This window comes from Nicotiana tabacum, chromosome 6 (assembly GCF_000715075.1).
Source record: "Nicotiana tabacum cultivar K326 chromosome 6, ASM71507v2, whole genome shotgun sequence".
Classification (NCBI taxonomy): Eukaryota; Viridiplantae; Streptophyta; class Magnoliopsida; order Solanales; family Solanaceae; genus Nicotiana; species Nicotiana tabacum.
In genome coordinates, this window is record NC_134085.1 from 168,125,925 (window position 1) to 168,198,013 (window position 72,089).

At 41.0% G+C, this 72,089-nt stretch overlaps 2 protein-coding genes across 3 annotated transcripts; both read right to left on the minus strand.

The window, feature by feature from the left end:
* Positions 1–44,596: 44,596 nt before the first annotated feature.
* LOC107770704 (protein SIEVE ELEMENT OCCLUSION B-like) lies at positions 44,597–48,003 on the minus strand. Of its 2 annotated transcripts, XR_012710170.1 has the most exons (7): positions 47,586–48,003; positions 47,367–47,462; positions 46,824–47,272; positions 46,603–46,715; positions 46,250–46,392; positions 45,680–46,165; positions 44,597–45,458 (listed from the first exon to the last, which is right to left on the minus strand). XR_012710170.1 is itself a non-coding variant. In XM_075254428.1 (5 exons), the coding sequence occupies exons 2-5, from the start codon at positions 47,225–47,227 to the stop codon at positions 45,881–45,883; spliced, it is 945 nt and encodes a 314-aa protein (XP_075110529.1). In that variant the 5' UTR covers positions 47,228–47,272; positions 47,367–47,632; the 3' UTR covers positions 44,597–45,880. The 2 variants fall into 2 exon arrangements, 1 of the variants encoding a protein (XP_075110529.1); XM_075254428.1 differs by having other exon boundaries at positions 44,597–46,165; positions 47,367–47,632.
* LOC142161700 (protein SIEVE ELEMENT OCCLUSION A-like) lies at positions 44,844–45,865 on the minus strand. Its single transcript, XM_075256172.1, has 2 exons — positions 45,680–45,865; positions 44,844–45,458 (listed from the first exon to the last, which is right to left on the minus strand). Exons 1-2 carry the CDS (start codon positions 45,863–45,865, stop codon positions 44,844–44,846), a joined length of 801 nt encoding a protein of 266 aa, XP_075112273.1.
* Positions 48,004–72,089: the final 24,086 nt, after the last annotated feature.

A 72,089-nucleotide genomic window follows, 5' to 3' on the forward strand; every position in this document is an offset into this window, starting at 1 on the left:
CATTATCGATGAAAAGCGAATGGCCACGGTCTGCCACGGGCAGTTGTACCAACAAAGAATGGCCCGTGCTTACAACAAGAAAGTATGGCCTAGAAATTTTGAAGTTGGGCAACTCGTTTTAAGGCGTATCCTTCCCCATTACCAGGAAGCAAAAGGAAAATTTGCTCTTAATTGGAAGGCCCCATACATCATCAGAAAGATATTGCCAAAAGGGGCGTTGTATCTAGGCGATATCGAAGGGAATGATCCCGAAGCAGCTGTAAATGCGGGTGCAGTCAAAAGGTATTATGTTTAGCTTTTCTGTAGTGACAACCTTGTCCAATTGAGATGACGAAGGCTTTCATTCTCGCTACCCAAACACTATCCACCCTTTGTAAACACATTTGAGCCGGTTACTCTTCTTTGATTACCCTTTTGGGAACCGTAAAGTGTTAAAAAAAATGTTTCCTGAACTACGTTCGACTTGATTCCGAAAGGATACGTAGGCAGACTCTCTCTGGGGTTCAGTCACACCATGATAAAAATCCAAATTCCCCCAAAAGTGAAACTGGGCCAGATGACATAGTGGTTCGGTAATAAGCCCACCAGAACGGTTCCAAATATGTAATTCCATCCAAATTCTTTTTAGCCAAACCTTGTCCAAGTCCTTCTGATCAATTGGCAAAGGCATCAGGATTAGAAGACACTATTGTTTGGATCTGATACAATCAAACTGAGAGAAATAAAATGAGAGAGTCTTATTGGTGAAAACCTACGGGCACCATAAGGTGACGATGAGCAGAGAAATTGAAAATGAGAGAGCCCGTTTAGTGAAAACTCGTAAAGAGCATTATCGGGCAACGATGAGAAGAGAAATGAGAGAGGTTGATTGGCGAAAACCCTCTAAGGGTGTCGTCGGTCGAAAATAAGACGCTCTCACCACTGAAAGAGTCCTGGCAAGATTCCCTAGTTTTGAAACACGGGTCTCAATGAGTTTGTGAGAAGTTGGAAAAGTTTGTACGGGTCGTGCATCCAGCCCAAGAAGCATGTCATGTCTATTTGAAGCCTGCATGCACCCCAGATATGTCCTTCCTTCCTTCCTTCCTAAAAGGGGCACTTCTCTTTAAATTCATTTTTCTTGCCTTTTGTTTACTTTTTCCTTGAATCCCTTCCGGTCTAACTCTGTTTCCGAAACTAATACAAAGAAAAGGTGGCAAGATTGGCTTTACAGGGTTCTGCCTAAAAAAAGCTAAAAAAAAGTACCCAGCTTCAACGGGTGCATCAAGTCGATCCCGACTGGCCGTGATGGCTGATGCCTTGAAATCAAAGTTATTGAAAAAGAAAAGAAAGTCACAGGCAAAAGTTCTAAAGGCGGAATAAAGTGAAAGGGTCAAAGCCCCCACGCGGGTGAGTCGTCATGAAATCTTAAAAGTTGAGTCCTCGGTTTGAAAGAGAGATTAATCTTCAGAAAACCAGCAAGCAACAGAGGTTCTCACCAAAAGTTGGACCGAGATCGAGTGATCAAAACCATCAAGGCCACAAAACCAAACACCGTTTCAAAACTAACAATTGTTCTTTGTTTGAAAATTTGAAACCGGTGCAATCCAAAGTAACCGTGCAAGAAGCAGGTGCAATCAAAAAGGAAAAGAAGTGCGCAAGTGCTAGAAACAATTTTGCAGTAATAATCAATCCAAAAGGGAAGTTTTCTTCCAAAATTCCTTCCTGCACCTTATTGAAATAAAATGAAATGAAAAAGGAAAATGAAAAAAAAAGAGAAGAAAAGAATAAAATACAAACAAAAATGATAGCTTAGATTCCCAACCTCAATCTTTTACGCCTTTTGCCAACATTTGAGCTCCAATCCCTGAGTTGAGCCTTTTTAGACACAGGGCCTCCATTCCCTAGTCGCCCTTTGCCAACATTAGAGCTCTAATCCCTGAGTTGAGCTTTTTAGACGTAGGGCCTCCATTCCATAGTCACCTTTTGCCAACATTAGGGATCCAATCCCTGAGTTGAGCTTTTTAGACATAGGGCCTCCATTCCCTAGTCGCCTTTTGCCAACATTAGGGCTCCAATCCCCGAGTTGAGCTTTTTAGACATAGGGCCTCCATTCCCTAGTCGCCTTTTGCCAACATTAGGGCTCCAATCCCTGAGTTGAGCCTTTCTAGACATAGGGCCTCTATTCCCTAGTTGCCTTTTGCCAACATTAGGGCTCCAATCCTTGAGTTGACCCTTTTTAGACATATGACCTCCATTCCCTAGTCGCTTTTTGCCAACATTAGGGCTCCAATCCCTGAGTTGAGTTTTTTAGACATAGGGCCTCCATTCCCTAGTCGCCTTTTGCCAACATTAGGGCTCCAATCCTTGAGTTGAGCCTTTTTAGACATAGGGCCTCCATTCCCTAGTCGCCTTTTGCCAACATTAGAGCTCCAATCCCTAAGTTGACAGTTTAGATTTAGGGCTCCATCCCCTGAACTTTTCCCTTCTAGATAGATGCAATCCTTATTTTATTTGTTTTAAAAAATAAAAAAAGGGAATAGTTTAGATTTTGTTGCAAATAACTCACGAAATTTTCCTAGTAAAAATTGGGGCAGAAAAATTTCGTTTGTTTGTTTGTTTTGGTGTCTGAGTAGGTTTGACCTCGAGGCACAGGGTTCGAGACGACCAAAAGAATGAGTCTCAATCCGAAATAAAGAAAAGAAGAGAAAAGATCCAAAGGAAGTGAATTCAAAGTGCTGAGGCAGACAAAGATGCAGACTGCTCAAAACTTGATTGAAGGCACAAGCTTCGCCTGTCCCGCCTTGATCCAGTGCTGAAGAAAGAACCAACACCTACAGATTGCGAGCATCAAGATTCGGATCGGGGTCCACAGCAAAATCATCTAAGACTCAAGATCAAGTTTCAAGAGATTTATAGATAGGAATCTTGTAACTCGTAGTTGATAGGCCTAGCTAGCCTAGCTTTTGATTTTCCTTTTGGTGTAATAAGGAGGTCAGCAAGCTGTAGCAGCAGCAACAACAGTGAAATTATAGCTCCCGGTAGTCCCAACTATCAAAACTTCCAGAACTACACTGACCTGATTCCTTCATTGCCAAGGATATGTAGGCAACCTCTGAAGCAAGGTTCGGTCAGACTCTTTTCAAAATGCTTCTCATGGAGTGTCAAACGGGCAAAAATCCCTCATAATTGCTCATTTTGTCTTTGCCCGAAAACCCTTTGTGTCTCTGAGTAAAGAGGGGTAGCTGTGAGCACGTAATTTTTTGTCTCGCATGAATTACTCCTACAGAATCTCCAAAATTAGGATTTTTCTTTTTATTTGTTTGGTTTTTAGGAATTAATTGCCCAATTTTTGTGTTTATTTACATTTTGTGCGCATATTTAATTTTATTTAAATCATGAAAAAATAGCAAAAATATTACGCATTGCATTTAGGATTTAATTTTACATTTTTAGATAAATTAGTAAATTAGTTTGTTTTACGAAAATGGAAACATCGCAAAAAAATAGCTCGTTTTTGCATTTTAATTTTTAGCTTCGAATTTTGGTTGTTTTCTTTTAATTTGGTATTTAATTAGTTGTGGTAATTATTATTTAAAGTTAATTAATTTAATTTGGTAGGATAATTTGGTTTAGGGATTAATTTAGGTTTTATTTCTAATTTTTGAAAAGAAAAGATGTTTTTTAAATAAAAGGAAAATGGGAAAAGGAAAAGAAGTGATAAGAATTAGATTTTTGGGCCAAATCCATGAAATTCCTCAAAGCCCAATTAATTCAACCCCTCTACCCGACCAAATAGCCCAGATCCGCGTCCCAACCCGGCCCAAAATCCACTCAAAGAACCAATCCAGTCTCCCCTCACACAAAACGACACCGTCTTCCCTTGATCAATCCAGGCCGTCGAGGTTTTGGAGATCTAACGGTCCTGAAGCTAGGGTCTCCAACTATAAGACTGTCCAAACGCCCCCTACCCCGTCTGATCATCTCCTTCACAAACCCCTTTCAGATCCCCCAAAAGAACCCTAGCCGCCCTCTTCTCCACCACCCAAAACCATGGCGGCGCCACTCCCTTTCCCCACCAAAATCACACCCTACAACCGTCCTCTCTCCCTCATTCCAAATCCTCACTCAGATTTCTTCAAACATCTCTGGAGTCCCTCGAATATCAAATTGAAGAGTCGAGCTTTAGGAGCCAAATCCTAACAAGTGCATGTAAGGTTAATGATCCGTTTTCTCACGAGTTTTAGGGTCGGTTTAGTCGCGAAATAATATTGTTTGTTTGTTCTTAGTAAAGAACAAGCGATTAACCTCATTTCGAGACTCAAATCGGAGGGTCAGTCGTGTTCGACCTTAAATTGGTGAGTTTTTCTTATATTTTTGTTTGTTTTGTTTGTTTCACCTCATATTTTAATTTTTCCCCTGACTGAAACTAGTTGAGGTTCCAGTTGAACCCAACTTTTTTCCCTTTTAAGTCCGTCTGTTTCTTCATACTTGTTTCCTTCATGTTTAGTTTTTCTTTCTCCACAAATTGCTAATAAGCTGTGTCTTGATTCTTTGTTTGCCCATCTTCTTAGGTTTTTAGGTTTCAAATTTCTGATTTGTCCCCTCTTTGCTCATACTGATTTTTACAATATAGCATGTTCTGTTTTGTTTTGATTAATTTTATTTGTTTCGATGAACTATAGTAGTAGAGTTCAATTCTTAGTTTAAGTAATTAAAGTTAATTCAAGCCTAAAATTAGAGTCGTTTGGATTTGCCTTCCAGTTTTGGGACTTCTTATGTTCTTTAGTGTCATTTGGTCAGTTCTGAGCATTCAAACCCCTCATAAGTAACTATGGTCAACACTGACTTAGTTAAAAAAGGTCGACATAGTTGGATCTTGGGTTAGTTTAACCTAGGTTAACAATTCGGGGGGGGGGGGGGGGGTAAATAATAGGTTTGTTAAGGGTAATTTGGGAAATTTAAGTAGGGAATCTCTCAGTAACTGATTGAGGCAGCTTCTAGGAAGGTGCCTTTAGGACTTTACTGAAAATACTAATTTTAAGCTAGGAGTATCTAAGCAAAAAATAAAAATTGTGGAAGGTTTTAAGTGCAAAAACTGAACTATTTCTGTAGCCCTAGAAACATGCCTATAAAGGCATTGATACTTGAAGCTCAAGTCAGATTTAAGAGGGGGTAAGGGGAGAGAATTATGAGAATAATAAAAAGGCTGAATTCTTTTTCTGACAAGAAAGACTGTTCCATTGAGTCTCTGCTTTGCAATTTAAAGTCTCCCTTGCCTGAATCAATTTCTGATTGCTTGGGTTTTGAAATGGTTTGAGGTCTAGACATTGAGGTGGAGTTTTGATGTTTGTTGGGTTGATTGTGTGTTTGAAACTGGATCTTGGTTTGCCGTACTTCATTTTCTGGTTTTAAAATTGGCTGGTTGGTTTACTCCTGCTGCTGGGATCTGCTGTTGTTTCTTCATTTGCTGAAACCTCCTTTCTTCTTGTTTCCTCTTATTTTCCAGGTACACGACCTTGTAACTCTGTTGGTTGTGAGATGAAAACTTGAAGAATGAATTGAAAATGAAGAATCGAAGCATAGAAATTATCCCATTTTTTGTTTCACTGATTTGTTTTCTAATTTACTGTGATCACCTTGTCTAAATCAGCTTTAAATAAGTAGTTTGCAGTTATTAGTAGAAGTAATATGGTGTTAGTATTCATAATTAGCTCTGTTAGACTTGGAATGGTATCTGTTCATGCAGAGTCAGTGATTATGCTCAAAGTTATGCTCATTTGAGTTTTATTGAAAAGTTATTATTGTTGAGTGTTGGGATGTTGTTTGTGGATTTGGTCATTTATGGGACAAATCAACAAATATCGAGTTCAGTACTAGGTTTGTTGGTGACGTGGTGCTAGTGATTGACCAAGTATTCTTAAACATATCATTTGTTGTTGGTTAATCTTTGCGCGAAAGTAATACGACTGATCATGTTGATATAAGATTGAAACTGCCGAAATTTAGAAATCCTGCTTGCTTATTATTAGTTATTAGAATTGTAAGTCACATTCGCTTTCAAAATCAAATCCCTGCTGGATATCATGTGATTGGTTACAAATAAGTCAAAAACGATTCCAAGTTTGCCTATACATATGTTAGTCTCGTTGTTAGCCCATTTTGAATTCACTTGCAACTTCAGTCGTTGTTCATAAGTTGCAGGGATTCGATGTGGAGCCTTATGCTCAATAGTTGCAGGGTTCCGAATTTGGGCTCATTACGTGGCCTAATCCTGAGAATTCCCTTGAGCAGATCAAAGCACTTCTCTTGTTGGGCCATCAGTCCATTTGTGTTGGCTCAAGCCTTTTGCGTAAATGGATTAGCTTTCCTTATGTAAGCCATCTTAGTTAGTTTAAAGGGAACCCTTGACTATACTTAGTGTTAATTAATTAAGTCCATTAATTAGAATAGAGGTGAGCCATATTAGATAAAACAAATAGTCTATGGCCCTCCGAATTCTAGCCTGAATATCCTTTTAAAATGGAATTGAGGTGCGCCGTGCCAAATGAAATCTCCAATGTGTAACCCTCATTTAATTATTTCTTTTAAAATACTTAGTACTCGAGGCGTGCCATTTAGTAAATTTCCATGGTCCTCGCAAAATTAAAATATGTAGTTGCTTTAGGCGCATATTTTAATAATATTACCTTCTAAATTCGGGTGTGCATTTCATGTGACCCAAATCCAAATCTTAAAATGTTGAATAAAATGTGCTTCGGATTGCGGGTGCATTTCATGAGCCGCGATCCAAAGACATGTTTTAAACGACGTTCAATATTCTTTAAAATTAATTAAAAGCGGTTAATAGTTAAAATTGAACAATAGGCTAAAACATGTATTAAAATCAGATAATAGGCCAATTATAATAGTTTAAGTGACCGTGCTAGAACCACGAAATCCGGGGGTGCCTAACACCTTCCCTCGGGTTAACAGAATTCCTTATTCAGAATTTCTGGTTCGCAGACTTCAAAAGGAAAGTCGAATTTCCTCGATTTGGGATTTAAAATAAACCGGTGACTTGGGACACCAATAATTATCCCAAGTGGCGACTCTAAAAATCAAATAAATAATCTCATTTCGAATAATGTCACTTAAATTGGAAAAACTTCCTTATACCCCCCTCGGGAGTGTAAAAAGGAGGTGTGACAGTAGGAGGATGACTTATATGGGGAAGTGAGGCCAGGGATCAGTCTAGGCAATAGAATCATAGATGAAGACACTGAGGCTCAGGTCAAGTACAACCGACTGCGCAAAAGGGTCCACGATTCCGAGAACGAGCACCGGGAAATACATGAGACCAACAAGAGGTTGATCGAGGAGTGGAAAGAGGTGGTTATCCTTTCCAACATGAAGCTAGAATACTTGGAGCGAGGCATAGTGGAGTTAGAGGGCAAAGTCATCAAAAGGATCAAAGATTGCCAGAACGCTGAGGGAAATGAAGGAGGACACTTGGCCCGAGCGTACCTGCTGCTGGGACTGCGCGAGCTGGGAAATTTGTTCGATTGGAATCAAGAATATCAAATCTGGGAAAGGTCCTTCTGGGACCAAATAGGCTAGATCTACCTTTTTGCCTTCATAAATATAATAAGGCCCAGTGCCACTAGTGGATTATCTTTATTATTCTAGTGTCGTTTTAGAATTCGTCCATTTTATATTAATGAAATGAGGTATTTTGGCATCTAATTTATCCAAATGAACTTGTCGCTAGGTCTACCTCGGGCATAACGAGGCTCTCAAATTAAGACGCGCATTCATATTCCTGCAATATGTGTTTAAATACTGCAAATATTTTATCATAATCCCCACTGACTTGTTACCTTTTGTTTTATTTTATTTCTTTTGATTATTCCCCTTCCCCAAAGGTTGGTTTGTGCATTCTGGCATCATCAATATATCATACAAGATCCAGGGTCCCTCCACCTTCTCCTTCTCCTAGTCCACCTAAAGGCAAAGGCAAAACAAAAATGGTAGACTTGGCTAACATCAGAAAGGAAAACTCAACACCAGCTGAACATCCAGAAGCTTCCGACGGTCGAGGTACTTAGGTCTAGAATGATGTCGTCTCGCAACTTGAACAAAGGTTATTGAAACTCCAAGGGAAACTTGAACATGTTCGGAACCTATAGAACTTGTCCTTCTCACTCAGTGTCCTAGACGTTGGCCATCCAAACACCCAAAACTCCACACCACCTCAGAATACACCCAATAAACAGAATCCTCCTACAACTCACCACTATACAACTCCACCACAAAACCAAACCATCCCGCCATAATACCAACAAAATACTTGACACACTCCCCGAAACACCCCGCCCATCATTCCTGAACCATAAAATTCCACTAACGGTCACCTCTATGCTCAAGCACCAGTCCACTAGAATAATCCCATATACGTGGAGACTCTACCTCACTCCACTCAACCCATCTCTTACACACCGGAGTCTAGTAAGAAGGATATGCTTATCAAGATTCTGGCCGAAGAACTTAAGAAATTGACTAGTCGCGTTCAAGGCATGGAAGGAGGTAAGGGAATCGAAGGATTGAATTATGAAGACCTCTGTATACAGCCTGATGTGGAACTGCCGGAGGGTTACAAACCTCCCAAGTTCGAAATGTTCGACGGTACTGGTGATCCTAGGGTCCATCTAAGGACCTATTGTGACAAACTAGTTGGAGTTGAAAGAGACGAAAATATCTGGATGAAATTGTTCATGAGGTGCCTCATGATGGATGCTTTGTCATGGTACATTAGCCAGGACCCTAAGAAGTGGTCTAATTGGGTGAGTATAGCCTCGGATTTCATGGCCGATTCAAGTTCAACACGGAAAATGCACCGGACGTATTTTACATCTAGAATCTCAAGAAGAAACCCACTGAAACCTTTCGCGAGTATTCCACTCGTTAGAGGTCGGAAGTGGCCAAGGTCAGGTCGGCATTAGATGAAGAGCAGATGAACAAATTCTTCGTCAGGGCACATGACGCGCAATATTATGAGAGGATGATGGTGATTGAAAATCACAAATTCTCCGACATCATCAAGCTTGGGAAAAGAATTGAAGAAGGTATGAAGAGCGGAATGGTCACAAATTTTGAGGCACTGCAAGCCACCAACAAAGCACTGTAGTCCGATGGCATATCCAAGAAGAAAGACATAGGAGCTGTAATGGTTGCACAGGGGCCCAAATCTCCACTGACATATCGAACATCTCTACTTGCATTCCAAGCACCCCCACCTACATATCAACCATCACCTCCACCTACATATCAACCATCACCTCCACCTACATATCAACCCACATCTCCTAGATATTCCCAACCAGCCACTATCTATCACACATACAACTCCCAACCGTCCCACTTTCAGTCACCTCCAGCTTGCCAAAACTTCCCAAGGCCTCAACCAAACTTTGACTGCAGGCCACCCAAACAGTATACCGCCATTGCCGAGCCCATTAACCGGCTGTATGAAAGATTGAAAGATGCTGGTTACATCACTCCCATCCCTGCTGTAGCCACAGAGAATCCATCCTAGTGGGTTAATATAAACAAACATGTGCATACCATTCTAGCATGAAAGGACATACCATCGATAAATGTCACTCGTTGAAGGATAAAATCCAGGCTTTGATCGACAACAAAGTCATTTAGGTTAAGGAAGCTACTCCAAATGTTTGCAATAACCCCCTCCCAGATCACAGGGGTAGAGGCATCAATGTGATAGAAATAGATGAAGAGTGGAACCTAGAGAGGTCAATTGGGTTAATCAAAGAAGGTGATGATCCCAAGAAGCCAACCGTTACACTCAATCCCATCATAGTACAGATACAACCGTCAGGATAGGATGAGGTAACCACATCAGTCCCATTCGAGTTTGAAGTAGCACCACCCACAAACACGCCCGTACCATTCGAGGTTGAAATAGCACCACCTGCTATGACACCTATTCCATTTGAAGTAAAGGTAGCCACACCACTCACAGTGACAGTGCCAGCCACGCCGCCTTTCAATACTAATGTTATGCCCTGGAATTACGTAGCTAAAGCTAGAAGGAAAGGTAAGGTCAGGATAGAGGAAGTTGGTGCTGCACAAGGGATGACTAGGACCGGAAGGGTCTACATACACGAACACTTGGGAGAGTCCAGCAAGCAGGCTTCTATCAGGCTTTCCATTATTGAGACAAGACCGAATGACCTCTGGAGGAAGGTTCAAGCTAGGGAATACTCAGTCATAGATCATCTGAACAAGACTCCAGCCTAGATATCTATATTATCATTGCTGCAGAATTCGGAAGCATATAGGAGTGATCTGATGAAAGTGTTGAATGAAGCTTATGTGCCCAACAACATCACAAGCGAAAAGATGGCTAACATGCTAGGGTAGGTATTATAAAGTCACAAGATTACATTCCACGAGGATGAACTACCACCTTAAGGTTTGAGTCACAATAGGGCACTACACATTATTGTGCAATGCGAAGATTACTTCATCACCAGGGTTCTGATCGATAGAGGGTCCAGCCTTAACATTTGCTCATTGACAACACTAAAAAGGTTGGGCAAAGGACTGTATGAAATACTAGAAATGTCCATGAATGTAAAGGCTTTCGATGGGTCTTAGAGGTCCACTATTAGAGAGATTAGTCTCTATATATAGATGGGGCCTACATGGTTTGCGGTCAAATTCCAGGTGTTAGATATATCCACGTCCTACAATCTGTTATTAGGACGACCATGGATACATGTTGCCGGAGCTGTGGTTTCAACTTTGCATTAGGCGGTAAAGTTTGAGTAGAACCATCAAGAGGTAATTATCCATGGAGATGGGAGCAACCCCATCTACAACCGCCAAACCATCCCGATAGTTGAGGGTAGAAGAAGGCTTGGTGGAGAAACTTACCACCACATTGAGTGGGTTAATGCAATAGACAAGGATAAGTGGTGGAGTAGTAAGATTGAAAGCATAATGAATTGGAGTGGATACTAGCTTAGCAAGGGTCTCAGTAATAATCTTCAGGGAATCTCCAAGCCGATACAGCTAAAGCGCCACGCCACTACCTTTGACCTGGGCTATCAATACACTTGGAAAGAGTACGACGACTGGTTACCACCATGTAGCGGTCCTTACTATCCATTGGATCAGCCCATACTGCACTTGGAACAAACTTTCCAACAAGCCGATGTCATATGAGGATCAGAAGAGGAGGAAGCATTAGCAGCCCTAAGGAACTTATTCCTGGAGGACGAAGATATGGATTGTTGTGTCATCGTTGAGGAGGAGGAGGAGGAAGGCCCTACCATCCAAGCTGTGAGCAAGGGATCGTTCCTCAGAAATTGGATTGTTAGACCATCTAGGGCCCGACGAGTCCCGGGGTAGCAAGGGTGAACAACACTGTTTATTTTTGCTTCCTAAGAAAATGATTTCTCTTTCTTGCATTCTGTTTTAAGTAAAATTTCCAGCGTTTTGAAACGTTTGTTAAATTATTGAAAATCACTTTTATGTTTTAATTAATCGATATTTATTATTATCATTTTCTCTCATACTTTTACCTATACAACATTACCATTTCCTATTTTGATGAACCAATGACTGTGACATGCAATGAGATAATGCAACAAAAAGATAGTGATTCGGAAGAAGAAGACATCATACCCGAGGAAATCGTTAGAGAAGTAGAGGACTTTGAGAGCAAGCGTAAGTCCAATCTAGATGAAACGGAGGTAATCAACTTGGGAGATTCAAAGACGGTCAAAGAAACACGCATCAGCATCCCTTTGTCATCGTCAGAGAAAGAAGAGTACACACAATTCTTGAAGGAATATAAGGACATATTTGCATGGTCATACGACGATATGAGCTGACTAAGTACATCTATCGTGGCTCACAAGTTGCCCACTAATCCAATGTGCCCGCCAGTGAAGCAGAAGCTTCGAAAATTCAAGCCTGATAAGAGTCTGAAAATCAAGGAGGAAGTCACCAAACAAATCAACGCCAAGCTCCTCAGGGTGGTTGAATACCCAACATGGTTAGCCAACATCGGGCCAGTTTCAAAGAAGGATGGAAAGATTAGGGTTTGTGTCGATTACCGGGATCTCAACTGAGCAAGTCTAAAGGATGATTTTCCCCTTCCAAACATACACATCCTAATTGACAATTGTGCCAAACATGAGCTCCAGTCATTTGTGGATTGTTTTGCCGGTTACCATCAGATCTGGATTGATGAGGAGGACGCTAAGAAAACGGCTTTCATTACGCCATGGGGAGTATACTGTTATAAGATGATGCCATTCAGCCTAAAGAATGATGGGGCAACTTACATGAGGGCTATGACCACTATATTCCATGACGTGATACATCAGGAGATCGAGGTGTATGTGGACGACGCCATCATTAAATCCAAGAAAGCCACCGACCATATAGTAGATTTAAGGAAGTTCTTTGACAGACTGCGAAAATAAAAACTAAAGCTAAATCCCGCAAAATGTGCATTCGGGGTTCCTGCCGGAAAGTTACTTGGGTTCATCATCAATCGCCGAGGGATAGAATTAGATCCATCAAAAGTCAAAGCCATCCAGGATCTGCCACCACCAAAGAGTAAGAAGGATGTAATGAGCTTTCTAGGATGACTAAATTATATCAGTCGGTTCATAGCCCAGTCCACGATCATATGTGAACCAATTTTCAAGATGTTAAAGAAAGATGTTGCAACCAGTTGGACCGAGGATTGTCAAAATGCCTTCGACAGAATCAAGGAATACCTATCGATGCCACCAGTTTTGGTTCCGCCAGAGCAAGGTAGACCCTTGTTACTCTACCTTGCGGTATTAGATGGAGCTTTCAGCTGCGTTCTGGGGTAGTATGACGAGCCAGGGAGAAAGGAGCAGGCTATCTATTATCTGAGTAAGAAGTTCACTCCACATGAGGTATAGTACTCTCTGCTGGAGCATACTTGTTGTGCTCTAACCTAGGTAGCTCAAAAGCTAAGATACTACTTCTGTACCTACACAACATACCTCATATCAAGGATGGATCCCTTGAAGAATATCTTTCAGAAGCTCATGCCCACTGGCAAGCTGACTAAGTGGCAAATCCTACTGAGTGAGTTCGATATCGACTATGTAAAGCGGTTAAAGGACAAGCCTTGGCAGATCATCTTGCCGATAATCCTGTGGGAGGAGAATACGAACCCTTAAAATGTATTTTCCCAATGAAGAAGTGTTGTTCATAGGAGAAGACATTGCTGAATCCTATGATGGTAGGAGGATGTTCTTTGACGGAGCAGAAAATTTCAAAGGAGTCGACGTTGGAGCTGTCTTAGTATCGGAAACCGGTCAACATTATCCAGTATCTGCTGAACTCAGATTTCCCTGAACCAACAACATGGCAGAAGAAGCTTGCATACTATGGCTCAACATGGTCATTAACATGAATATTCAGGAGCTGCTGGTAATCGGCGATTCAAATTTGGTTATACACCAAGTACAAGGAGAATGAGCCACCAAGAATTCCAAGATATTACCATATCTGCACCATGTGCAGTAATTGAGAAAGAGGTTCACAAAGACAAAATTTCGGCACGTTCCCAGAATTCAGAATGAATTTGCCGATGCATTAGCCACCTTGTCATACATGATACAACATCCAGACAAGAACTTCATTGATCCTATCCCGGTGAAGATTCATAGCCAGTCGGCATATTGTGCCCATGTTGAAGAAGAAGCATATGGGAAGCCTTGGTTCCACGACATCAAGGAATACTTGGCAAAGGGAGAGTACCCGGAGAATGCAAATCATACCCAGAAACGTACGCTTCGGAGGTTGTCCAATAGTTTCTTCCACACCGGAGGAACCCTATACAAAAGAACTCCTGATTTGGGATTACTGAGGTGTGTCGACGCAAAGGAAGCTTCTCAAAGTGATCTGATGAAGTCCATGTATGGGACTTTCAAAATCAAGCACAAGAATTCCACAGCCTATAGACCTTAGATGAATGGACCCGTAGAAGCCGCCAACAAGAATATCAAGAAGATACTGAGAAAGATGGTAGAAAATCACAAACAGTGGAACGAGAAACTGTCATTTGCCTTATTGGGATACCGCACCATAGTTCGCACGTCAACCGGGGCAACTCTCTACTTGCTGGTTTATGGTACAGAAGTTGATATTCCTACCGAGGTAGAGATTCCTTCCTTGAGAATCATACAAGAAGCTGAGCTCAGCGACACAGAGTGGATGAGGAGCCGTTATGAGAAACTAGCCCTCATAGACGGAAAAAGGATGAATACAGTATGTCACGGGCAACTCTATCAGAATAGAATGTCCAGAGCTTTCAACAAAAGGGTCAAGCCAAGACAGTTCATACCTGGACAGCTGGTGTTGAAGAAGATCTTTCCACATCAAGATGAAGCCAAAGGGAAATTCTCTCCCAACTGACAAGGTCCTTACATGGTTCATAGAGTACTGACAGGAGGAGCTCTTATACTTGCAGAAATAGACGAAGAATTCTGGCCAAAACTGATCAAATCAGATGCAATCAAGCGATACTATGTGTAACTCTTTATGCTTTCCTCATATGATGTAAATTGAACTACGCTCGACTTGATTCCCGTTTAAGAGAAGATACGTAGGAAGCCCTGTGGGTTCGGTCATAATTCAATAAAAATCTATTTTCCTCCCATAATCAGAAACGGGGGCAGAATTTTGAGGAGGACCCTCAAAATTTCGAAGCAAGTTCAGCCGATCGCAGCATGTACAACAACCAGAGATGCAAATCCATCTAACTGGGGCAGAATTTTGAGGAGGACCCTCAAAATTCCATAGCATGGGAGGTTGCAATGTCTTAGATCTTGTCACGGCCGTTGGTTCATCTAAATTTCTTAAAATATCTTTAATGATGTCTTTGAAAAACTATGCATGCTTGCTTGTAAAATAACTCTGTTTAGTAAACTCTACCCCGGATGATTTGAATAGGATCTTCAGGCCAAGCAAGTCAAGACAAGCAAAGCCAGCGGGGACACAAATCAACCTCCCCCATCTATAGAACTCACGATTTTTCTTTGGATGCAGGAATGAGAATATACATGCCTTGAAGTCACATTCTTCGTAACAATTGCGCTACTGAAATCTGCTACCAGCCAAGAAATTCTGCTACTATATGCTATTTATTCTATTTTTGCATAAAGCTAAACGCTTCCCTTCTTTGCATGAGGCTAAGCCCTGCCTCCATATTTGCATAAGGCTAATATCAGCCTTTATTTGCATGGGATTAAGCCCTGTCCCGCATCCTGCATGAGGTTAAGCTCTACCTCAATATTTGCATAAGTCTAATCTCTGCCTTCCCTTGCATAAGTCTAATCTATGCCTTCATTTGAATGGGACTAAGCATTGTCCTGTATCCTGCATGAGGTTAAGCTTCACCTCCACATTTGCATAAGGCTAATCTCTGCCTTCCCTTGCATAAGGCTAATCTCTGTCTTCATCTCGCCTGAGGTTAAGCTCTACCTTCACATTTGCATAAGGCTAATCTCTGCCTTCCCTTGCATAAGGCTAATCTCTTCCTTCACTTGCATAAGGCTAATCTCTGCTTTCATTTGCATGGGACTAAGCCCTGTCCTGCATCCTGCATGAGGCTAAGCCTTGCCTCCATTTTGCATAAGGCGAAACGCTGCCTTCTCTCTGCATAAGGCTAATCTCTGCCTTCATCTCGCCTGAGGTTAAGCTCTACCTCCATATTTGCATAAGGCTAATATCTGCCTTCCCTTTCATAAGGCTAATATCTGCCTTCATTTGCATGAGACTAAGCCCTGTCCCGCATCCTTCATGAGGTTAAACTCTACCTCCACATTTGCATAAGGTTAATCTCTACCTTCCCTTGCATAAGGCTAATCTATGCCTTCATCTCACCTGAGGTTAAACTCTAACTTCACATTTTCATAAGGCTAATCTCTGCCTTCATTTGTATGGGACTAATCCCTATCCTGCATACCTGCATGAGGCTAAGCTCTGCCTCCAATTTACATTCTTTTCACCGAGGCTAAGCACTGTCTCTCCAGCATTATTTGCTTTGCTCTTCTTTCGGGATAAGCTCTTCCCTCCACTTCACAAGACTAAGCCTTGTCTTGTTGACATCATATTATTGTATCTCATGGGCTGAAATATCGCCAACCTATCCAAAGGCATCATAATCTAAAGTCATCATCCTCATAGCCGGAAGACACCATGTCATGGCTTGAGGATCTCCCTCAATTTGCATATCATTATTTAAAGGCGTCATGGTTCGGAGGCACCATCTGCATGGACCGAGAACATTGTTTCATGGCCTACAAATCTCTCACTGAACAACTCATGGCCAGGACGTCATGGTCTAAGGACATCATCCTCAACCGTCCGAAGACAACTTTCATAGTCCAAAGGGAACCTGCATCATGTTTAAATTTTCGCACAATATATGCTTGTAGTATCTTTATTTGCAGGTGACCTGGCAAGCAACTGCTATCCTAGCAGGAGTGATCTCGCTCCAGTTTCTTCGACTATCTCAAACTTGACCGCTCCCGTAAATAATTCTTTCACTTATCCCGAAATTTGTATCCGTTCTTGCGATGACTTCATCAGTATATTCCGTTGATGAATCCATAACTACACATAACCTAATTCCTCTAAAACCAGGGATATATAGGCAACTCAAAAACCAAGGTGCGACCTAAAATCTCTCAAACCATCTCATTCGATCAAAATTGGTCATCATATCTTTACCCGACAACTCTTTCATCCTTTCTGTGAGCACGTGATTTTTGCCCTATATGAATTACTCCCACAATTTCAAAACAAAACCTTTTGTTTTTATTGTTTGCAATTCTGTGGATTCTTGTGGCATTTTTTATCAATTACTTGCATTTGTCTGCGCATGTTTATTTTATTTAATTAATGAAAAGTACAGAAATATGTGCATTTGCATTTAGGATTTAACTTTGCATTTTTGAATTAAGTAGCAAATTAGTTATTTTATAAGAATCAGAAAATCACAAAAAATAGTTTATTTTGCACTTTTAATTTTAAATTTTGAATTTGGGTAGTTTTTCCTTTAAATTGGTCTTTTTTTAATTAGCTTTGGTAATTATTAGTTAGAGGTGATTAATTCAATAGGGTAGGATTAATTTGGTTTTATGGTTTAATTTAGGATTTTACTTTCAATTTTGAGAAGAAAAAAAAAGAAATTGGAATAAAGAAAATTAAAAAGAAAAGGGGCAAAGAATTGAAAGAACCAGATTTTTGGGCCAAGTCTCCAAATTTCCCAAGCCCAAACCAAATCCCCTCCCTTAAACTTGTCCAAAAGCCAGCCTAGTTTCACCCCAACCCGGTCCGGTCCACCCTTTTTAAAACCAAACGACGTCGTTTGGGGTTAACAGATCTGAACCGTTGATCTCCTTTCATCCAATGAACCGGAACTCCTCACCCTACCCATATATATATGTCCGAACAAGACCCCCCCTAAGACCCCCTCCCATATCATCATCTCTCATACCTTCAGAGACCCCAACCAAATGCCACCTTAAACCACCATCCGCCGCACGCCGGAAATCGCCCACAGCGGCAGCCGGCAGCCAATCACCCCCACTTTTACACCACTGCTTCTCCTCCACCTCCTCATCCCAAATCCATACTCCACTCCTCTCAAATCCCACCAGAAAGCCTCAAATTTTAGAAACCCTAGCGTCGCCATGATGTTCTCCGGTGGCGGCACCACCCCAAACTGCCCCCAAACTAACACCCTAAAATCCCCATGACCTCTTTCCAAATCCCTAACCCATATCCCTCGAATCCCTCTCAATCCCTTCGAATCTCGAATCAAAGTTCGAAACCCTAAAAGCCAAATCGCTCTTCCTTTGATTTTGTGATTGAATGACCACAGGCATTCGACTTTTCAAGATTTTTGAGTCTAATTTGGCATAAGCAGTGTTGATCGTTTGTTCTTAACAAAGAACAAGCGACTAACACTGATTGTGTTAAATCAAGGAGTCCAGCGTTGTGGTCGAGTCTAGTCGGTAAGCTTTCCCTGTCCCTTTATTCTGTCCACTTTTGATTCACATCCTACTCTTTTTCTTTTCTTCTCATCTTTCTTGAAGTAGACTAAAATTCGAGCAAGTTTCTGAGCTTAGGTCTTTCCCCTAGTTTAATTTTTCTGTTCATTTTTTCGTTTAGTTTTTTGGTTGAGGTTTAAAGGTCTATTCTCTGATTTTGTTAATAACATGATTGAACCTTTGATTTTGCTTTAGTCTCATAAGTTAATTAAGTCATCTCAATTTAATAACCCAATTCACTCTTTGCTTGTTTATGTAATTAATCAGTCGTGTAGTTAAACTTTAATTTTCAAACAAGTGTTTACTTTCTGCTCTTGGTAGACTCAGAATCTAGTTGATTCTGATTGTATTTGGGCCTGGGGTTTCATGCCTTTAGGTTCGGGCTCATGGTATGGGTTGGGTTTTGAGTTAATTCAACCCTGGGTCAACTTGACCCATACCCGTTTGGTCTATCTGGTTAATTAACAGGGGTCTAGGGGTAATGTGGGTAGTATAGGTAGGGGAATCTTATGTAACAACCTTAGGAAGCTTCCAGGAAATGGGATGGGGGGCAATGTTTGAAATTCTGATAGTTGATTAGGGGTATTTGAGCTAAAATGAAAATTGCAAAAGGGTCTAGGTGTAAATCTGATCCTCATCTAGCTGCCCTAAATGCCTTGCCTATAAAGGCTCTCTAACTTGGCATTCAAGGCAGAGGGGAAAGATTAAAAAGTCTGAAAAAAAGAAACTGAAACGGCTGAGTCCCTTGTAAAAAAAAATTCTGAATTCCTCAGAATATTTGTTTAGAAAATTGCTAACACTCTACTCATTTTTGGAGTCTTCTGATTTCATTTGGTGAATACAACTTCTGAAAATGATAGTCTCTCACCTTGGGGTTGAAATGGATTGAAGTCATGTTTTGAAAAATTCTGGTTCAAGCTTTGTTATGGGTTTACTGTTCCATTGAATTCTTGAGCTGATCTCACTATTTTGGTTGGTTGAATCCGGGCTAGCTGCATGTTTTGCTTTCCAGGTACACTTCTCTGAATCCCACTTCATGTAAAGTTCTGATTCGAAGTGTGAAATAAAATTCAGAATGCCAAGCATGACCTCCATGTTTTGAATCTTTAGTTTAATTCCATTTCTATTAGATAAAATGATTCCAAGCTCATTTCACGTACTGTATGAGAACTGAGTTGGTTGGTATTTGATATGAAGTTATTTTTAGCAAACACTCATTAGTTAAATGTCAGAGTTGGAGTTCTTGTTATGATAACTGTCCAGCTTCTGTTTGAGCTTGTTAGCATAAAGTAGTTCATGTTGGATCTCTTAATGCTTTGCAAGGTAATTGTTAATCTCAGGTTATTCGTAATGAGGATTTAGAGTAAGGGGGATGGGGTGCAGAGAAGAATATGTCTATGCACATATGCTGAATCTGAAAATCATTTTAGTATGCAGATTAATGAGTAAATTGCTTGTGGATAAGGATTTGTAATTACAGCTTGTAAAACTCGATTGAATGGTTTTTGAGTCTTAGGTATTTCGTTATTTCAAGTGATTAATGGTCTATTTATTCCTAACACTGAAGATCAGTAATTTTATTTGGGGTTTGATTTCATAATGACCACGTGGGGCCTAATTCCTATTATTGGATAATTTGGGCTCACAGGGACTCGATCCAGGGTCAAACGTTAATACCCCCTCATTTGTTAGACTTGGGCTCAACTTGGGCCCAAAGCCTTGAAATCATTTGGAAACAGAAAATGGCAATCCTCGCTACATGTGTGTTTTCTTGATGATGCCGTTGTTGGGCCCAAACCCATTCTACTGACTGGCCTAAATTCCCCATTGTTACAAATCGGTCAGATTTGATTTCTTAAAAAATGATCTGAGAATTTCTTATGCCCATTAATCAAATAGCCAAACCCTTTATTAATTGAGGAGAGCCATATCTTTTAATACATAATAGTTTATTGCCCTCATAATTTATTTTTTAAAACCTCTTGGTTAGAATAATTTGAGGTACGACATGCCGAATAAAATCTTATAATTCATGGCCCTCACTTAATTAGTATTTTAATCCTTAGAATTCGAGGCACACCATTTAGCGAATTTTCCATGGCCCTCGCAAAGTTAAAAATGCATAGTTGTTATTGGCATGTTATTTTAATACTTAACTTTCTTAAACTCGGGTGTGCATTTCATGTGACCCATATTCAAATTCTAACAACGTTAAATAAAATATGTCTCGGATCGCGGGTGCATTTCATGTGGCGTGATCCAAAGACGTGTTTTGTATAACATTGAAATTTTCCTAAAAATGAATTGAAAACGGTTAAAGGTAAAAATGCACATAGGTTCAAAAGTATTTTAATTCAGGTAATTGAGTCGATTATAACAGTTAAGCGACTGTGTTAGAACTACGGAATTCGGGAATGCCTAACACCTTCTCCCAGGTTAACAGAATTCCTTACCTGGATTTCTGGTTCGCGAACTGTATTACAGAGTCAATATTTCCTCGATTCGGGATTTAAACCTCTGACTTGGGACACCATAAAATTATCCCAAGTGGCGACTCTGAATCTAATAAATAATCCCGTTTCGATTGTCATTTAAATTGGAAAAACTCCCTTATACCCTTCGGGTGTAGGTAAAAAGGAGGTGTGACAGCTCTAGCGACTCTACTGAGGATCGAACCCAGAATCTCTGGTTCAGGGTTCAAGAATTCGAGCTTAGATGAATTGTTATAGTTGGCTTTATCCATTATCTGATTTTGCTACATGTTTGGGCTTAATGGGCTAATTGTTGCTTTTACCGCTTTGATATTCTGTGAATTGTATATAAACTGCTATGAAACCCTTCCTCTCTCTGAGTCTTCTAAATCATGGAGAAGTGTGAACTTCGTGTGTCTTCTCTTCTGTTAGAGTCATATCCCAAATTTAGAACGAGGTTCGGCCAAGTTGCAAAGCCGGTGAAACTTCTGTATTCCTGGTACGCTGCCCCTCCCGGCTCGAGTTGTCCGCTCGGGTAAGCCAGGTCTAGAATAATAAACCCAGGTTTTAAATCTAGTATAACAAGACCTCATGACACATCCCTAGTAGGAACGTTTGCTTGCATCACATGTATTTGACTTTGGAGACTCAACACAGGGGTTGGGTCTGTCTAGGACAAGTGTACCAAAAATGAAAAGACCATCCTGATGCATCTTACTTGCTACTTGTGCATTTATTTGATTTGGATTTGCATGCTGACCGGCTTTTGAATAATGGGAGAAAGTGGGAAAAAAATAGCAATGTGAGGGTAAAGTGAGTTAAATCACCTGTTTTGGAAAATCCAATGTCCAAATGGTACTGAAACTCTGCCGAATTTTTTGAGAAAAATGAAAAAAAAAAGAGAAGAAAAGGTTTTGTTTTGAAAAATAGTTGGTTTTATTTTATTTGCCCGAACTACGCCAGTTTGATTCTCACCGGATGTGAGATACGTAGGCAACCCCCATCGGGTCCAACTTTCTTTTGCAAAAATAGCCCAAAAAGAACAATTTTATGTTTATTGCAAAAAAGTAAGGTGATGTCATTCTTGTCAAAAATAGTAGAATGTCCCTCAAAAGGGTGCCGGAAGGCTGTTTTTGCAAGAACAGCCACCTTTAGTCATTTTTAAAGGTTTTGGCTGGTTAGCCGACACAGCTTTAAAATCTTCGTTTTCGAAGTGCTGAAAGGCCGTATTGGCAAAGCCGGATATTTTTGTGAAATTTTGAAAAATAAATGGTCATTTGTCTTGAGTCAAAATGAGTCATAATTTTCTTTTAATGAAAATCACCCTAATAAATATGCAGGATGACCACAACTCAAAATGAACTTTTCTCAGTCCGTGAAGAGATCCCTTTGGAGCTACATATGTGGTGGCATGATTTGGGAGAAGATAGCAGAAAAATTATGATAAAAGCACTGGGTGGTCTTGTCGGGCTCTTGAAGGTTAAGCCGAGAAAGGACATAATTGAGGCCTTGATACCATTTTGGGACCCAGTACATAATGTATTCCACTTTGCTGATTTCGAGTTAACTCCTACACTAGAAAAGATAGCAGGCTATGCCGGTTTCGAGGGGAATCTTAGAAATCAATACCCGGTAGCACCGAGAACAGTAACCCCTCACAAATTTTTGGACTTGTTAAGCATCAGTCGGGACATCCGAGACAAAAATTTGGCCAAAGGATTCTGTACCTTCTACTTTTTGTACCGACATTACGGGAATTCCCGTGGCTTCGAGACGCCAGATATCGATCTTACTCACGCGGGAAACCAAGACAAGTGGGAATCTAGGAGAGGATTAGCTTTCATAATAGTATTCCTGGGTACTTTGATTTGCCCCAGAAAAGACGGGAACATAGAATTGGGACTCGTGGGGATAGCCTACTTTATGATGAAAAAGGCAAATAAGACCATAGTGTCGATGATTTTGGCAGAAATTTACTGAGCTCTGACCCATTGTCGAGAAGGGGGAAATTTCTTTGAAGGGTGCAATATGCTGTTACAATTATGGATGGAGGAACACCTTTGCCACCATCCTGGATATTTGAATTGTGGTATGACTGGCCTCGAGTGTATTGAAAAACATGAAAAACGGGTAGAGGGTTATGAGTTCCCGGATGGTACAGAAGCATGGCATGCTCATTTGAGATCTTTTACTGCAAATAAGATCGAATGGACATTCGGGTGGCTCTTGGTCAGTGAAGTAATTTACATGTCGGCTGAGGTATATTTTCTGTTGTTAATGGATCTTCGGAGTATCCAGACTTATGCTCCGCACCAAGTTCTACGTCAGTTAGGCCGATACCAAACCATCCCACACGATGAGGATTTGAGTCGGCAGGTTATTGAGTTGGAACCAAAAGCTGCTTTTCCAGAAGAAAAAGTGCATCGGATTTGGCATCAGTGCAGATTCCTAGAGCCTAGAACTCAAGTACGAGATCTATCCAGAGGCTAAGTGGAGCCTAGTTACACTGGTTGGTATGGTAAAAGATCCCGAGTTCATCATGAGTTTGAAAAGCCCGCGAAGAGATCCCGTGTCCAACAGTTCACCGACGGAGCACAGGTGCAATGGGACTGGTTGACCAAAGAAAACGAGTATAGGGCTACCATAAGGAAGTTGGAAAGGCAAGTCATGGACCTTCAGTTTGAAAATGGTTTGCAAGCCACCGCAGATGAAGACGAGAAGAAAAAGTTAACTCAAGAAAATGAAGCCCTCAAAGCTCAAATCCGGAAGTTGAAAATAACTGCTAGAAACCCGGAAAGAAGCCGAGCGGATGAAAGGCTCATAAGCAGTCTGAAAAAGAAAGCCCTCGAGTGTCAGGATGACCTAGAAAAGTCTGAGGCCAGTCTGGCGAAAGTCCGGGCTCAATTGGCGGAAAATGCAAAAGGGCGGGCACAGTTTGTGCGACAAATGAAAAGAAAGTATGAATGGATGATCACCATCCTGAAGAGAAAAATGACTACCCTCGAGAATGAGGCAGCCAAGCAGGATAAGGACTTTAAAGCTGATAGGGAACAATGTTATGATTTGATTGCTCAGATGGAGGAAGAAATGCGACAATTGCAACATCAACATCTCCATGACACTTTGGTGTTAGAAGAACGGAATCAACAGGCCGGGTGTCTGCTTCAAGAAAAGGGTAGAATCCGAGAGAGGATCAAAACCATTGCCGACTACATTGTTGTGAAATGTCAAGCATGTGAGGATATGACTCGTACCACCTTCTTTGCGGCAGTGATGACATTTGTCCGGCAGATAATGAGTGACTTGGAGAGGCTTCAAAGGAATCTTGCATATAGGCCCGTGGCGAGACCGAATGATGTCCTGCAGGCCCCAGGAGCATTTGAGGTATTAATGTATTCATGATTTTCATTGGAGTCTGTTAGTCTGTTTGCGAGTCTGTATTTTATTGGAGTCTGTTAGTTGGTTTTCGAGTCTATTGTTTTCACCTTTCTGTCAGAGTCTGTTGGTCTTGTTTTGAGTCAGAGTTTGTTAATTTCCCTTTTCGAGTCTGTTAATTTTATGCTTTGGTAGAATGAGTGGTTGTAATCAAAACTGTTTTATTTTATGGAAAAAAATTGAAAATCCCAAAATGTTTTGTTATTTATTTTATGCACTTATCTCCAAAGAACTACGCTTGGTCTGATTCATATGGGGTCATGATACGTAGGCAATCTCCATAGGATTCGACCATAGCCAAAAGAAAAAGAAGAGAAGAAAACAAAGAGAGAGGAAAAATAAGAGAAAAATAAGAAAAGAAAAGAGAAAAAAATAAGAAACCATGGGGAGGAAACAACAGCAAAACAAGAGAGAGAAATGAGAGGATAAAAACAAAGAGAGACCAAGTAAGGAAAGACAAGAATGAAAAGGAAAAGGAAAAAGAGAGAGAGAGAGAGAGAGAGAGAGAGAGAAGAGAAGTTGCAAATGAAAATAAGGAAAAGCCGGGATGACGCAAGCAGCCGATCAAATGTATAATAGAAACGGTTAACTGCTTAGGTGCATTCACTCCTCAAATGTACGGTTGCTTATCTGTTAAAGCCCTAATCGCTAACAAGTTTGTTATTGATGAAATTATAGTTCAGGCAGATGGTTAGTTTGATTGGCATTCTGGCAACTCACTCCTACAACACCCGGTCCAAAAACAAGCCGAACATGGCCAACCAGGAACTTAAGGCAAGTATTGTCGATCCGTCAAAAGAGGTGGAAAAATCGGAGGTTAATCTGAAAGATGAGTTGTATAAGCTGAAACAGCAGATGGCTAAAATGTACCAAGCATGGGCAAAAGGGCACCCACCACCAGTTTACCCCGCCAACCCTGCTTTTATCCCGCCATTGGCTCAGCCCCAGGAACCTCCCATTGGGAACTCATCTCCGGCCTTTCCCCTCTACCAATAATTCCACGACACCACTTCCCATACATCACAAGCTCCACCACCCAAACAAATCTCGTACCCTCCTCCACCAGTCACTCCTGTTTTTGTGGCACCCCCACCTCCCTACGGAAACCGAAAAACCATCTAAAAATCCTAAACATGAGGAGATGTTCAGGAAAGTCAAAAGCCTGGAACAGTCATTCAGAGACATGCAGGGGTTGGGAGGTCAAGTAAGTGTGGCTCACAAAGATCTATGTCTATTTCCAGATGTGCAATTGTCGGCATGGTTTAAGATGCCCAAGTTTGATTTGTATGATGGACACAGTGATCCAATAGCGCATTTGAGAGGTTTCTGTAGCAAAATGAGGGGAGCTGGTGGGAAATATGAGTTGCTAATAGCATATTTCAGTCAAAGTTTGAGTGGTTCGGCACTTGGAGTGGTACACTTAGCAGGATCACGGAAGATGGTACACACAAGATGATCTAGCCCAGGCATTTGCTTGCCACTTCCAGTACAATCTCAAGATTATTCCGGATCTTCTGTCTTTGATGAAACTTGAGAAAAAGCACAATGAGAGTTTCAGGGAGTATGGTTTTAGGTGGAGAGAACAGGCAGCAAGGGTTGACCCTCCAATGAAAGAAAGTGAAATGGTAGATTATTTTCTGCAGGCTTTAGAACCTACGTATTACGGTCATCTGGTATCAGCTATAGGTAAGTCCTTTAATGAAGTGGTAAAGATGGGCGGTATGGTAGAAGAAGGGCTCAAGACAAACAAAATCATGAGTTATTCGGCTATTAAGGCAACCACCCAGGCTCGACCACACCACCAAACCTACCCCCACACTCCATATAACCCACCACAACATTATTACCTACCACCAGACCCCCATTTTTCTGTCCACCATTCCCAAACATACACTCAACCTCCTAGCTACGCGCAATGGCGCGCGCTAACCCCACAGAATACCTACCCAGCTCTACAAAGCACCTATCCACCCCCAAGAGCTTACCGAAACCCCCCTGGATCAAGTTTTCGACCCAATCAGGCATTTAGAAATGAGATGTTGTAGAAGAAGAAAACCTTCACTCCATTGGGAGAATCCTATACCAATTTGTTCCACAAGTTGAGACAATTGGGTATGCTGAGTTCGATCGAGCCAAAATTGCCAAATCCTCCCCCGAGGAATCTTGATCATTCTGTAAGTTGCGAATATTGTTCTGGTGCTCCGGGGCACAACACAGAGAAATGTTAACAATTGAAAATAGCTATTCAAGAGCTCATGGATACTAATCGGATTGAGGTCCAAGCTCCGGAGGCGCCCAATATCAACCTGAATCCGTTGCTGGCCTATCATGAGACAAATATAATCAAGATAGTGCATAGGGGAGGGGAGCCTAAGAAGCTTTCACAGACCATCATGATGATTCGGTCCACTGAAGTCAGGCCGGTTGAAAAGCCAACAAGTGAGAAATCAGTGATCAGGTTGAGCGGAAAAAATAGTGAACCATCTGCAATAGTTAAGAAGGGGACCCCAAGTGATGTGGCAGTAAAACAAGAAAGAGTAAAAGTGGTTGTGCCAGGAGTGGATGACAAACCTGTTGTAATTGTGGAGGGTGCTCGCACATATCCTGTCATTATCAAACATGTAACTCAATTACCGATAACCAACAGCAAGGCGGTCCCATGGAATTATGAACGAGTGACAGTGACTTACAAGGGGAAAGAGGTTAAAGAAGAAGTTTGTGAGACCCATGGTTTGACACGATCGGGGAGATGCTTTTCCCCTGAAGAGTTGAGAAAAGTTAAGATCTCCAAAGATAACCTAGTGCTAGTGAAGAAAGCTGTGACCGAGGAAGAAGCAGAGCAGTTGAGGAAGACACCGACTCAAATTTCACAATTGTCATTATTGATCCATTCAGACAAGCACCGTTGGGCTTTGATGAAGATCCTGAATGAGGCCCATGTTCCTGACAAAATATCAGTAAACTATTTGGAAAAGATAGCTAACAAGATATTTGAGGTAAACAAAGTCACTTTTTCTGATGATGAGTTGCCTGTGGAGGGTACTGAGCACAATAGAGCCCTTTATCTTCCGGTGAAATGCGAATATTCTGTGGTTACTTGGGTACTGGTTGACAATGGTTCTAGTGTGAACATTTTCCCTCTCTCCACTCTGAACAATTTAAAGGTGGATGACGAAAGAATTCACAAAAATAGTATCTGCGTTCGGGGATTCGACGATGGAGGGAAAGATTCAGTCGGGGACATAATGCTTGAGCTTACAATAGGGCCAGTTGAATTTACCATGGAGTTCCAGGTGCTCGATGTGACTATTTCTTACAATCTGCTGTTAAGTCGACCCTGGATTCATGCTGCCAAAGAGGTCCCGTCTACTCTGCATCAAATGGTCAAATTTGAATAGGATAGATAGGAAATTGTTGTGCACGGCGAAGACAATTTGTGTGTTCTCAGTGATGCCATTGTTCCATTCATAGAGTTTGAAGACGACAAGGGGCCATGGGTTTATCAGGTTTTTGACACGGTTTCGGTAGAGAAAATTCCAGAAGGGAAGTGCGTTCCAACTCCGAGGGTAGTTGCTGCATCAGTCACGATAGCCATTGAAATGTTGAAAAATGGTTTTGTACAGGGCAAGGATTTGGGTGCATCCCTGCAATGTATCGTACAGACGGTGTCTCTCCCCAAAAACTTGGATATATTTGGTTTGGGGTTCAAGCCCACAGCTGTGGACGTGAAAAGAGCCAGAAAGTTGAAATAGAGGGCCTGGGTCCTCCAAAGCCTATCCTATGGCTCTCCAGATCATTTGTTAGGCCTGGCACAAGGAAACGCCCAGTAACAACAGTTCCCAGTTCTGTGGTTAGTCCTGATAAAGATTTGATTGAAAGGTTCGAGAAGTTATTCGATGATGTGAACATGGTGGAAGCTGGAGAGGGTTCTAGCAGGGCGGATGTGTAATTTGTGGGCCCAGTGCAAAGATTAACAATTGGTAAGCTACTCCTCTCCCCACCAGGAAAGAGTTTTGGTAGTTTGCTTTGATTTTCTTTCAGTTTATCTAGATTATTCCAGGGTTGTAATTCAGATTCTATGTTCTGTCCGTTTGGATGTATAAACCTTGTTATCTTTTAATTTCAATGAAATACAATTTCTTTTTTTCCTCATTCCTGACAGTTTTATTTTTGTTTTCTTTTCTTCCTTGTACAGTTCTTTTTATGCTGGTTTCAATAACATGACATGCATGAGGAATCTTCGGCCCAGTCTTAAAAGCCAATCTATTTCTGAATTAGTAATTCAAGAAATAGAGTGTGATGATGAATCGGAATACGACGAGGATGACGCCTTTGAAGAAATTAGAAAAAAACTAAGTCATTTTGAAGAGAAACCCAAGCCTAACCTGAGTGATACAGAAGAAATCAATTTAGGGGACCCAAATAATATCAGAGAAACTAAGATAAGTGTCCATCTTGAACCTCAACTCAGGGAGGAGATAATTAAAGCGTTACTTGAGTATAAAGACGTTTTTGCATGGTCATATGACGACATGTCGGGTTTAAGCACTGACTTGGTGGTTCACAAATTGGCCACTGACCCGGCATTCCCTCTTGTCAAGCAGAAGCTGAGGAAGTTTAAAACAGACATGAGTGTAAAAATTAAAGAAGAGGTCACAAAGCAGTTTGAGGCAAAGGTCATTCGGGTCACTCGGTATCCCACTTGGTTAGCCAACGTAGTACCTGTGCCAAAGAAGGATGGCAAGACCAGGGTGTGTGTTGATTATCGTGATCTCAATAAGGCAAGTCCCACGGACAACTTCCCAATGCCAAATATCCACATTCTGATTGACAATTGCACCAAACATGAGCTTGGGTCTTTTGTGGACTGTTATGCAGGTATCATCAGATCTTAATGGATGAGGAAGATGCGGAGAAGATGTCATTCATCACACCACGGGGAACATACTGCTACAGGCTCATGCCTTTCGGTTTGAAAAATGCTGGGGCAACTTACATGAGGGAAATGACAACCATATTCCATGACATGATACACAAGAAGATCGAGGTTTATGTGGATGATGTAATCATAAAGTCTAGAAAGCAGTCTGATCATGTCAGAGATTTGAGAAAATTCTTCCAAAGGCTTCACAGGTACAATCTTAAGCTCAATCCTACAAAATGCGCATTTGGTGTGCCATCTGGAAAATTGTTGGAATTCATAGTCAGCTATCGAGGTATTGAATGGGACCCGTCAAAGATCAAAGCTATCCAAGAGTTTCCACCCCTAAGGAACAAGACTGAGGTGATGAGTCTGTTGGGGAGGTTGAATTACATCAGCATGTTTATTGCTCAGCTTACGACGACTTGTGAGCCTATCTTCAAGCTGTTGAAGAAGGATGATGCGGTTAGGTAGACAGATGAGTGTCAATAAGCATTTGATAAGATAAAGGGGTACTTGTCAAACCCACCTATGTTGGTCCCACCAGAACCAGGGAGACCTTTGATTCTGTATTTGACGGTTTTGGACAACTCGTTTGGTTGTGTGTTGGGTCAACATGACATCACCAGCAGGAAGGAGCAGGCCATCTATTATCTCAGCAAGAAGTTCACATCTTACGAGGTTAAGTACACTCACCTTGAGAGGACATGTTGCGCCCTAACTTGGGTAGCACAAAAGTTGAAGCACTATTTGTCATCTTACACTACTTACCTCATCTCTCGTTTGGATCCATTAAAGCATATCTTTCAGAAGCCTATGCCCACAGGGAGGCTCGCAAAGTGGAAGATTTTGCTTACAGAATTTGACATCATCTATGTAACCCGGACTGTGATGAAAACCCAGGCATTGGCTGAGAACCCAGTGGATGAAGAATATGAGCCCTTGAAGACTTACCTCCCTGATGAAGAGGTAATGCACATTTATGAGTTGGAACAAGTTGGAGAGCCAGGTTGGAAACTTTTCTTTGATGGAGCTGCTAACATAAAAGGCATTGGGATAGGAGCTGTATTAATTTCTGAAACAGGACATCACTACCCTGTTACGGCTCAGCTTCATTTCTATTGTACTAACAACATGGCTGAATACGAGGCATGCATTTTAGGCTTGAGGTTAGCTGCAGACATGGGTGTCCAGGAAGTTTTGGTCTTGGGGGACTCGGACCTTCTGGTGCACCAGATTCAAGGGGAATGGGAAACACGAGATTTGAAACTAATACCGTACCGACAATGTTTGCATGATATTTGTCAACGGTTTCAATCAGTAGAGTTCAGGCATATTCCAAGGATCTATAACGAAGTTGCTGATGCTTTGGCTACCTTGGCGTCAATGCTACATCATCCGGATAAGGCTTATGTTGACCCGTTGCATATTCAGGTCCATGATTGGCATGCTTACTATAATGTGGTAGAAGAAGAACTTGATGGAGAGCCTTGGTTTCATGATATCAAGGAATATATCAGGATGGGGGTGTATCCGGTACAAGCCACAGGCGATCAAAAGAGAACAATTCAGCGGTTGGCGAGCGGATTTTTCTTCAGCCGAGGGGTTTTGTACAAAAGGACTCCGGATCTTGGATTGTTGAGATGCATAGATGCTAGACAGGCCATAGCCATCATGACCGAAGTACATTCTGGAGTCTGTGGACCGCATATGAGTGGGTACGTGTTGGTAAAGAAGATCCTCCGAGCAGGTTATTATTGGCTCACTATGGAGCAAAATTATATCAATTTCGTGCGCAAGTGTCATCAGTGCCAAGTGCACGGAGATTTGATTCATTCTCCACCATCTGAATGCACACAATGTCTGCACATTGGCCTTTTGTTGCATGGGGCATGGATGTCATTGGACCAATCGAGCTAGCAGTGTCCAATGGGCACAGGTTCATTCTGGTGGCCATTGATTATTTTACCAAGTGGGTTGAAGCTAAAACTTTCAAGTCCGTGACCAAGAAAGCAGTGGTCGATTTTGTGCACTCAAATATCATTTGCCGGTTCAGGATCCCGAAGGTAATCATCACAGATAATGGTGCTAATCTTAACTGTCATTTGATGAAAGAGGTATACCAACAGTTTAAGATTACGCATCGCAATTCCACCCCATATCACCCCAAGGTGAATGGAGCAGTCGAGGCAGCCAATAAGAATATAAAGAAGATACTTCGGAAAATAGTGGAGGGTTCTAGACATTGGCATGAAAAGCTGCCTTATGCATTGTTGGGTCATCGCACTACTGTTCGTACTTCAGTAGGGGCAACTCCTTATTTGTTGGTATATGGCACTGAGGTGGTGATACCTGCGGAAGTTGAAATCTCGTCCCTTCGGATTATCGCTGAGGCCGAAATTGATGACGATGAGTGGGTCAAAACTCGTTTGGAACAGTTGAGTTTAATTGATGAGAAAATATTGGCAGTAGTTTGTCATAGCCAGTTGTATCAACAGAGAATGGCAAGAGCATATAACAAGAAGGTGCGTCCACGTAAGTTTGAAGTGGGCCAGTTAATATTGAAGTGTATCCTTCCTCATAAGGCTGAAGCAAAAGGCAAGTTCGCCCCAAATTGGCAGGGGCCGTTCATCGTGACGAGAGTGTTGTCCAATGGTGCTTTGTATTTAACAGACATAGAAGGCAAACATGTAGAAATGGCTATCAATTCTGATGCGGTCAAGAGATATTATGTATGATTTCTTTGTTTAAATTGTATTTGTTTGTACTTGGAATGTTTGGAAGATTGGAATGACGAATGCATTTTGTTCTGCTATCTAAACACTTTATCATTTGTTACCCCTTTTGAGCCTTATTTATTTCCTTTCATTCCCCTCTTTTGGAATCAGTGGCGAAACTCGGAAATGCGAGAACAAAAGAAAAGTAAAAGAAAAAAAATGAATGAAAATGAAAAAGAAAAAAAAGGAGAAGAAAAAAAAAGAAGAGAGTAAAAGTAAAAAAAAAGAACAACAAAACAACACAAAGAGAAAGAAAGAGGAAGGAGAGAATCACAACAACAAAGCAATTTCTATGTCATGAACTACGTTCGACCTGATTCCTTTTAAGGATATGTAGGCAGCCTCACGGTTTGGTCATATCAAAACAAAAATCCAAAAGTCCCCAAACAAAGAAATTGGGGCAGAAGTTGTGGTTGTTGTAGGAAATCTGATTCCGAAAGTTGTAATCTTGAACCCATTTGAATTATTTTGAGCCTTTTGATATCCTTTCTTTCTAACCCTATCCAAAATCCCACATTACGGTCCAATGAAAGACCTTCCGATCAGTCTTCGAGAGATGTCAGGTCAAGCAAGTAAAGGTGAATCATATCAGGGGCAACACTCCGGTCCAAACAAGGAAAATGTTGAAAATGAGAGAGTCTCATTGGTGAAAACTCTCATGGGCACCATAAGGCGACGGAGGATGAGAGAAATCAAAAATGAGAGAGTCTTATTGGTGAAAACCCTCACGGGCACCATAAGGCGAAAGTAAGTTGAGAGATGAACAAAGGAGAGAGGCTTGTTGGTGAAAACCCTTCAGGGCACCGCAGGCCGAACAAGGTCAAGGTTTGGCGAAGAAGTCAGGTTATAGAAACTCCAGGGCAACAAAGTTTGGCAACCGAAAGTTGGTTAGTTGGACAGACTGGGTAGACTAATCCAAAATGCATGTCATGATCATTGGTGTCAGCTGCTCCACTCAGATAAGTCTATTTTCTTTTTCCCCTTCAAATAGTCTTCCAGTTTTGGATTTTTCTTATCCTTAGCTCTGAAAGTCATTGTATTTCATTTCTTTTGGGTTTATTTCTCTAAGATGTTCCCAATGTCAATTCTGTTTAAGCAAATAAGAAGGAATTTCAAAGCTTACTTCCAACTTCCAAAGTTGCACAAGGCACAGGGAGGTCAAGGCATTGCTGGAGATAGTACGATGTGAAATGGGATATAAAAGGTCAGTGGAAGTTCCATCGGTGGAACGATTTAGTAATTTCATGGGAAATGCAGACGTTCAAACAAATGGGTCAGAGATGTAACACAACAGTTGGGTATAGAACACTCGGGTCATCCAATGTCATGGGGTTTGAAAGTCAGTCGGGAAGTCAAGCGGTTCTTGGCCAGTTCAGGAGAAGTCAGTCAAAACAAAGCACGACGGCGGGGAGGTCACTTTCAGCAAGAATGCCACAAACTAACCAACACATTTTAAACTGACAAGATTTTTCTTTTATTGAAACAGGGGCAGGAAATTTCGATTGTTTCGGAGAAACCTACCGTAAGGAAAGGCAAACATCAGACAGGTTTGACTGTAAATTTTCAGGACCCTCCTAGAAAATGAGACCTAGTTTAAAATTCAAAACAATCATGAGTAGCATAATCTAGCATAAATGTAACCCCAAGGAATATAAGTTGGCTTCAAAGTTTGCATGTTTGAGATAGTATTCAATTAAGAGTTGTTAGGACCCTCCTGAATAATGGGACCTAGCTTTAAATTTTCCATTGGATAACAAAATTTAGCGTAAGTTCTGGTGTAGGGTAATATAATTTAGCCGTAAAATAGTCACTCTTAAGATAAAGCTTGACTTTTGATTTTCAGAACCCTCCTGGATAATGGGATGCAGCTTTAATACTTTATTAGATAACAAGATGTAGCGGAAGTAATACCTTCAGAAGATATAACTTAGATTTAAAATTGTCATTTAATTAAGAGTTGTCAGGACCTTCCTGGATAATGGGGTGTAGCTTAAGACCCTCTTAGATAACAAGATTTAGCGAAAGTCACACCTTAAGAAGATATAACTTAGATTTAAAATTGTCGTTTAGTTAAGAGTTGTCAGGACCCCCCTGGATAATGGGACCTAGCTTTCAAAATCTTAGTAATATTTGGTAACATGATTCAGTTTAACACTCACATATGTGCCCAGCTACCAAACTGGGGCAGAAAATTTTCTTTGTTTTGTCTATTTTATTGAAATCAGGCACCCACTTGGAGAACAGGGAGAAGCAGTTCGAGTTCAGCAATCAGGCGCCCACCTGGAGAGCACGGGAATACAATTCAAGTTCAGCAGTCAGGCGCCCACCTAGAGAGCACGGGAATACAATTCAAGTTCAACAGTCAGGCGCTCACCTGGAGAGCACGGGAATACAATTCAAGTTCAGCAATCAGGAGCCCACCTGGAGAGCACGGGAATACAGTTCAAGTTCAGCAGTCAGGCGCCCACCTGGAGAGCACGGGAATACAGTTCAAGTTCAGCAATCAGGCACCCACCTGGAGAGCACGGGAATACAGTTCAAGTTTTGGCAATCAGGCATCCACCTAGAGAAAAGGAAAGCATCTCAGATTATAATTCGAGTTCAGCAATCAGGCGTCCACCTGATGAAAAAGGAAAGTGTCTCAGATCACAATTCAAGTCGGCAAAAAAGGACTTCATCTAGAAAATACAAGTCAACAAGGCAACAGGAATTACAAGATCAAGTTTGAAGATATAGATAGGATTCTTGTAATGCGTAGATCGTAGTTTAGTCTAGCTTCGTTTATTTTGTCATGGTGTAATAAGGGGTTCAGTAAGCAGCAACAACAACAGTGAGATCACAGCTTCATGGTAGTCCCAGATACCGAAACTTCCCGAACTACACTGACCTGATTCCTTTATAGCCAAGGATATGTAGGCAACCTCAGAAGTAGGGTACGGTCAAATCTTTCAAAAAATGCTTCCCACGGAGTATCCAAACGGGCAAAAATCGCTCGTATCTGCTCACTTTATCTTTGCACGAAAACTCTTCATGTTTCCGAGCAAAGAGAGCAGCTGTGAGCACGTGATTTTTGCCCTATATGAATTACTCCCACAATTTCAAAACAAAACCATTTGTTTTTATTGTTTGCAATTCACTGGATTCTTGTGGCATTTTTTGTCAATTACTTACATTTGTCTGCGCATGTTTATTTTATTTAATTAATGAAAAGTACAGAAATGTGTGCATTTGCATTTAGGATTTAACTTTGTATTTTTGAATTAAGTAACAAATTAGTTATTTTATAAGAATCGAAAAATCACAAAAAATAGTTTATTTTGCACTTTTAATTTTAAATTTCGAATTTGGGTAGTTTTTCCTTTAAATTGGTCTTTTTTTTAATTAGTTTTGGTAATTATTAGTTAGAGGTGATTAATTCAATAGGGTAGGATTAATTTGGTTTTATGATTTAATTTAGGATTTTACTTTCAATTTTGAGAAAAAAAAAAAGAAATTGGAATAAAGAAAATTAAAAAGAAATGGGGCAAAGAATTGAAAGAATTAGATTTTTGGGCCAAGTCTCCAAATTTTCCAAGCCCAAACCAAATCCCCTCCCTTAAACCCGTCCAAAAGCCAGCCCAGATCCGCCCCAACCCGGTCTGGTCCACCCTTTTTAAAACAAAACGATGTCGTTTGGGGTTGACAGATCTGAACCGTTGATCTCCTTTCATCCAACGGACTGGAACTCCTCACTCTACCCATATATATATGTCTGAACAAGACCACCCCCTCAGGCCCCCCTCCCATATCATCGTCTCTCATACCCTCAGAGACCCCAACCAAACGCCACCTTGAACCACCATCCGCCGCACGTCGGAAATCGCCCACAGCGGTGGCCGACAACCAATCACCCCTATTTTTACTCCACTGCTTCTCATCCAACTCCTTATCCCAAATCCACACTCCACTCCTCTCAAATCTCACCAGAAAGCCTCAAAATTTAAAAACCCTAGCGCCGCCATGATGTTCTCCGGTGGCGGCGCCACCCCAAACCGCCCCCAAACTAACACCCTGAAACCCCCATGACCCCCTATTTCCAAATCCCTAACCCATATCCCTCGAATCCCTCTCAATCCCTTTGAATCTCGAATCAAAGTTCGAAGCCCTAAAAGCCAAATCGCTCTGCCTTTGATTTTGTGGCTTGCATAACCACAGGCGTGGGGTTTTCAAGATTTTCGAGTCTAATTTGGCATAAGCAGTGTTGATCGTTTGTTCTTAACAAAGAACAAGCGACTAACACTGATTGTGTTAAATCAGGGAGTCCAGCGTTGTGGTCGAGTCTAGTCGGTAAACTTTCCTTGTCCCTTTCTTCTGTCCACTTTTGATTCACGTCCTACTCTTCTTCTTTTCTTCTCATATTTCTTGAAGTAGACTGAAATTCGAGCAAGTTTTTGAGCTTAGGTTTTTCCCCTAGTTTAATTTTTGTGTTCATTTTTTCGTTCAGTTTTTTGGTCGAGGTTTAAAGGTCTATTCTCTGATTTTGTTAATAACATGCTTGAACCTTTGATTTTCCTTTAGTCTCATAAGGTAATTAAGTCGTCTCAATTTAATAACTCAATTCACTCTTTGCTTGTTTATGTAATTAATCAGCCGTGTAGTTAAATTTTAATTTTCAAACAAGTGTGCACTTTCTGCTCTTGATAGACTCAGAATCTAGTTGGTTTTGATTGTATTTGGGCCTCGGGTTTCATGCCTTTAGGTTCGGGCTCATGGTCTAGGTTGGATTTTGAGTTAATTCAACCCAAGGTCAACTTGACCCATACCCGTTTGGTCTATCTGGTTAATTAACAGGGGTCCAGGGGTAATGTGGGTATTATTGGTAGGGGAATCTTATGTAACAACCTTAGGAAGCTTCCAGGAAATGGGATGGGGGGCTGCGTTTGAAATTCTGATAGTTGATTAGGGGTATTTGAGCTAAAATAAAAATTACAAAAGGGTCTAGGTGCAAAATCTGATACTCATCTAGCTGCCTTAAATGCCTTGCCTATAAAGGCTCTCTAACTTGGCATTCAAGGCAGGGGGGAAGATGAAAAAGTCTGGAAAAAAAGAAACTGAAATGGCTGAGTCCCTTGTGAAAACAAATTCTGAATTCCTTAGAATATTTGTTTAGAAAATTGCTAAAACTCTACTCATTTTTGGAGTCTTCTGATTTCATTTGGTGAATACAACTTCTGAAAATGATAGTTTCTCACCTTAGGGTTGAAAAGGATTGAAGTCGTATTTTGAAAAATTCTGGTTCAAGCTTTGTTATGGGCTTACTGTTCCATTGAATTCATGAGCTGATCTCACTATTTTGGTTGGTTGGATCCGGGCTAGCTGTAACTGTTCTGATCCCTCATTTTCTATTTTGTTTTGCTTACCAGGTACACTTCTCTGAATCCCACTTCATGTAAAGTTCTGATTCGGAGTGTGAAATAAAATTCAGAATGCCAAGCATGACCTCCATGTTTTGAATCTTTAGTTTAGTTTCATTTCTCTTAGATAAAATGATTCAAAGCTCACTTCATCTTTAGTCCAGCTTCTGTTTGAGCATGTTAGCATAAAGTAGTTCATGTTGGATCTCTTAATGCTTTGCAAGGTAATTGTTAATCTCAGGTTATTTGTAATGAGGATTTAAAGTAAGGGGGATGGGGTGCAGATAAGAATATGTCTATGCACATATGCTGAATCTGAAAACCATTTTAGTATGCAGATTAATGAGTAAATTGCTTGTGAATAAGGATTTGTAATTATAGCTTGTAAAACTCGATTGAATGGTGTTTGAGTGTTAGGTATTTTGTTATTTCAAGTGATTAATGGTCTGTTTATTCCTAACGCTGAAGATCAGTAATTTTATTTGGGGTTTGATTTCATAATGGCCACTTGGGGCCTAATTCCTATTATTGGATTAATTTGGGCTCACAGGGACTCGATCCAGGGTCAAACGTTAATACCCCCTCATTTGTTAGACTTGGGCTCAACTTGGGCTTAAAGCCTTGAAATCATTTGGAAACAGAAAATGGCAATCCTCGCTACATGTGTGTTTTCTTGCTGATGTCGTTGTTGGGCCCAAACCCAATCTACTGACTGGCCCAAATTTCCCATTGTTACAAATCGATCAGATCTGATTTCTTAAAAAATGATCCGAGAATTTCTTATGCCCATTAATCAAATAGCCAAAACCTTTATTAATTGAGGAGAGCCATATCTTTTAATACATAATAGTTTATGGCCCTCATAATTTATTTTTTAAAACCTCTTGGTTAGAATAATTTGAGGTACGTCGTGCCGAATAAAATCTTAAAATGCATGGCCCTCACTTAATTAGTATATTAATCCTTAGAATTCGAGGCGCGCCATTTAGCGAATTTTCCATGGCTCTCGCAAAGTTAAAAATACGTAGTTGTTGTTGGCGCGTTATTTTAATACTTAACTTCCTTAAACTCGGGTGTGCATTTCATGTGACCCAAATTCAAATTCTAACAACGTTAAATAAAATATTTCTAGGATCGCGGGTGCATTTCATGTGGCGTGATCCAAAGACGTGTTTTGTATAACGTTGAAATTTTCCTAAAAATGAATTAAAAGCGGTTAAAGGTAAAAATGCACATAGGTGCAAAAGTGTTTTAATTCAGGTAATTGAGCCGATTATAACAGTTAAGTGACTTTTCTAGAACCACGGAATTCGGGAATGCCTAACACCTTCTCCCAAGTTAACAGAATTCCTTACCTAGGTTTCTGGTTCGCGGACTGTAATACAGAGTCAATCTGTCCTCGATTCGGGATTTAAACCGGTGACTTGGGACACCATAAAATTATCCCAAGTGGCGACTCTGAATCTAATATATAATCCCGTTTCGATTGTCATTTAAATTGGAAAAACTCTCTTATACCCTTCGGGTGTAGATAAAAAGGAGGTGTGACATTTTACGGGTAAAGAGGGGCATCTATTGATACCCAATTTTTCTTAAAATAATTTTAAAATGCATATATGTCTTTGAAATCATGCATTAGCATCCATTGGTATTTTTTCCATAATTTCTACACCTTTTATTAATTCGCCCAGTATTTTATCTCTAATAAATAATTACAAAATCGCATCACAAATGAGTTCAAAAATATTTCTCGATTTAATTTACTATTTATGGTCCTATAAAGTCCAAGTTATTCCATAAATAGCCAAATTGACATCTTTTGGCTATAATTGCAATGACTTTGCAATTATAGCCCAAACATACAATTCTTGCATTATTTTTCCAGAAATTAGTCTTTTGTATTTTTAAATACTAAATAACCTTTTTTTTAAAACATTTCTATGCATGAAATTTATTTTTATAATTAGTAATTATTTTATAAATTATTTTAATTAATTTATTTGGGGTATTTAACAAGTAGCCTTATTTAATATCAATTTTAGCCTAATAAACTAGCCCAAATACCCTTATAAATCAGCCCAGTAAACCCAAGACCAAACCCCTTATGTACCCGACCCAAGTCTTGTGGAATCCTGGTCGTTGATCATTTTGATCAACGACCCAAGTTATTTCTACCATAATTAAACCTAAAGACCCCCCAACCTCTCATTCTCTCTTCTCACCCCGTCGTCACCCCTACCCCTTCTCTCTCAGATGCTCTCTAATCCTAACCCTAACTCTCCCTCGCCATCACACATCCACCTCCGTCCACGGTGGTTTCTCACTACCCCCATGCCTCTAATGGCCTCTCATATGCTGGGTACCGCCGTCTCTAAGGTCCTCGAGGGACCAGGGTTAGTCCGCTTACACCTTTGGCCCTTTCTTGCCTATTTCAGGCCATTTTAGTTCGATTTCGAGTAAGATCTTCCTATTTCGCCTTAAACCTATGGATTTCTAAGCCTATGTCTTCATCTCTGTTTATTTCTTTTAAAATCCTAATTTCGTCCTTTGAACTTCTCAGATCTGTACAAGATCTGAGGTGGGTTGAACTTATTTCACATGATTTTTATGAAAATCTTCTGATTTTCGAGTGGCTTTTTACTTTCCTAAACTAGGGTTTCCTGAAAATCTTTTTCCTCAAAATGTTTTTTGGTTTTAAATGTTTCATCTTCTATTCTTATGTGTTTTTGACCGATTATGTTGAGTTTGCCTTAACCCTAACTAGTTTATGCTAAAACCCCAATTTTTTGACATTTTTGTTTGGATTCTGATCTTGTCTGTATTACTTGTTACATGATTTTGTTCTGTGCTTTGATTCGCATGGTTTCTCCTTCGTTTAATTTGAATGTGTTGTGATATTACCCTAATGTGCCTCTATTAAGGTTCCTGATTCGATTCTTGACTAATTCTGTGTTTATACTTGGCTTATCTGTTTATTCATAGAAACCTATTAATTCTCCTTAAATAAGTATCATTTTTTTTGAGTCTTTGATTCACTAATTTGCTATATTGATATTTATGTGCTGATTCAATTATTTTTTACACCTTTTAATTATTTTCTTACCTTATTTTGATTAGCTATGACACTTACAGATTCTTCACTAATTATTTCCTTAATTAAACTCATGTTTATTTACCCCTAATTGCCTACTTCGTACCTAAGTCTCTTTTTGATTTCCTTCCTTAAATATATGTCCTGCTCTTTACCGTTGATTGATTACCCCTTGATTAGGGGAGACTTTACTGATTTTACGTATGACTGATTCTGTAAATTTTTCTAATTGCTACATAATTGATACTTTTCCTTATTCTGTTTAACTCTTGACTACTATATATACTCTCCTATATTCTCACTTCTACACACGAACACTAGTTCAAAAAACTCTCTTACACTTAAAAGCTCTCTCTCTCTCTTTTCTTCTTTGTTACTTGCAATTTTCATTGACCTAGCCGGCTGTAAGCCAAAGCTAGCTATTGCACCACATCCGCTCTATACTCATGTTTTTTTCTCCTTAACTAGTATGTCCTGGTTTAGTTTCAAAGTCAAAAACTCTATGTGTTTCATTGTTGTTCTAGTTCATTAGTTATGACTCCCAATCCAGTTTCTTGTTTACCATCATGTTGTTCAATATGTAACTAGCATGTATAAATTACACTACCTGATTATTGTTTCACCTAGCATGTCTGAATTTGGTTTCTGTTAAAACCTATGATTAGTATGTCTAATTCTACCTACTGCTTTATCCAGCATGTTTCAATCTGCTTGTTAAGTATGCCAGCATGTTTGAACTAGGAATACTCATGATGTTTGTCTAAGTTGTTCACTTAGGTTCTTGCTTAATCTGCTTTGCTAAGTTGTCTACTATCTCAAAGTAACTTTGATTGTGTGCCAATTTGTCCAGTGTTAATATGTTTTTTCTACACGGCTGTTTGTGATCTTTGCTCTATGTCTCTTCCACCCATTCTTATGAATAACTTCTTAATCCTATAAAACTCTTGAAAACTTCTGTGCATCCTGTTGTTTATGTGCTGCTACCATACACTAATGTATATTCTATGTGTCCCCAATCCCCCACTATCCCTATATGAAATTTGTGTTGAATGGTGCTAAACCTGTTTGTCCTATAACTAATCAGGCTGCTTACTGATTTTTCAAAAGTGTTTATCTGGTTCTCAAACTGTTTTACTACTAAATCAGTTCTTATTTTTCAGAAAAACCTCTTTACTTATAGAGTCATTTTGGTACTGTTTTCTTCTCTAAACTTTTCAAAACTATTTCAAGCACTCTCACTCTACTCTTAAGTCCCTAGGTTCTGCCCCTCCAGTGTGTGTACTGCCTTGGGATCCTCTTGATATCTCTTTAAACTCTGGAACAATGGGGTTGACTATTCTACACTACACTTACCCAATCCTTATTGTGAAAAATCTTGGTATGAGCACTTCCCGAGATCCTTGAGGTCCTTAAGGAACTCTGACACACTTGAACATGAGATTGGCTATGAAATCCTTGGCATTTGAGGCTACTGAAGGACTGGCATTATCAGGATTTGCTTTGGGCCTACTTCAGGCTCCCTATAGTTTAATTTCTATTTTATTTATGTAATTTATTCGATCATTGGTCTGTAATAATTAATTGTAAACAGATATTGGGGTAGCTAGTAAAAATGGAGGGTAGTTATATGATATTGTTGGTAATCCTGGGTAGAAAACATGCGATAGATTTTATATTCTGTGAATCTGCATTAGAAGCCATGTCTTCGGATTGATATGCTCATTTACATTCAAATCAAGTCAAACCTGCATAAGATATCCTATTTTAGGGCTTCACGCTTATTGCTTCAGCATGCTTTACATCACTATTCCATGATTCAATTTTGCGTAAATAATTCCACTTAGAAATCCTGCTACTAGGTTAGTAATCTCGCCTTAATAAACTGTCATCCTTGTATGCATTAGATACCATATTTTTAGGAACTTTGTTTGCATTTGTTTGAACCTGCTTATTTCGATTAAAATAAGTCAATGTCCATGAAAATGTATAAAAGCAACTTCCCGTGTAGATATCATGTCTTTAAGCACGAATCAGTATAAATCACCTATTATAATTGGTGCCACCTAGAACAATATGTTTGTAGGTCGAACTATTTCTAAAACTGTTAATCATCTCTTGTAATTGTGATTGCATAAAATCCCACGCCTAGGCAAGCCTTAGGTAACCAATCTCTATATGAAATTGGAAAATGCGTTCTGATTATGTTAAACTGCTTAAGTTTTACAGCACTTAAAATCAGTAGGCAAACTGATTAGGACCCTGCGATTAAATATTTTGCATATTCTATGTATTAATGTTCACCTGGACATCCTGTCCTAGGATTCTTTCTAAAAAACTACTTGTATCTGTGTTTGAGACATACTGTTTATTTGTTGTATCTGTGCGGAGGTAAACATGAGCCTTTAATTTCTTTTTGTCCCTATTTGCTGGTCCTACATATTATTTGATTGTTGCCTGGATTTTTGACCTTTTAAATACATTAGGATTGTCTAGAACTGCCCAGATTTAGAGGTCCCAAACTCCTCCAGGACCACAAGGAAGGGACGGGTAACAACACGCTTAGAGTTCGTTAAGTAAAACTCACTTAATACCCACTAAGGGGTGGGATAATGTGTAGAAAAGAATATGATGACTTGTGTGTTAACGCAATGTGTAGCCCCTCATTGAGGAGTGATTACCGAGCATTACATAGATGTGTTCCTATAGGATAACAACTTAGGACCCCCCTTATCTTTTTACATATGTGTGCTTAGATTGCTTAACTTTTAAAATCAATGATCCTTTTACATATGTGTGCTTAGACTGCTTAACTATTAACACCAATGTTCCTTTACATATGCGTGCTTAGACTGTTTATTTGCATCGGATTAATTCACAAAGTAAGTTAAACCGAGACCCACCATTGTGGACTTTAAGGGGTGCCTAACACCTTCTCCTTGAAGTAACTTCAAGCCCTTACCCAATCTCTGGTTGTATAATTAGTGTTGTAAATGACCCGTAATAGGTGCCCTAACGCACCTTAATTTGTTAGGTGGCGACTCTTCAATTTCTTATATCCCTTTTCCCAAAAGGAAACGAGTTGTCCCAATAATGTCAAAAATCCTGACTAATCCGAAAGGAGAGGAAAAGGGGGCGTGACAGCGCCTTACAAAATCTCCCAACCCAAACTCACTGAACTTCGGAGACAGTTGACGAAAACGCTAGACACAGGGATCCTTGTGCCCTCCAATTCCCTATATGGGTCCCCTGTGCTATTCCAAAAGAAACATGATGGCAGCTTATGACTCTATGCCGATTATCGGGCTCTAAACAAAATTACCATGAAGAACAAGTACCCTATTCCTCTAATGGCAGACTTATTCGATAGACTAGGTGGTGCGACGGTGTTCTTCAAAATATACCTGAAGAGTTATTGGCAAATTTGGATTGTAGAGGGTGATGAACACAAGATGACCTATGTGACAAGATACGGGTCGTACGACTTCTTGGTTATGCCATTCAGCTTGACTAACGCTCCAGCCACATTTTGCACCCTGATGAACCAAGACTTCCGAGAGTACATTGACGAATTCATGGTGGTCTACTTGGATGACATTGTGGTATATAGCCAAACACTGGAAGAACACCTGGAGCACTTGCGGAAGGTCCTAGCCCGATTGCGGGAGCACAAATTATATGCGAATCTATCCAAGCCAACTATTCATTAATGCAATCAAGCTTTCTTTCATTCTTAATTCTCATTTCTGTTCTCTCAATTGCCGGTGACATTGATTTTCACGTACGGCACTGACAATCTCGTCTAGCGTACGAAAGGGACCTCAGTTGGCAGATAGTAACTGCACTGACATTAATTGCTTAGCCTTATGTCGCCCTTCCAAGGAATCTCAGGAAGGCGTCACGTAACAATAGTCATGTAATCACACGATCACTTGATGTCAAGAAAAACAAAGTAATTTCTCTTGTTCTTGTGCCGCCTGTATGTGTATTAATGTGTTCCATCCATTACCATCATATTGATGAAGCATTTTACTTCAATGTGATATAAAAGGTATAATACATAAATATGCTATCAAACTTGGCCTCTGCTGGCAAGTATGCCCTCCAACTTTGGGTGTTCACATGTAGACACCTCAGTTTGTCTTCACTTTATCAATTGAACACTCCAACTTGCAAAATGATTAAATAGACACTTCCAAAATGTATGTGCCATGTCAGTGTGCCACGTCAGCATTTGTATTTACATGTTCAACTTTACACAAGTTAAGATGCATGCTTGTGTACATCTAAAGTTGGAGGACATACTTGCCCTGCGAGGCCAAATTTATATATTATGCGTTTATAGAATAAAAGCGATGACTTATGACAACCCATCAGAAGAAGCCTCTTAAACGGAAGTTAGAAAAAAGACCAAATTAACTAAAAAAGACGTGCCTCGATTTCATTACCTATAAATTATTGCACACTTAATAGTAGTCTAGAGCTGATCAAATACATCTCTTGACAGCCAGACAAATGTATACAGCATATGACTTACATATAGTAAAAGAAAGGTGGTACTAAGACCAACTATTATTTTTGACAACAAAGATGAAAATTCCTTAGCATAGAAACCAAGGAACCACATTACTATATAACAAGCAATAGATTGAATAGAGACAACCCCTCAATCAGTGCAGCAACGGTACATGAAATACCTCTCCATTGGCTTTCCACATTCTGCACACACTACCATTTTTGGAATATAATCATCAAGTCCGGGTACAACTAAGCGATTGCAGTGCTGAGGAGTGTGCAATTGCAGGAAATAATCATTAAGTGCGGGCACAAATCCTTTTTCTCTAGCATCTTCCTCCCAAACAGTGTAATCATCTAATGTTTTGGTGATTATCTGACTTTTGGCTCGTGCCATTTCGAACGATCCTCTGCTTATCAGTGCCCACCCTTGATCACTTCCATCAAAACTCAGCATTGTCAACACTTCTTGCATAATTTTATCTTCTTGGATTGTCTTTCCGAGCTGCATTTTGGAGTAAAACATGTTCTCTATTCTTGTCCAAAAGTACCAAACTGATCTTAAGTCCAAACAATAACTCAGATTTTCTGCTGTTACCATACTGTTGATACTTCGAACTCGCTCCTCGTTGTTGATCTTCCCCACATACATCATTAGTAGATCAATCCCAGCTCTCTGACCTACACTTTTTGCTGATTTTGTGAAACTACGGATCCATTCGACGTCTTCTCCTCCATACAAACAGATAAACTTCCCACTCGTCATCTGATTGCCACATTATTGAATTAGTACATGCATGGATGTGAGTAAAGGGCATCCCAGTGCACTAAGTTCCCTTTATGCGCGGGTTCCCTTTAAGGTCATGCTCGAACCCATGACCTCGTGGTCACATGGCAGCAACTTTACCAGTTACGCCGAGGCTCCCCTTCAGTACATGGATGTGAGTATAAACATAAAATTGCAAGGCATTTTTGTTGTAAGCTTACCCATTCAATTAAATTCTGATCTATGCCATCGACGACTAGCTCAAGATTCCAAGATTCCACGCTCCACAAAGCTTCCTCGTTGGAAATAGTGAAAGGATAGGCCAAATTTCCCCAAATCCAAGCCATGTGAATAGCATTTGGACAAGCCACTTTACCCTGTTGTGGATCCAAGGTTACAAGCATCATTTTCTTAGAGAAATGTTACCTTTCTTTGACAAACTTGACAATTGCTGGCGCTAACAAGGAAGGATGGTGCAATGTGTACCACGGCATTATTGCTTGCAGCTCCTTAAATTTCACTTCCGCCTCTTCATTCCATCCCCTTGATTGATCCACAATCGGAAGCCACACTATTTCATATTGAAGTTCTGGCCTTGCCCTTGATTCATTGTATATATGAGACAGTACTAACAACTCTTCAGGGCTGGCGTCAAGATCAGACAGCAGAAGCAGAACAGTCTTTCTTCTAAGGACCTCAATACTAGCCTGAAGTCAGGGAAAACATATTCTTTAACACAGGAAAAAACATGATCTTTCTTTCAGGTTAAAACAAGTAAAATTTGAACGTACCCTCGTGTGAGTGGTTCCTACTTCAAGTGGGAGTAAATCGTCCTTGATATAAATCATTCCCCTGTTTATCTTCATGTTGTCGAATTGAGTTGTCTCAAAGAGGTGCACCAGCATCTGATAGTACTCAACGTGCATCTTCTCCTCTGCATGGTATTTATAGAAAATTACAAGAACTAGCTCAAATTCTAGTTTAAATCATGATTTTATTACTTTATGATGATTTCTTGATTCCTTGTGAAGGATTTTGAAGTTTCAGTTTGACTAAGATACTTTATTATGTATCTTAATCTGTCACTTCTCTTCCATTTTCTTGTATGATACTTTATTATGATTCGATGATTACATCTACTCACGAATATGATGATAGCAACGATCTAATTCAGCTCTGCGGTGATCGCTTATGTTTCTCAGCTTGTGAATGGAGCTTGACTTTTCCCATGTGTCTGATGTGGTAGCTGCTATCATCCTGCATATTCCATTTGTTTGCATGTAGTAATGTTACTTCCAATTGAACCAAATTAAATTCGTACACAAAAAAAGAAAAGAAATATTGTGGTTTAACGGAGGGACTTACTCGTAGTTCATTCCAAGAAGGCTAGAAAGTTGAGAAGCACAAGCAACAATACTTTTAATGGTCCAATAAACAGCAGTAGGAATGTGGGAAATAGCAATAGACAGAGGTGGTTGATCTTCAGAGATGTACTGAGAAGGAAGCCTCTTGAACTCAATTATACATTTTGTTACTTCCAAAATGGCCTCGATAAGTTCGTTCATGGCATCAAATCGCGACTTGAGGGAAGCATGGTGCTCCATAGTATCTTGTAGCTGTTTCAAGAGAGCCACAGATTTTGCCAAGGGATGAGTAGCAAACATCTGAGCCACCAGCCAGAATTCACCATAGGTAATGGCTAATGCTGCTAAAGATAGCACTAGTTTTGCGTCCCATTGGTAGCCAGAGAGCATAGCTAAAATTGCCATTGTTGTTGAATGAGTATCCCCTCCTCCTGAGCACTTGCATGTCAACTGCAATTACATTTTGTAAAGACAAACGTGTTATAGCCAAAAAGAACAATCTAATAAAAAGAAAAGTGTGTGGACACACGGAAGATTAGTCAACCTCGCAAGAGACTCTGTGTATGATATCAAAGGCAAGTGATGCCTTTTCTTCTAACTTCAATGCTTCAATGTTGGCTTGATGAGGCTGACTAGTGCCCTGAAAACATATAGCATTGCAATCAAAAGTTAAGAAAACAAAACGTCGTTGTTTTGACAAGAAATGTGTTTAGAAAATTAGATTATATATCATGTAATCAAGCTAAGAAAAACTAAATGTTACATGTAGCACGCCGTCAATGCGAGCAGGGTAAGCATGGGCGAAGCTACATGTTGTAAAGCCCTTCGTCGGAAAATTACACTGCGTATATAAGTAAAATATTACATTTTAGAGGTATATAATATATATTGAACACTCTTTCTCGGAGATTTTTTTCACTTCTTTCAAGTTTGAATACTCTTGAGTAAATTCCTTGCTTCGCCACTGAGGGTAAGCATGTTGAAAAATCTCCTCGACGACATGGAGGATGATTTTAACATCAACTTCGCGACCATCAGGATTGTGAGTATCAAGAATTTTTTTGGACATAGCATGATCATCAGACATTGGCGGCGAAGGCTTACTACCATGACGAGCAGATGGCACCAAAGCACCCATTTTCCTGGTTTTTAATTTGGCCTTTGAAGAAGAAATTACAATAGTGAAGCATGCATGCATGCAAGGTATATATAGTGAGGAGAAAGAATATGGGAATAAATTAAGGGGGAGGCAAAATGTAAATGAATCGAGTACCTTGCTTGTAAGCCTGTAAGAGGCTTGCTTGTAAGCCAATTATTAAATATATCCGGACGAAGGCATGTGCCAACTTTCTGGCAAACGAAAGGCACAAATACAAAAGATTTACTAATATGGGAAGATGAGACCAAGGAATCAGGATGTAGAGTTTCTTATCCTAGCAGATTTAAAAGATTTTAAGTTTTTGTACTTTTTTTCAATTTACCAAAAAGGTAAGTAGTGAGTAGTTATTTTAGGAGGAAAAAGGTCAAATTTATCCTTGTACTATCAAAATCGAGACAACTTTAACCTCTGTTAAACTTTTGATCTCATATTATTACATGCGTCACTCGAAAAAGTCCTTTTTATATATACACTTGACCCCTAATTGAGCTCCAACTGTTCAACATAATGGTAATTTTAAATCATAGTCAAAATTTGAAGGATCAATTTGAATCTATTTTCTTGAAGAATTTGAGCAAATGACTACTAATTTCAAGCTAAATATGATGACTCGCCATGTCATCATGCCATATAGGCACCATTTGGCATATACTAATGTCATGTGGAAGCTTACATAGGAAGAAGGCTAGCATTTGTGAGAAGATTCTAGAGAAATATGGACATTTTCTTTGGAAGATTCTAGATCCCTATGGATTTTCTAGGAAAGTCCTTGGAATCTTCTAGGCTTATAGAGAATTTTAGAGAAAGCCCTTTTCTTGTAAATATTAAGAACTTGTGTAACAATTAATATTTACGCACTAGCCCCTAGGAGAGGGAAAGATAGAAAGGTAACTAGCACACCTAGCAGCACCTCGAAGCTGTATATATCACACTTATCTGTGAACTTAATGGCCTGGTAATATTCTGGTGCGATGTATACTAAAGTTCCTACCACGTGTGAAGTTGAAACATGCGTAAGGAATTCTGGGACTGCTTTGCAAGGCCAAATTCTGCAATTCTATGTCTTATTTGACCTACAATCTTAATTTCTGATTTAATCTGGCGCATTTTAATATTCAAAGCCTTGCTTTCCCAGTGAGTCTACAGCATCCATTGGGGGTTCTACGATCTTCTTTATAGCAATAATCTTTATGTTACTTCCTAGTAACTCACCTTTATACACTTCTCCACATCCACCTTTTCTGATTTTTTCCAGTGATGCCAATCCGCCTACGTTCTCCAAAAATGCTAAGTCCTCGGCTTTCTTAATCAATGGACTGAAAATTGTTACACCTAAATCATCCCTACTGTAAGGCCCCGTTAAAATTTTCTAATGATTTAAGATCTTTAAAGTGCGCCAACGGTATTTGGGAATAACGTATTCGAGTATTGAAGGAGACCTAGGGGATAGAACCATATTATTTTGACTTGAAAATACATATGGAGAGTATTTTGGAACATATTAAGGAGGTTTGTAAGCGGGAAGAAGTTGGTTGGAACGAGTTGGAAATTTTAAGAGAAATAGATGTCCAAATTTGCACAATACTTGACTTTGAATGGGTATAACTCTCATAATACAAATATATTTTCAATGAATTTTGCCCCTGAAATGTATCTCATTGAGTCTAGTTTCTAAAGTATCAAGTCGTTCGTCATTTGGACATTCCTACTAAAAGTTATGATCAAATTACTAAAGTGAGACCACCTTGTTAGTTTGGCGGATAGCGAAGAGGCTCGTTTCGCCAGACCGGGCGCGGATCCTGTCTTCCCTTGTATGTCCCTTGTATGTTGTGGGCAGTGAAGTGAGTTGGGGCCGCCCCAACTTCAGGTCCTTTTAAGTCATTTCGTGGGCTCATTTCCCCCATTTCATTTGGACGAATTTTGGAGCTCTTCTCCACTCTCTCAAGATCATCAACTCCTCCCATTTTCAAGGTAAGCAATTCCAATAATCTTGGTGTGAAATTCCATTATTTCTACACTAGTATTGATGAGATCTACACATAAAATACTTAGATCTTCAAGAAATTTCTTCAAGAACTCAAAGGAGGATTTTGCAAGATTTCTTCCAAAAGGTAATCCTACACCCTTAGACTTACATGTATGAATTAAGTATTGAAACTTATAGTATGGTGATTGGAAGCCATAAGTTCCCAATTTAAATACATAACCATGGTAGAGATTGAAAAGGTGATTATTTGATGGAATTTTATTGGCTGGGTGTGGATGGATAGTCATGTATGTGATGTTGAAAGTTATGAATTGTTTAAGAATAATGGTGGGATAAATTATTAGTAAATGGTAGTAGTTGGAGGAACTAATTCTATGGTTAAGAGATGTAGAGATTCATGCCTACTAGGTGTTTGATAAAGTACCTAAATTATGGAATTTGTTACTAATATTGGTCTCATTTGATGTTGTTATTGTAGATTGAAGTTGCTTAGTGTAATGGATCATTATAGAATCATTATGGGACGAATTTAAAGTATGTTGGCTAACCTACTCTTTTAGAAATAAATTCCATAATGTTTCCTTAACTTTCAAGTATTGTTGGCTCAAGTTCCTAATTCCTATGTTCCAGGTTATCCCTTATAAACATATCAATTCTGAATGAGCCTTATGTCGAAATATATATGTTCAAAGTGTTGATTGCGTATTAAAATATTATGGCTTTGAGTCGTGTTTCAAATGAAAATTAGTATGCCAAATTATGTGAGAAAAACTCGATATGCCTAAGACTCTTAATTACTCATATGTGTACCTAAAGTCTTGATTAGAAATGTCTTGTTATTCATAATCTATAAAGATGCTTGAAAATGAAATAAGTGAATTGGGGATGTAGAGTATGGCCAACGTGCCAAGAATGAAAGTTATACTTGTGGTTAATGGTGCCAATGAAATAACATGATGAGAGAAAGATTATGAAATGAGCTTTAATTTAACTGTTCCAAAAGTATTTCAAAAATAGAATCGCCTAAAAGTTTATGTAATCAAGTAATGCCCATATGTGGCTGTTTTAACTAATGTTATGCTTTGTGAGTATTTTCAATGTGTTTGGCGTTCTTACAGATTCATGAGTGGAAATAGTGTATTTCTCTTTTTGGGGAAAGGTATTTAAAGAATAAATGGTGTGTTACTTGTTTATGATTTTAACTTGCGCACCGATTGCCAATTATTTTACTCTATTCTTGGAAAGAAATCTATTGTGCTTAAATTCTTCATTTCTAATGAACTTAAAATGGTGATTTTAGGAATATTATATATGTTGATATTTATGATCATGATACATGAGAGGGAAGAAATGAAAGTGTGGAATATCAAATACGACCACCGTGCCTTGAATAAAGAATCTTGTGATGGCCAAAAGAGTCAAGGGAATATTGTTCTTGTTTTTGGTTGAAAATAATAGTAAAGATTTATACAATGTGAAAGATGATGAGGTAAATACATTTGTACCTATGTTACCTTTGTGTGCATAAATAAAAATAATATTTTTGGGAAATATCAATAGAAAACCGAGGAAAGGTGGTTGTAATAACCCACACCTAAAATTATATGTGTCGGTGTAGAAGTGGATTGTGATTCCCTTATTTGGTATGAGTTTGATGGGTTGATATTATTTCCCTTATGGGATGAAACTGGTAATAATTGTGGATTGTAAAAGTCAACCATGAAATTTGTGAGAAGGCGACATAGCTGATCAATTGGAGATCGAACGCCATGTTGTGCACATGGTGGTACTACTCTTGGTAACACTTTTCGTTCGTACCACATGTCAAACCACATTATTAGTGGGGAGGTGTCCTAGCCGATCGAGGATGATCGGTCTCTATGTTATAAACACGGTGGTATATCGATGCTAATGATCTCCCAACCAATAATATATATTAATTTTGTATTTTGAAAATTGTTATGTTTCAACTGGACATTTGTAAATTGTTGAATGTGACTTATTGTTTCTATGTTTTTTCCTTTCTTATATTGACATTCTATTTTAAAAGAGGACAGTTAGCTTTACATATTAGTACTATTCCATATGTACTGTCATGGACTGCTTTCCAGACATGCCCCATGACCCCTTGGTTGCGCCCCATGGCGGCCTAGCAAGCCTCACAATGCCTAGCGCCATGGTCGGCCCTGTGGTCTTGGCTGTGCCAAGTGACAAGCGCACATGTGCCTCTGTCGCCCCACCGATGCCTCTCGCCAGCGTCCAAGGGCTGGCCAATGACAACAGCGCCGCGCGCCCTGACAATGTCGCGCGCGCAGATCCTGATGCCTCGCCAGCGCCCAGCTGCAGGCCCATTCCAGCAGCGCCTCGCGCACAGACCCTGATGCCAAGCACCAGTGCCCAGCCTCAGGCCAGCACATCAAGTGTCGCGCGCGCCCACAGCAACGCGCGCGCAGACCCGCAAGACAAAGATGCTGCCATCGGACTTAGTTTTTCCTTGTAATAATCTAAGTCCTTTTCATTGTAATCATAGACTAGTTTTCATCATTTTCATTTCAGTGTGCTTCTACAGCTTTATTAGGACTAGTCTTGTAATGTTGGTTTATTTTTTTAAGCATTATTAAGGGGGACCAAACAATCAAACATTTCAATCAGCATTTTCTGGTGTCTCTCCCCCTCGACACCACATCATTGTAATCATCATTTTCAGTCATCAATAAAATCATCATCAGCATTCAAAACCCAATTCTCTCTCAGCTTCCGCAATTGCTCACGACATTGGTTTTCCCGCACGGCACTGACAATCTAGTCTAGCGTGCGGCGAGGACCTCATTGGCGGACAGCAACCGCACTGACATCGGTTGCTTAGCCTTATGTTGCCCTTCCAAATATCATCAGGAAGGCGTTGCGTAACAGTTGGTATCAGAGCCTAGGCTCGACATCGGACGAGGGAACACATTTGCCATCATCACCATTTCTGACCATGGTGAATCATGGGGAGCGTCTAGCATCCCTAGAAGAGACGGTTGACCGATTACGACCCATCGTGGATACGGTGCCTGATCAAAACAACAACCTAGTGCAAAGGTTGGACGACCTGGACCGCCGAATGCGGCAGGCGGAAAATGACATTGTAAACATCAGTCGTGACTCCGACGAGGACCGACAAACGGCAGCCATTGAAACTGCCAATATTCATGGCAAATTTGAGGACCTCCAACAGGAGCGTGCCGACGATTTAGTCCATCAGCAACATGAGGCAGACAGACTAACTGCCCTGCAGCAAACCATAAACGACTTGACAGACAAGCTCAACGTTGTCAATGCTGCCCTACAGAGCCTACTTCGAGAAGGCGACCATCACATCAGGGGTGCAGCAAATCTCACCCCCATTCTACAAAAGCTTAAGATACCGGAGCCAAAGCCATACGACGGATCTCGGGATGCTAAAGAAGTGGAAAACTTCATCTTCGACGTCGAACAATACTTCGATGCTGTGGGCTATTTGGAGGAATCCAAAAAGGTAGCAATTGCTGCCATGTATCTTCAGGGCGATGCCAAACTTTGGTGGCGGGTCAAATACGAAGCCATCAAGGCCGGTGAAGATACTCTTCAGACATGGGACGAATTGAAGGTAGCCATACGCCTGTAGTTCTTTCCCGAAAATGTGGAATACAATGCAAGGAGAAAGCTACGGGACCTCCGCCACACTAGATCAGTGAGGGAGTACGTGCGCGAATTCTCCGCACTCATGCTAAACATACGCGACATGGGGGACAAAGACAAACTCTTCGCATTCATAGAAGGTTTGAAACCTCATGCCCGTATGGAACTACAGCGACAACGGGTAGACACCCTGCCCAAGGCCATTCAAGCTGCAGAATGCCTTGGCGATTATCATTTGGGAACTCAGAATGACAGGCCCCAGCCGTCTGTCCGAGGAGGATTCAACGGGCACCATCCCAGCAATGGTGGCCCAAGCAAAAGTGGGGGAGATCGGAGTGCATCCAAAACTAAGACTCCTCCCTCCAACAGCAACAGTGTTGCATCCATCAACAACAATCAGGGGAGAAAGCCTCCCTCAGAATGCCGTCATTGCGGCGGGGCACATTGGAACAATGAATGCCCAAACATCAAGGTCAATGCTCATCAGACTGTCGAGGATGAGACAGATGCATCAGACACATCCGAAGACGACCAGGTAGGCGCCTTCAATGCAATTGTTGGCTCTATCCCACATGCCTTAGCGGGGACCAGTGCATGTCCTCCTAAGAAAACATCAGTCCCGATCACCAAGAAAGGGAAAGAAAAGATGGACGAAAGACCTCCTAAACAAGCGAGGACCCTAATGTTCGTCGAATTGAAAGTGAACGGCAAGCCCCTTCACGCCTTGATAGACACGGGTGCCACCCACAACTACTTGTCATCAACGCAAGTAAAGCGCCTAGGTCTTGTTGTACAAAAGAGCAAAGGCCACGTCAAGGCTATCAACTCACCACCTCAGACATTGGGTGGAACAGCTACAAATGTCCCAGTGAAACTTGGCCCATACAAAGGAAGCATCGACCTGCGCATCGCAATCATAGATGACTTCGACATCATAGTGGGTTTGGATTTCATGAGGCAAACCAACACCATACCAGTACCATATGCCAACATGCTCCTGATGATGGGAGAAAAAGGGGCTAAGCCCTGCACCATACCATGCTTCCCCATAAAGATGGCCGCTGAAAACATCTCGGTCATGCAGTTGGAGAAGGTAGTCGATAGACATGAACCCCTGGTTCCGACTACCCTTCACAGCAACAATCAGCCATCATGTCATCGACCTCAAAAGACTGGTGACGCTCATCATCGTGTGAAGACTTGTCAGCCATGCCACAAGGACAAGTCGGATCACTCATCACAACCGGGACCCTCGCAGCCATTACATGTCCCTCAGAGACCATGGGAAAGTGTTTCCCTCAGATTCATCACGGGATTGCCCCAAGTCGGCAATCTTGCATCCATCATGGTTGTCATAGATCAGTTCTCAGACTATGCAACTTTCATAGCAGCCCCGAAAAACATCTCAGCAGAAGATACAGCTCGACTCTTCTTCTCGCACATTGTCAAACATTGGGGCCTGCCCAAAAACATTGTTAGTAGGCGCGACTCACGCTTCACTAGCAACTTTTGGACCCATCTCTTCAGGTGCTTTGGGTCAACATTGAGTCACAACACAGACATCCATCCACCATCGGATGGCCAGACAGACCGGTTCGATGACATGCTGGAGGAATATCTCCGCAACTTCGCAACCGGATCACAGAAGCATTGGGTGAAGCTCCTGGATGCTGCTCAACTGTGTTTCAATTCTCAAAAGAGCCATCATACAAACAAAAGCCCTTTTGAAATTGTTACCGGACAGCAACCGCTTCTCCCGCAAACGGTGAATGCATCAACCATGCCAAAATCTCCTCGAGCTGCCAACTTCTCGAGTGAATGGGAGCGCAACATGGAGATAGTGCGGAGCTATCTCATCAGGGCCCAAGAGCGGGCAAAAAGGTTCACCGAACAGAAGCTTTGCTTTTCCCAACATCAACCAGGGGACAAAGTAATGCTATGCATCCCAAAGTGGTACTTGTTTGCAGAAAGGACCCATGACCCTCGGCTGCAACAAAAATACATCGGGCCCCTGCCCATAACGCATTGGGAAGTCCACATACCAGATAAAAACTCCATCCTGGTGGAAGATCCATCCAGTCTTCCATGTCAGCCGCATGAAATCATTGTTTCGCTACAATAGCAAGCTCAAAGAACAGAGGGGCGCAGACCTCCCATCCAACAACCATCAGAATCACCATCATCATCATCATAAGGCTCCGAGGACGGCGCCAACTCAGGTGGGGGAGAATGTCATGGTCTGCTTTCCAGACATGCCCCATGACCTCTTGGCCGCGCCCCATGGCGGCCTAGCAAGCCTCACAATGCCTAGCGCCATGGTCGGCCCCGTGGTCTTGGCTGCGCCAAGTGACAAGCGCGCATGTGCCTCTGTCGCCCCACCGATGCCTCTCGCCAGCGCCCAAGGGCTGGCCAATGACAACAGCGCCGCGCGCCCTGACAATGCCGCGCGCGCAGATCCTGATGCCTCGCCAGCGCCCAGCTGCAGGCCCATTCCAGCAGCGCCTCGCGCACAGACCCTGATGCCAAGCACCAGTGCCCAGCCTCAGGCCAGCACATCAAGTGTCGCGCGCGCCCACAGCAACGCGCGCGCAGACCCGCAAGACAAAGATGCTGCCATCGGACTTAGTTTTTCCTTGTAATAATCTAAGTCCTTTTCATTGTAATCATAGACTAGTTTTCATCATTTTCATTTCAGTGTGCTTCTACAGCTTTATTAGGACTAGTCTTGTAATGTTGGTTTATTTTTTTAAGCATTATTAAGGGGGACCAAACAATCAAACATTTCAATCAGCATTTTCTGGTGTCTCTCCCCCTCGACACCACATCATTGTAATCATCATTTTCAGTCATCAATAAAATCATCATCAGCATTCAAAACCCAATTCTCTCTCAGCTTCCGCAATTGCTCACGACATTGATTTTCCCGCACGGCACTGACAATCTAGTCTAGCGTGCGGCGAGGACCTCATTGGCGGATAGCAACCGCACTGACATCGGTTGCTTAGCCTTACGTTGCCCTTCCAAAAATCATCAGGAAGGCGTTGCGTAACAGTACTAGCGTCCCTTTTGTCAGGGGCGCTGCTTCTTCAATAGATGCAAGTGGTTCATCAGCGGGCAACTTTGGTCCTCGTTAACAATTACTCTCTATTAAGCAAGTGTCAATTTCTCCCTCCATGAGTTGTCGTGATAGCACCTAGTCTCTACGACTAGGTTAGCCTAACACTTTGCGGAAATGAAATAAAAGCATGAACATTAACTATTAATAGTAACAAATTTCTAATAAGCAACTGAATGTCACTCGGCATATACAATTATCACCTCTGAAATGTACCAAACAATTCCTAAAACCCGGAATATCGTAAGTCAAAATTTACTAAGAAGTCTTAACTGTTCTATACATCATTTTTACAAAAAGAAGAACAAATGAACATTGGGGGGAGGGGGGATAGAGGAGAATCCGAGGATCTGCGAACGCGGGCAGATGTACCTTAAGGTCTTCAATAAGCAACAGTGACTGCAACTAGTGATGAGGCTGGTAAGATGAACCTGGATCTGCACACGAAAAATATGTACAAGAAACGACATGAGTACACTACAATGGTACCCAGTAAGTGTCAAGCCTAACCTCGGTCGAGTAGTGATGAGATCAGGTCAGGGCCTTACTAGTATAAATATAATGAAATAAGACAGAATGAAATATCACAGTAAAAATAAATACGGAAATCTAACAAGAATGAAATCATAGAAAGACAACAGCTTTAGACACAGAGATAACAACAGGGGATCTCCAGAGATACCATCTTGTAGTCCCAAACGTAAATGTGTAGGGAGGTCTCCCGGAATACCGTTCCGTAGTCCCAAAGTAAATATGCAGAACAGGAGGATCTCCCGGAATACCATTGAGTAGTCCCAAAGTAAATATGTAGTACATGGGGATCTCCTGGAATAGCGCTCCGTAGTCCCAAAGTAAATATGCAGCTCAACCAATAGAAATAACAGTCACGGTAAGAAAACCTAAAGTTTAGACTAAGTTCAAGTAAAAAAAAGCAGGAAATTTCACTAATCATGTTGCACAGAATTCAAATAGGCAGTTAAAACACGTAGGGATGCTATTCTAAACTAATTAGGATAGTTACATATGCTAGTGTAGTTCAAAATAAGGAGAAACAGGTGATGACTTAGTGAAAATGGAGTTTTACAACAAATAGCCAGTGTATGTACTCGTCACCTCATGTACACGATGCTCATATATCAAAACAGTACCAAATCCTACGGTGAGTTCCCCCATACAAGGTTAGGGAAGCCACTTACTTCGAACCAAGGTCAAATCAATCTGAAACAACGCTCTTTCCATGAATATCCGACTTTGAATGGCCCAAATCTAGCTAAAACCAATTACATAATATAAATATAGCTACAAGAAACTAATCTAGCTAATGAAATCAAAACTAAGGTAAGAAATTGGAAAAATCGCCCAAAAAGCCGTCCCGGGCCCATATCTCATAATCCGGTAAAAGTTACCAAATATGAACACTCATTCACTCACGAGTTCAACCGTACCAATATTATCTAAAATCGATGTATAAATCCCACTCAAAACTCAGAAATTTGGTTGGGGACCTTTTCCTCCATTTTTCCAACTTTCTCATTCAAATTCCTTAATTAAATGAATAAAATAGCAGTAGATTAATGAAACATAACCAAAATCGAATAAGGAATCGTTACCCCAAAGTTCTATCTGAAAATTCCTCAAAGAATCGCCAATTTCCAAGCTCTCAAGTCCAAAAATGGAGAAATTATCAAACCCTCGATTTTCCCCTTTTTCTGCCAGTTAAACTATACATGCAGTCCATTAACCGCTTCTGTGGTACCGCTTCTGCGGCTAGAGCTCCACACCTGCAGAAATTCATTAACTCTTCAGACTCTGCACCTGTTCACCTATATCCGCATCTGCGGATGCACTTCTGCGCTAACTCTCTGTTTCTGCGGAAACCTCACTTCTTCCCCAAATCCACTCGTGCGATCACACCTCTGCAGATGTGGCTCCGCTTCTGCGGCTTTCGCGTCACATCTGCGACCACTGGACCTCATGACTAAAACCGCACCTGCAATCTCACCCTTACTTTTGCAGGGCCGCACCTGCGGATCTCCCACCGCAGGTGCGAAAACACCAGAACCGGCAAATTTCAGAGATTCTTCTAAGTCTCAATTCAATCCGTTAAGCACCCGAAACTAAACCGAGGCCCCCGGGACCTCAACCAAACATACCAACCAATCCTAAAACACCATACAAATATAGTCGAGCCCTCGAATCACATCAGACAACACTGAATTCACGAATCACCCTCCAATTCAAACTTAAGGAACTTGAAACTTCCAATTCCAACAACTGATACCTAAACATAACAAACCACGTCCGATTGGCCCCAAATTTTGCACAAAACCATAATCAATACTATGGACCTACTCCAACCTTCGGAATTGGATTCCGACCCCGATATCAAAAATTCCACTAGTGGTCCAAAATTTCAAAAAATCAACTTTCGCCGTTTCAAACCTAAATGAGCTACGGATCTCTAAAACATGCCCCTAAGCCCAAAATCACCCAACGAAGCTAACGGAATTGATGGAACTCCATTTCGGAGTCGTCTTTACACAGTTCCGACCACTGTCCAAATTCTAGGACTTAAGCAACTGTTTAGGGACTAAGTGTCCCAAAACACTCCAAAAACCAAAACAAAACCTCCCGGCAAGTCACAATAGTAGAAAATAGATACGAGGGGAAGCAGTTAATAGGGGATCGGGTCTATAACTCTTAAAATGACTGGTCGGGTCATGACATCCTCCTCCTCTTAAAATAATCATTCGTCCTCGAATGAGCATAAAGACATACCTGAAGTGGTGAAAAGATGAGGATAACGGTTGTGCATATCCTGCTCGGTCTCCCAAGTCGCCTCCTCGACCGGCTAACCCTACCACTGAACCTTTACGGATGCAATGTTCTTTGACCTCAGCTTTCGGACTTGTTTGTCCAAAATAGCCACTGGCTCCTCAATATAGGATAGATCCTTGTCCAACTAGGTTGAGCTAAAATCCAATACGTAAGACGGATCGCCGTGATACCTCCGGAGCATCAAAATATGAAATACCGAATGAACTCCTGCTAAGTTGGGAGGTAAGACAAGCTCATAAGCAACCTCCCCAACTCTCCGCAATACCTCAAAGGGTCCAATAAACCTGGGGCTCAGCTTGCCTCTCTTCCCGAATCTCATAACGCCTTTCATAGGCGAAACCCGCAGTAAGACCCGCTCTCTAACCATGAATACGACATTGCGAACCTTCCGGTTCACATAAATCTTCTGTCTAGACTGGGCTATGCAAAGTTTATCATAAATCTCCCTAACCTTCTCCAAGGCATCCTGAACCAAGACCGTACCCAATAATGTGGCCTCGCCCGGCTCGAACCTACCCACTGGGGACTGACATCGCCTACCATACAGAGCCTCATAAGATGCCATCTGAATACTAGACCGATAACTGTTATTGTAGGCAAAATCTGCATGTGGCAAGAACTAATCCCAAGAACCTTCAAACTCCATCACACACGCATTAAGCGTATCCTCAAGAATCTGAATAGTGTGCTCGGACTGCCCGTCCATCTGAGGGTGAAATGTTGTGCTCAACTCCACCCGAGTACCCAACTCTTGTTGTATGGCTTTCCAGAACCGTGATGTAAACTATGTACCCCGATCAGAGATGATAAATATCGGCACACTGTGAGTTCTGACAATCTTACAGATATAAACTCGAGCCAGCTTCTCGGAAGAATAGGTAGTCATGACAGGAAGGAAATGAGCTGACTTGGTTAGCCTATCCACAATCACCCATACTGCATCAAACATCCGTGAGTCCATGGGAGTTCAACAACGAAATCCATAGTGATCTGTTCCCATTTCCACTCCGTAATCTCTAACTTCTGAAGCAATCCACCCGGCTGCTGATGCTCATACTTCACCTGCTGGCAAATTAGGCACTGAGCAACATACTCTACTATGTCCTTCATCATCCTCCTCCACCAGTAATATTGTCTCAAGTCCTGGTACATCTTCACGGCACCCGGATGAATAGAGTACTGCGAGCTATGAGCCTCTTGAAGAATCAACTCACGCAAACCATCTACATTAGGCACACATAGCCTGCCCTGCATCCTCAATGCACCATCATCCCCAATAGTAACCTTCTTAGCATCACTGTGCTGGACCATGTCCCTAAAGACAAGCAGATGGGGATCATCATACTGACGCTTCCTAATACGATCATAAAAAAAAGACCGAGAGACCACACAAGCCAATACTCGACTAAGCTCAGAAATATCCAATCTCACAAACTGGCTGGCTAAGGCCTGAACATCCAACGCCATGGGCCTCTATGCTGCTGGTAGATAAGCTAAACTCCCCAAACTCTCTGCCCAATGACTCAAGGCATCGGCCACCACATTGTCCTTCTCCGGGTGGTTTAAAATAATGATGTCATAATCCTTAAGCAGCTCTAACCACCTCCTCTGACACAATTAAAATCCTTCTGCTTGAACAGATGCTTCAAACTCCGATGATCAGTGTAGATCTCACAAGGGACAACGTACAAATAGTGTCTCCAAATCTTCAAGGCATGAACAATAGCTGCTAGCTTAAGTTCGTGGATAGGATAGTTCTTTTCATTCACCTTCAGCTGTCTGGACGCGTAGGCAATTACCCTATGGTCCTGCATCAATACAGCACTGAGGACAACTTGTGACGCATCACAATAAACTGTATAAGACCCCGAACCTGAAGTCAATACTAATATTGGGGTTGTAGTCAAAGTTGTCTTGAGCTTTTGGAAGCTCTCCTCACACTCATTTGTCCATCTGAACGGAGCGGCCTTCTGGGTCAGCCTGGTCAGAGGCTCTGCAATAGATGAGAATCCCTCAACAAATCAACGGTAATACCTCGTCAAACCAAGGAAGCTTCGGATCTTTGTAGCTAAGGACGGTCTAGGCCAACTCTGTACCGCTTCCACTTTCTTCAGATGCACCTTGATCCCTTCACGCAACACCGAGTGACCCAAAAATGCTACAAAATCCAACCAGAACTCACATTTTGAAAACTTTGCACATAAATTCTTCTCTCTCAAGGTCTGAAGCAGTCCTCAGGTGCTACTCATGATCTTTTCGACTCTGAGAGTACACCAGAATGTTGTCAATAAAGACAATGATGAAGGAGTCAAGATAAGACTGAAATACATTGTGCATCAAATGCATAAATGTTATTGGGGCGTTGGTCAGCCCAAATGACATGACAAGGAACTCGTAGACCATACCGAGTCTTGAAAGAAGTCTTCGGGATATCTGACTCCCAAATCTTCAACTGATGATAACCTGAACGCAAGTTAATCCTTGAAAACACTCGGGAAAACTGTAATTGATCAAATAGGTCATCAATACGAGGCAAAGGATATCGGTTCTTCACTGTAACTTTGTTCAACTAGCGATAATCAGTGCACATATATATAGAACAATCTTTTTTCTTCACAAACAAGACAGGAGCACCCCAAGGTAACACACTGGGCTGAATAAAGCCCTTATTAAGCAATTCCTGTAACTACTCCTTCAACTCAGGAGGGGTTATACGATAAGGAGGAATAGAGATGGGCTGAGTGCCCGACAATAAATTAATGTGTCTATCGGGTGACATGCCCGGATGATCAGCTGGAAACACATTAGAGAAATCCCTCATGACTGGAGCTAAATCAACTGTAGAGATATCAATACTGACATCTCTCACATAGGTTAGATATGCGGCACACCCCTTATCAACCATTTGTTGAGCTTTAAGAAATGAAATAACTCTGCTAGGAGTGTATTCTAAGGTACCCCTCCACTCTAATCGCGGTAAACTTGTCATAGCCAGCGTCACAGTCTTGGAGCATAATGGGGTAACAACCAGTCCATGCCCAAGATAACATCAAAATCTTCTATGCTAAGCAATAATAAATCGGCTCTGGTATCAAAACCACTAAGAGTAATCAAACACGACCGACACACGTGGTCCATAACAAGAGAATATCTCATAGGAGTAGACACATAAATAGAGGAACTCAAAGAATCCCAAGATATGCCCAAATGTGAGGCAAAATAAGATGACACATAAGAATAAGTGGAGCCTGGATCAAATACAGCCGATGTATCTCTATGACAGATTGAAACAATACCTGTAATGATAGAATTGGAAGCACAACCAATGTACGAGTAGGAAGGGCATACTATCTGGCCTGGACTCCCTCTCTAGGGCGACCCCTACCTCCCCTACCTCCACCTCGAGCTGGCTGAGTAGGTGGGATGGCAGCTGGTGCCATAATCATAGCTTGAGAACCCTGTAGAGCACGTTGTGGCTGAGAAGTCTGTGGAGGTGCACCCCTCATAAGTCTAGGGCAATCCCTCACCATATGACAAGTATCGCTATACTCAAAACAAACTCTGGGAGGACGTGACGATTGTGGCTGACTCAGGCCAGATCTGCTCGACTGGCCGCTAAAAGCACCCCGTGCAGGAGGCACACTAGATATTGGCGGTACATAATAGGGCTCCTGAGGTCTAGGAGGAGTTGGAATACCACTGGCAGCTGGAATAGCTGAATGAACGAGGTGACTCACATAACCCCTACTATGACAAACTGCAACTGGGGCTAGGGGTGTGCATTCGAATCGGTTTATCGATAAATCGAATCGATTATTTATTATCGGTTTATCTATTTTGATTTCGAAATTTTCCTTATCAATTTCGATTTCGATTTCGATTTTGTCCTCTTCGGTTATCGGTTTACCGATATTAGATATTCCAAAAAAAAAATTTACCCTTATTCTATAATACCTTTTCCTTTACCCTAAATCCCTAACCCTATTATTTCATCTACCACATTTAAGGAATGATCATATTTAAAGCTCAAGGGAATGAAATTCAAATTAATGGAAAATAGAATTAGCCGTGATGATGTATTTTTATTTTTTTATACCGTTGGAGTATTGGTGGCATACATTTGATTCCTTACTTTAGTTTCGTTGCATGTGCTTGTTGACACAATTTTTATGTTATAAACGGTGTTCGTCTTATTTTAGCTTCTTTTTGTCCATATTAGTTAGGCGTGTTTATAGCAATATACTTTCCGTAGAATCCTGCAAATTTTCTTATTGGTGAATCGATAACCGAATCGATAAGCCCCAAAAATCAATAAATCGAAATCGAAAAAATTGAAACCTTATTGAAACGATAACTATAAGCATATGTACAAATCGATAATCAATAAGTAATTATTGATAAGAGTCAAAATCGAATCGATAAATCGAATGCACACCCCTAGCTGGGGCACGAGCACCAGAATAATGGCCAGACTCTCGAGACCTCTTATCCTCTCTCTCCTCCCTATCCCGAGCAAGCATGCCCTCTACTCTCCTAGCAATACTCACCACCTGCTGATACGAGATATCCATCTCTAACTCCGGTACCATGCTAGTCTGATGTTGGGAATGAGTCCCTCAATAAACCAACGGACCCTCTCTCGAACTTTAGAAACCAAGACCGGTTCATGTCTAGCCAAGTCGCTAAACAGACTGCATATTCTGAAACAGTCATAGTACCCTGGCACAACTGCTCAAACTCCGCATCATGTGTCCCTGAGGCTTTGAGGGACATACTCTCTCAAGAACATGTCTGAGAACTGAGTCCATGTAAGGGAAGCTGCCTTATTCGGACTATCTAACTCATAAGTACGCCACCACTGACAGGCTTCTCCTCGAAGTTGAAAGGCAGTGAAAGAAACCCCATTTTACTCAGCTATGCCCATAGAACGGAGGATATTGTGTCACTCCTCCAAAAATCCCTGAGCATCCTCTAATGCTAGACCACTAAATATAGGAGGGTCGTGCTTCTTGTTCCTCTCGAGCCTATGTTGCTCCTCGTCTAAGACTGTTGCCCTACCCTCGGGCTGAGCTGGGGCTACAGGCGGTATCGGTATAACCATTGGAATCTGATCAACCTGAACCCACTACTCTAGGGTGTAGGCGGCAGGAGTCTGTGCTCCTCCCTCGGCCTGGGATATGGCTGCAGCAAGGGGAATCAACCCTGCCTGAGCTAGAGTGTTGTACATGCTCATGAACTGTGCAAGGGTCTCCTAAAGAGCTGGAGTAGTGGTAGTAGGCGTATCAGGTGCATATGCTCCAACTGCAGCTACTAGTGTCTCCTCTGTAGCAGCTTGCTCAGGTGCCCTGGCTATACCACGTGTGCATCCTCGGCCTCTACCCCGGCCCTGGCCTCGGGCGGCTCTTGTAGGGGGAGTGGGTGCCTAGTCATCTCCGGCTGCACATGTCCTCACCTTTTGTGAGAGAATAGAAGACAGAAGTTTAGACTTTCGAAGTCAATAATCTCGCATGACAAGGAATCAAATGAAGTGGAATTTTTCTAACAGTTCCATAGCCTCCCGAAGATAAGTAGAGACGTCTCTATACCGATCCGCGAGACTCTAATATATCGGCTTGTGACTCACGACTCCTATGAACCTAGAGCTATGATACCAACTTATCACGATCCAATTTCTCCCTTCGTGAGTTGTTGTGACGGCACCTAGTCTCTACGACTAGTTAAGCCTAACATTTTGCGAAAATAAAATAAAGGCATGAACATTAACTATTAACAGTAACAAATTTCTAATAAGCAACTGAATGCCACTCGGCATACACAATTATCACCTCTGAAATGTACCAAAGAATTACCAAAACCCGAAATACCGTAAGTCACAAGCTACTAAGTAGTCTCAATTGTTCTATACATAATTTCTACAGAAAGAAGGAAAAATGAACATAAGGGGGATAGAGAGGGACTCCAAAGATCTGGGGGCGCAAGCAGATGTACCTTGAAGTCTCAATTAAACAGTATCCACTGCAACTAGTGATGAGGCTGGTAATATGAACCTGGATCTGCACACGAAAAACATGTGTAGGAAAGGGCATGAGTACACCACAATGGTACCCAGTAAGGGCCAAGCCTAACCTCGGTCGAGTAGTGACGAGATCAGTCAGGGCCCTATTGGTATAAATATAATGAAAAAAGACAGAATGAAATATCACAGTAAAAATAAATACGAAAATCTAACAGTAATGAAATCATAGAAAGACGACAGCTTAGAACATAGAGATAACAACAAAGGATCTCCAGAGATACCGTCTTGTAGTCCCAAACATAAATATGCAGGGGGATCTCTAGGAATACCGTTCCGTAGTCCCAAAGTAAATATGCAGAACAGGAGGATCTCTCGGAATACCATTCCGTAGTCCCAAAGTAAATATGTAATACAGAGGGATCTCTGGAAAATTGTTCCCTAGTCCCAAAGTAAATATGCAGCTCAACCAACAGAAATAATGTCACAGCAAGAAAACGTACAGTTTAGACTAAGTTCAGGTCAAAAAAGCAAGAAATTTCACTAATCATCTTGCACAAAGTTTAAAAAGGTAGTTAAAACACGTAGGCATGCTATTCTAAACTAAACAGAATAGTTACATATGCTAGTATAGTTAAAAATAAGGAGAAACAGGTGATGACTTAGTGAAAATAGAGTTTTACAACAAATAGCCCATGTACGTACTCGTCACCTCACGTACACGGTGCTCACATATCAAAACAGTACCAGATTCTAAGGGGAGTTCCCCCATACAAGGTTACGCAAGCCACTTACCTTGAACCAAGCTCAAATCAATTTGAAACAACGCTCTTTCCACGAATATCTGACTACGAATGGCCCAAATCTAGCCAAAATAAATTACATAATATAAATATAGCTACAAGAAACTAATCTAGCTAATGAAATCAAAGCTAAGGCAAGAAATTGGAAAGTCGCCCAAAAAGCCTCGCCGGGCCCACGTCTCGAAATCGGGTAAAAGTTACCAAATATGAACACTCATTCACTCATGAGTTCACTCATACTAAAATTATCCAAATCTGATGTCTAAATCCCACTCAAAACCCAGAAATTCGGTTGGGCAACTTTTTCCCCATTTTCCGAACTTTCTCATTCAAGTTCCTTAATTAAATGAAGAAAACAATAGTAGATTAATGAAACATAACCAAAATCGAGTAAGGAATCGGTACCCCAAAGCTCTCTCTGAAAATCCCTCAAAGAATCGCCAATTTCTGAGCTCTCAAGTCCAAAAATGCAGAAATGAATCAAACCCTCGATTTTCCCCTTTTTCTGCCAGTTAAACCGCATGTGCGGTCCATTAACCGCTTTTGTGGTACTGCTTCTACGGCTAGAGCTCCGTACCTGCGGAAATTCATTAACTCTTTAGACTTCGCACCTGCGCACCTATATCCGCATCTGTGGATGCGCTTTTGCGCTAACTCGTCCGCTTCTGCGGAAACCTTACTTCGTCCCTAAATTCGCTCCTGCGATAACACCTCCGCAGATGCGGCTCCGCTTCTACAGATATCGCGTCGCATCTGCAACCACTGGCCCTCATGACTAAAAAGGCACCTACGACCTCACCCTCTCTTCTGCGGGGCCGCACCTGCGGACCTCCCACCGTAGGTGCAAAAACACCAGAAACAGTAAATTTCAGAGATTCTCCTAGTCTCAATTCAATCCGTTAAGAACCTGAATCACACCTGAGGCCTCTGAGACCTCAACCAAACATACCAACTAATACTAAAATACCATGCAAACTTAGTCGAGCCCTCAAATCGCATCAAATAATGCTAAATTCAGGAATCACCCTCCGATTCAAACTTAAAGAACTTGAAACTTTCAATTCCTACAACCGATGTTGAAACCTATCAAACCACGTCCGATTGACCGCAAATTTTGCACACAAGTCATAATCAACACTACGGACCTGCTACAACCTCCGGAATCAGATTCCGGCCCCGATATCAAAAATTCCACTACCGGTCCAAAATTCCAAAATTTCGACTTTCGCCATTCTAACCTAAATGAGCTACGGACCTCCAAAATATGCCCCTAATCCCAAAATCACCCAACAGAGCTAACAGAATTGATGGAACTCTATTCTAGAGTCGTCTTCATACAGTTCTGACCACGGTCCAAATTCTAGGACTTAAGCTTCCGTTTAGTTACTAAGTGTCCCAAAACACTCCAAAAACCAAAACGAAACCTTCCGACAAATCGCAATAGCAGAAAATAGATACAGGGGAAGAAGTTAATAGGGGATCGGGGCTCTATCTCTCAAAATGACCGGCTGGGTCGTTATAGCAGGTTATGGTAACCCCTACTATATTTCGGGCCTGATATCATTTGATGTTGTACTTTATGTTTTGAGGTATAGCCGGGGCCTTCTTGCCGGCATTTTCATATGACTCTTATGTTATACTTAGAGGCTCTGTTGATAGGTTGTGGGTAGTATTTGATCTGGGGAATTGAACTAGAAATGTTGGTATTTGGAAAACATGTTTTTCATTATATTTATAAACTTATAATATTTTGAAAATTATGAATGAAGCTACTAATGGAAATGAAGTGGGAGTTGTTAATGAAATCTTTTCAGTGTTTGATTAATGGGGTGCTTCCCCTCTTTATTCATGGATGAGTTTGGGTAGAAGGAAATATAACAGGCTTGCTCGACCGGGTTCACTTGGTTGAGCGTCGGTCGCGCTGCCCGAGTTCGGGGAGACCCAAAATCGACTCGTGATGGTGCCTATCGTGAAACTAGGCCAGCCTCAACTTAACAACCCAACACAACAATAATAGGTTTGAAAACATAAACGGAAGCATTAAAAAATTTAAGAAAAGCTATTTGAAACATAAGAAAAATCCCAAAGTGATACAATCCAGCCCAAAACCAGGGTGTCACTGAGTACATGAGCGTCTAGATCAGAATACAGTCTACTAATATGTCTAGAGATATAAACTGAAAGTACGACAATATAAAGAAGAAGAGTCAAGGCCCATGAATGCCATGCAGCTACCTCGATAGTCTCCAAACTTTGGAACCTCAATCAGCAACCGCCGCTGCGACCGGTATCGCCTGGATCTGCACATGAGGTGCAGGGAGTAACGTGAGCACACCAACTCAGTAAGTAACAAGTCCAAACTTTGGACTGAATGGTATTGACGAATTCAACCTCAACAGGTATAACAGAAATATAAATGTGCAGAAACATAGGCATGCTTTCAAGTCAAATAGACAGCTTAAAGCAATAAAATAAATTCAGATCTGAATAGTGTGAGGTATACAACTCAACTATCTCTACATGCTAATGCACAGACTGTATGAAATGCACCATGTGCTCCCACTATCAAGTGTTCAACCACTCAATAATGTATATGGACATCCGGTGCAGGGAAATCCATCCCAAAACATATACAACACTAACTATAAGTCACCCAGTACTGAGAAAAAAGGGCAATCCAACCCTGTGGAGAAATCCATTTCCAGGTATCAAGTACTTCGGATAAATCCATATCTAGGGAAATCCAGCCCTCAATAATATCATTCACGCTTATTGGGGGTTTGTTACAGACTTTGGAGGGGCTCCTATAGCCCAAGCGCTATCATAATCATCAATATAATCGTTGCGGCGTGCAGACCGATCTCATAACTATCACTCATAACCAGGCCCTCTGCCTCACTAAGTCATCAACCTCTCCAATCTCACTCACGGGCTCACAATGTCATGAAACAAACCAAAAAAATTGATATGATGAATCAATAAATAACTGAAAAGAGATATGATATAAAATGCATGAACATGACTGATATTAGGCTATATAGACGATATTTACACCCTAATTATACCATGCTTTATTGTTGTTTTATAGGCTAAATGATAACAAAATGTTCTTATTGGTGTTCTTTTGCTTCGCAGGGACGAATCCAAGTTAGGAAGAACTATGGAGTGTTTTAGAGTCAATAATGTGAAGAAAACGTCCAATCAAGAAGCACCCGAGCAGAAAGAAGCCAAAAAATGGACTGGGTTTAAATCCACCGCGACCGCGACAGGCCCCAAATGCGAGGCAGAATGTTTGGCTCTCACCGCGGTCGCGTCGCGATTTGCCGCGGCCGCGATAAATTGTGCAGTTGCCAGAAAATTTGGGGACCAAAGTGTAACTCGGGGAAAACTTATCCCAAACCCTTATAAACTCTAGAAGCTCGCCCAAGAAAGTACTAAGCTTGTTTTTAGACTACTTTGGAGGCAAGAACAAGCGTGAGAAGATTAACCAAATATTAGAGTTTTTATATCTTCCCTTTATTATTGCAATTTCTCATTATGAACAATTTAGTAGTTTTCTCTTGCTTTGTTATGAGTAGCTAAACATTTGATCTAGGGTTGATGGAACTAATTGTTGGATGAAGTTTTGACTCAACTTTGTTATAATCGAGCCGGATTTATTATATGATTGTTCAACTACGTTTTGTATAGTGATTATTTGAATGGGCCCTTGATTAATCGTGTCTAATTGCCTTGTGTTGCTTGAGAAAGAATACTAGGTTAGACTACTGTTGAACAACAACACTTTTGGGTAATTGAAGAGATTCATTACTTGAACTTAAAAGTGGGGTTAGAGATAACGAAACTTTAGTGGGATAATTCAAAGCTGCACAAATTATCAGCTAGAGTAGTTCGAGAGAATGCTCTAGTAAATTATCGTAGTTGATCGAGAGATAATTACGATGACCCATAGCTCATAATCCTCATGGAGAATTACGGCGAGAATATAGCAAAAGAGTGAATACTTAAACTAGCAATTGGGAAAATCAATACCCTAGACCTTTTTACCATTGAATTATCTTTGATTTAGCATATTGTTACTTTTAATATTATTTGAAGTAGTTAATAAAAAAACCAACATTTATTGATAAAAATCTTGCATCTGAAAATTAGAGTTAATAATAGAATTGTCAAGAGTTGTAATAGATAGGTTAGTTCCCTGAGGATTCGACTCCGGACTTAAAACCGGACTATATTTGCAACGACTGTTTTGTCTTTTAGAAGGCATAGTTGGGCGTGATCAATGACTGAGTACAGAATATTAATGAAAATAATGAGATGACACCAAGAAACGACCACTAAGGGTCCCAACAGTACCGGCATAAAGCCTAACATGATATCTAGTATGATTTACAGCTCAATTACTTTAACACATGATGAAAATATGGATATCAACAGGATAGAGTCACTAAACGGTGCCATGGAATCACCCAGGTCACAATTCTCATGGTCCACGCCCGTCACTTGGCATGTGTGTCACCTCAATACCAATTACATATAATATAATGTGGGGTTTCGAACCCTCATAACCAAGTTTGGAAGCGTTACTTTCCTCAAATCAAGCAAAATCCTACTCTGCGATGCCTTTACCTCTCAAATCGGCCTCCAAACGTCCCTAATCTAGCCACAAGCAATACGATACGATCAATATAGGCTAAAGGAATCATGTCCACAAGAACAATACCAAATTATAGCCAAAATTCAAAATCGACTCAAACCCGGCCCCCGAGCCCACGTCTCGAAATCCGATAAAAGTCACAAAAATCGAAAGCCCATTCACTCATGAGTCTAACCATACCATATTTATCAAAATCCGACTTATTTGGTCAAACAAATCCTCAAAGTCCACTCTCCAAATTCTTTAGCCCTAACCTCAAATTTTTAACTCAAATCCCTACTTAGGTGATAAATAAAGCCATGGGTTCACGAAATTTAGACCATTACGGGTTAGAATTACTTACCCCAACATTTTCCTTCAAATTCCTCGAAATATCGCCTCTCTCCCGAGCTTCTCAACCAAAATCGTAAATGAAAGACAAAACCTCGAGCTGGTGTTTTTCTGCCCAGCAATACCGCACTTGCGGTCTATTTGTCGCTTATGTGACGCTGCACCTGCAGAAATTCCATTGTAGGTGCATATTTCACTTAAAATCCTGGCCTCTCTCCTGGGGCCTCAAGACCGCATCTGCGCCTTTCATAGGTGCGGAAACCATCTCGCTTTTGCGGTCCAAACTCGCATTTGTGCCCCTGGTTCCGCTTCTGCGACCACCGCAGGTGCGAGAATGTCATCGCACTTGTGTCATCTACCAGGTCTTCCTTATCCTCACCTGCGACTCCTCCTTTGCTTATGCGGCCTCGCACCGGTAGTTCCCCCTCCGCAGGTGCGGTCACACCAGAACCAACAGCTTCAGTTGCACTTCTTCAACTCAAAACAATCCGATAACTACCCGAAATCACCCCGAGGCCTTCGGGACCTCAACCAAATATACCAACAGGTCCTATAACCTTATACGAACTTAGTTGAACCTTCGAATCACTCAAGACAACATCAAAATATCAAATTACACCCGTATTCAAGTATAAAGAACTTCTAAACTTTCGAATTCCACAAACGATGCCAAAACCTACCAAATCACGTATGAATGATCTC

What these genes read in the sequence shown, in the direction of transcription:
- LOC142161700 (XM_075256172.1), bottom strand. Translation starts at nt 45,865, where the DNA reads ATGATGCTTGTAACCTTGGATCCACAACAGGGTAAAGTGGCTTGTCCA. An exon ending in ATCAGAATTTAATTGAATGG is followed by an intron (nt 45,459 to 45,679) that starts GTAAGCTTACAA and finishes TGTGGCAATCAG; the next exon opens with ATGACGAGTGGGAAGTTTAT.
- LOC107770704 (XM_075254428.1), bottom strand. Translation starts at nt 47,227, where the DNA reads ATGGCAATTTTAGCTATGCTCTCTGGCTACCAATGGGACGCAAAACTA. An exon ending in TCGTTGCTATCATCATATTC is followed by an intron (nt 46,393 to 46,602) that starts GTGAGTAGATGT and finishes AATACCATGCAG; the next exon opens with AGGAGAAGATGCACGTTGAG. An exon ending in TAGGAACCACTCACACGAGG is followed by an intron (nt 46,166 to 46,249) that starts GTACGTTCAAAT and finishes CCCTGACTTCAG; the next exon opens with GCTAGTATTGAGGTCCTTAG.